Source organism: Molossus molossus, unplaced genomic scaffold (genome assembly GCF_014108415.1).
Source record: "Molossus molossus isolate mMolMol1 unplaced genomic scaffold, mMolMol1.p scaffold_m16_p_2, whole genome shotgun sequence".
In the NCBI taxonomy this organism is placed as follows: domain Eukaryota; kingdom Metazoa; phylum Chordata; class Mammalia; order Chiroptera; family Molossidae; genus Molossus; species Molossus molossus.
The window spans coordinates 110,494,580-110,566,668 of record NW_023425355.1 but is presented as its reverse complement, the minus strand read 5'-3'; the positions used below and the strand labels follow the sequence as shown (position 1 = coordinate 110,566,668).

The 72,089-nt window shown below is 38.6% G+C and overlaps 1 protein-coding gene across 1 annotated transcript; it reads right to left on the bottom strand.

Annotated features, from left to right (window-relative positions):
* Positions 1-31,139: 31,139 nt before the first annotated feature.
* On the bottom strand, positions 31,140-57,776 carry LOC118636395 (norrin cystine knot growth factor NDP). Its single transcript, XM_036271501.1, has 3 exons — positions 57,627-57,776; positions 43,050-43,430; positions 31,140-31,481 (listed from the first exon to the last, which is right to left on the bottom strand). Exons 2-3 carry the CDS (start codon positions 43,221-43,223, stop codon positions 31,254-31,256), a joined length of 402 nt encoding a protein of 133 aa, XP_036127394.1. The 5' UTR covers positions 43,224-43,430; positions 57,627-57,776; the 3' UTR covers positions 31,140-31,253.
* Between the last annotated feature and the right edge of the window lie 14,313 nt (positions 57,777-72,089).

Below are 72,089 nucleotides of genomic sequence, written 5' to 3'. Positions count from 1 at the left end.
CCTAGAGTAGACTGGTACATTTAGCATTACTAAAATCTTCCTGTCTCAATGAAAGCACCAGAAATGTATTTTTTATGAAGATCCCCCCAAACATGTTTGTTGGTATTTTCCCAGGGTCTGGCAGAGGAGGTTTGAAATATAGGTAGGTTCTTGACATCCTTCCACCTTCTTTATTCAGAGCATAAAAGTTCTTGTAGACTATGTGTTATAGTAGAACATTAGCACCATCTAAAGGCTACATACCAAATGTCTTGCCAGTGTGAATGTTGTTTAAAATACTGTTTGCTATGATAATACTTTGGGGGACTGACATTGTGAAAAATTTTGCTTACCTAGAATAAAACAGTAGGTCACTATGGCATGCTATGTGTCTATGACTGTTATATTCCCAGAGAGGTAAATGCCATCTGGAGTGCTTGCCTACAAGGACTAGAGTGTTTGAAAGAGGAGGCTATGTTTATCAGATGCTATGTTGGTTTGCTTTCTTGTGTAGGTATCTGTTATTCTTTAGAAAAGTGAATTTACTCTGCCAGTGGACCCAGTCTGAACTTGACCATAAGCATGAGGGTGGGGCATGAGGAGATGCAGTTAGGGGGAGGAGGATGGGCAGTCATCCAATAGCCATTAGTCTTGGCAACAGAGTTAGGAGCTCCAGTCCTGTGTTGCTGTTTGCTACGTTTGTGACCTAAACTTCTCTGAGATTCTCATGCATAAAATAAGGCTGTTCAACTAAATTATCTCCAGGAGTGTCTCCTATTCTACTATCAGAGTAGCCCTGGGGTCTATGAAGTTGATGTACATGGCCTAGTCCCATCTCTCTACTTCATATCACTGCAAGGAGTAAAATAAAATTATATAGACAGGTTTCTGCTAAAGAGTTTTTAAGCCCAGCTGAGTTTCACTTAAATCCTTTGTATTCAAGGCTAAAGAAAGTCTAACTTAAAGCTTCTGGGGAAGTTTATGGGGCCCTAATGGTTGACTGAAGTCCTCACATTTCCCAGAAGCTCCCAAGAACCTTTTAGAAATAGGGGTTGGGCCCGGCCGGTGTGGCTCAGTGGTTGAGTGTTGACCCATGCACCAAGAGGTTGCCAGTTTCATTCCCAGTCAGGACACATGCCCAGGTTGTGGGCCAAATCCCCAGACGGGGTGGGGGGCATGCTGGATGTGGTCGATTGATGTCCTCTCTCATTGATGTTTCTATCTCTCTAAAATCAATAAAAAAAAAAAAAAAAAAAAAATTTTTAAATAGAAATAGGGGTTGGGCGTAAAAAGATATAAGTGGTAGAAGATTTTTAGAAAATATTGACCTTTTTGATTCTGACCCAGGCCCTCTGATGCAGTTATCCAGGGGGAATATGTCTTGTCTGAAGGTCAAACCTAGGTGGGTGCAAGAATGGAGGATGGATGGGTCAGGAAGGAAGGAAGGAAGGAAGGAAGGAAGGAAGGAAGGAAGGAAGGAAGGAAGGAAGGAAGGAAGGAAGGAAGGAAGGAAGGAATTTAAAAATCTTAAGCTTAGTAGATATAGAGGTCTGTGCTCAGTTTGCCTCTGCCCTTTACTGGTTGTGAAACTTGGGGCATATCATTCAACCTCTCTATACTTTGGTTTCCTAGTCTGCAAAATGCTGCTAGCAACAAACTTGTTGAGAAGATTAAATTGCATACTATACCCATCAAGTTTAGCATAATATTTAATGCAGAGTAAATACCCAAAGAATTATGTCATTGGCTTATTATTTTAAAATTGCTCTTTTGTTTGAGGCCACACAGTACACAAAGAAAAGGCTTATGTTTCTTATACATCAGTATAGGCCCTAGTGATAGTTTCTGAGTCTTAGACCTAACAAATGCTTGTCAGGATCCTCAGACATACAACACAGTCTTTTGCTTTTGTCTTTCAAAATGTTCTCTCTTAGAAAACAAGAAATTGAAAAACTGTTTGAGATGATAATGGCAGAAAACTTTCCTAACTTGGTGAAGGAAACAGACATACAAGTCCAGGAAGCACAGACAATCCCAAACAAGATGAACCCCAAGAGGCCCACACCAAGACACATCATCATCAAAATGCAAAAGGTTCAAGACAAAGAGATCTTAAAAGCAGCAAGAGAAAGGCAGCTAGTTGCCTACAAGGGAGTTCCCATAAGGCTGTCAGCTGATTTCTCAAAAGAAACTTTGCAGGCCAGAAGGGAGTGGCAAGAAATATTCAGAGTGATGAAAAGCAAGAAGCTACAACCAAGATTACTCTATCCTGCAAAACTGTCATTTCGAATCAATGGCCATATAAAGAGTTTCCCAGACAAGAAAAAGTTAAAGGAGTTCATCACCACCAAACCATTATTATATGAAATGATGAAGGGTCTTTTTGAAGAAAAAGATAAAATATATGAACAAACAAAATGGCAATGAATACATATCTATCGACAATGGAATCTACAAACAAAATGAACAGGCAGAACAGAAACATTCTCATAGATACAGAGAACATTTTGTTGGTTGCCAGATGGGAGGGGATTGGGGGAATGGGTAAAAAAGGTGAAGGGATTAAGAAGTACAAATTCATTGCTAGACTGACAAACCTCAAAGGGAAAGGGGTTGGGGGTGGGAAGAAATAAATCAAAGAACTTATATGCTTAACCAGTGGACACAGACAATAGTATGGGAAAAGGTGGGAGGGGGGCGGGATAGGGGAAGAGGGGGTCAATGGGGGAAAAATGAGGAACATCTGTAATACATACAACAATAAAGATTTAAAAAAAAGAAAAAAGAAAAAAAAAAACAAAACAAGAAAAAAAAATATTCTCTCTGCTTAGTGCTTCCGGAGTATCTACCATTGGCCTTGTGTTTCCAATGCATGATCCGGCTTCTGCTTTTAGCACAGGTGGCTTTGGTGTCAGGGTATGTGAAGTTTTCCTTTGATGGCCCTGCAACTAAGCAACTTAATTATGAATGAACACTCTGCCTAAAAACCTGTATTGCTCTCTTTTTCCCTCAGTGACCCCTGGCATATATTCAGGGCCTCAATGAACAAAAGCAAAGCTATGTCTGACCTATCCTCCCACCAGTGAATAACCCCCACACCTTCCCATTTCTCTGCTGCTTGGACTTTTGTTAGAAGAGAGAAACAGTGAGCTATGATAAAAAGAAATAAAAAATGTAACAGTTTTTAAAATGAAATATATCTTATTTCAATTTTTAAAATTTTCAAAATGAATGGTGCATTATCAGCAATTCACTATATTCTGGGATTAGTCAAAGCAATATTTCAGTGAGTTTTCTTCCATTTATTTATCACTTATGTAAAACATCACTCATGTACAACTCTTGAAAAAAATAAAAAGAAAAAGAGTGAAACTGAATAAGTAAAAATAAAAGATTTCTCAGAGGAGGGTGGTGGGAGAAGAGACTAGATAGACCACAGAACTTATATGCATGTATGTATAACCAATGGACATAAACAATTGTGCAAGGGGGGGGGCAGGATCGGGAGAAGAGTGTCAATGGGGGAAAAGGAAAACCATCTGTAACAAAAAAAAAATTAAGTAATTAAAAAAGTATCTATAACATTTCTTAGTGATGAAAAAAAACATATTTTTTTAAAAAGCTCCTTCAATAAATGTGATACACCACATAAACAAAATGAAAGATAAAAATCATATCATCATATCAATAGATGCTGAAATAGCATTAGACAAAATCCAGCACCCACTTCTAATAAAAATGCGCAGCAATTTGGGAATAGAGGGATCATGTCTCAACATAATAAAGGCCATATATGAAAGACCTACAGCCAACATTGAACGCAGTGGGCAAAAATTAAACCATTACCCTTAAGAACAGGAACAAGACAAGGATGCCCATGTTCACCGCTCTTATTTAACATAGAACTAGAAGTCTTAGTCACAGCAATCAGACAGGAAGAAAAAATAAAAGGGATCCAAATTGGAAAGGAGGAAGTGAAACTGTCATTATTCGCAGATGACATAATATTATACGTAGAAAACCCCAAAGACTCCATCAAAAATTTACTAGACATAATAAATGAATTTGGCAAAGTGGCAAGATACAAAATTAACGTCAAGAAATCGATGGAATTCTTATACACCAATGATGAACTCACAGAAAGAGAAACTAAGAAAACAATCCCTTTTACCACTGCGGCAAAAAAATTAAGATACCTAGGAATAAACTTAACCAAAGAAATAAAGACCCTATTTGCAGAAAACCACAGGTCATTGAAAAAAGAAAGAAAGATATAAAAAAGTGGAAGCACATACACTGTTCATGGATTGGAAGAATTAACTTCATTAAAATGTCCATACTGCCCAAAGCAATCTATAGATTCAATGCAATCCCCATCAAAATACCAACCACATACGTCACAGAATTAGAACAAGTACCTCAAAAGTTCATATGGAAGCAAAAAAGACCTTGAATAGCTACAGCAATCTTGAAAAAGAAGAAGAAAGTAGGAGGGATCACATTACCAGAATTCAGGTTATACTACAAAGCCACTGTAATCAAAACTGCCTGGTACTGGCACAAGAACAGACATATAGAGCAGTGGAACAGAACAGAGAACCCAGAAATGGACCCAAGGCAATATGCTGAATTAATACTTGACAAAGGTGGCAAGAGCATACAGTGGAGTAAGGACAGCCTCTTTAATAAATGGTGTTGGAAAAATTGGACAGCTACATGCAGAAAATAAAACTAGACCATCAAATTACATCCTACACAAGAATAAACTCAAAATGAATAAAAGACTTAAATGTGACTCATGAGTCCATAAAAAACCTAGAAGAGACTGTAGGCAACAAAATCCCAGACATCATACACAGCAGAATTTTCACTGATACATCACCTAAAATAATAGAAACAAAGGAGAAAATGAGCACATGGGACTACATCAAACTAAAAAGCCTCTGCACAGCAAAAGATACAATCATCAAAATGGAAAGGCTACCCACTGTATGGGAGAGGATAATTTGCCAATGATATATCAGATAAGAGGTTAATTTTCAATATATATATATATATATAGAGTGCTCATATAACTCCACAAAAGGAAGACAAAGAACCCAATTAAAAAATGGGCAGAGGAACTAGACACCTCTCCAAACAGCACCTACAAATGGCTAAGAGACATATGAAGAAATGCTCAACATCACTAATCATCAGAGAGATGCAAATTGAAACAACCATGAGGTATTACCTCACACCAGTCAGAAAGGCCACCATCAACTAATCATCAAACAAAAACTGTTGGCGAGGATGTGGAGAAAAGGGGACTCTAGTACACTGCTGGTGGGAATGCAGACTGGTGCAGCTACTATGAAAAGAACATGGTGTTATCTCAACAAAAATTAAAAATTGAAATTCCATTTGACCCAGTGATACTACTTCAAGGAATATCCCTTAAGAAGCCTGAAACACCAATCAGAAAAAATATATGTACCCCCATGTTTGTAGAAGCACTATTTACAATAGCTAAGATCTGGAAACAACCCAAATGTTCATCAGTAGACGAATGGATTAAAAACCTGTGGTACAAATACACAATGGAGTACTACGCAGCTGTAAGAAAAAAGATCTCTTATCCTTTGAGACTACATGGCTGGGACCTGGAAAGTATTATCCTAAGCGAAACAAGCCAAACAGAGAAAGACAAGTATCATATGATTTCACTTATTTGTGGAATATAATGAACATAACAGTCTGAGGAATGGGGTAGTCCCAGAGACATGGAAGTGGAGTACAGACTAACAATGCCTAGAAGATGGAGTGGTGGGGGAAAGATAAACCACAGAACTGATATGCATGTATGCATGAACAATGGACATAGACAACAAAGCTGCGGACAGGCAGAAAGGGAGGGGGAGGGAGAATCAGTTGGGGAAAAAGGAGAAACATCTGTAACAAAAATTAATTAATTAATAAAAAAGAAACAGAAAGAGAAAGAAAACAATCCCATTTACCATCGCAGCAAAAAAATTAAGATACCTAGAAATAAACTTAACCAAAGAAATAAAGAACCCATTTGCAGAAAACTACAGGTCATTGAAAAAAGAAATAGAGTAAGATATGAAAAAGTGGAAGCACATACCATGTTCATGAATTGGAAAAATTAACATCATTAAAATGTCCATACTACCCAAAGCAATCTATAGATTCAATGCAATCCCTATCAAAATGCCAATTGCATACTTCACAGAAGAAGAACAAATGTTTCAAAAGTTCATATGGAACCAAAAAATACTCTGAATAGCCACAGCAATCCTGAAAAAGAAGAACAAAGTTGGAGGAATCACGATACCAGATTTCAGGTTATACTACAATGCCACTTTAATCAAAACCGCCTGGTACTGGCACAAGAACAGGCATATAGACCAGTAAAACAGAACAGAGAACCCAGAAATGTACCCAAGGCAATATGCTCAATTAATATTTGATAAGGGGAGCAAGAGCATAGAGTGAAGTAAAGACAGCCTATTTAAAAAATGGTGTTGGAAAAATTGGACAGCTACATGCAAAAAAATGAAACTAGACCATCAACTTACACCCTACACAAGAATAAACTCAAAATGGATAAAAGACTTAAATGTTACTCATGACTCCATAAAAATCCTAGAAGAAAATGTAGGCAACAAAGCTTCAGACATCATACACAGCAGAATTTTTACTGATACATCACCTAAGGCAACACAAACAAAGTAAAAAATGAGCACGTGGGACTACATCAAACTCAAAAGCTCCTGCACAGCAAAAGAAACAACCACCAAAATGGAAAAGCAACCACTGTTTATGAGAGCATAATTGCCAAAGATACATCAAACAAGGGGTTAATTTCCATAATATATAGAGTGCTCATACAGCTCAACAAAAGGAAGACAAAAAACCCAGTTAAAACATGGGCAGAGGAGCTAAATATACACCTCTTCAAACTGGACATACGAATGGCTAAGAGACATATGAAGAAATGCTCAACATCACTAATCATCAGAGAGATGCAAATTAAAACAACCATGAGGTATCACCTCACACCTGACAGAATAGCCGCCATCAACAAATCATCAAACAACAAGTGTTGGCGAGGGTGTGGAGAAAAGGGGACTCTAGTACACTGCTGATGGGAAAGCAGACTGGTGCAGCCATTTAACCCAGTGATCCCACTTCTAGGAATATACCCTTAGAAGCCGGAAACACCCATCAGAAAGAATATATGTACCCCCATGTTCAAAGCAGCACTATTTACAAGAGCTAAGATCTGGAAACAACCCAAATGTCCATCAGTAGACAAATAGATAAAAAAGCTGTAGTACATATACAAAATGGAATACTATGCAGCTGTATGGAAGAAAGATCTTTTATCCTTTGAGATGACATGGAGGGACCTGAAGAGTATTATCCTAAGTGAAACAAGCCAAACAGAGAAAGACAAGTATCATATGATCTCACTTATTTGTGGAATATAATGAACATAACAGTCTGAGGAACAGGGTAGTTCCAGAGATATGGAAGTAGGGTAGAGACTGACAATCCCCCGAAGAGGGTATGGGGGGAGAGATAAACCACAAAACTTATATGCATGTATGCATGAACAATGGACATGGACAACCAAGCTGGGGACAGGGCAAGGAGGGATGGGGAGGGTGGTATTAGTGGGGGGAAAAGGAGAAACGTCTGTAACAAAAATAAATAAATTAATTAAAAATAAATAAATAAAAAAGCTCCTTCACTTTTAGAATACGTAAGTATTAGAGCAGGTATGTGTGTGTGTGTTGAAAGAAAGACCATTCATGATGTAGGAAGAGACCTTTGCGATGTGTTATAAGAAACTAATACATAGAAAATATAAGTGCTTTTCTCTGAATCATACAGCTGGTTAATGGTAAAGACAGGAGTGAATTCCAGTTTACTGACTCCTATGGTATTATTGGGCAAAGCCACATTGGTAAGAAAGTCTCTGAAATGTGCAAGTTACTATTGCTTTGCCAGGTCCTAAACTGCTTCATCCATAATTTACAGACTTATCTTCTTTGCTCTTGTTCTTAAGTTTGTTCATCATATTTGCTTTTTTTTTTCCTCAGGGATTTCAGTACATTCATAAAATCGCAAAATTAATATATAGTTCAAATTAATGTGCACTGTGAATGTAAACTAAACACTACATTTCAAAGGCTTGGTATGACAAAAATGTAAAATACCTCAAAAACACTTTATATGAACTTCATGTTGAAATGGTAATGTTTGGGGTATATTGGATCAATTAAAATATGTTGTTAAAATTAATTTTACCGGTTTATTTTTATTTATTATTTATTTATTTATTTATTTATTTATTTATTTATTTATTTATTTAATTTTTAAAATATTGTTGACTGTATTACAGATTTTCCTCATTTTTCCCCCATTGACTCCCTCCTCCCCTATCCCGCCCCCCTCCTGCCTTTTCCCACACTATTGTCTGTGTCCATTGGTTATGCATATAAGTTCTTTGGTTTATTTCTTCCCACCCCCAAACCCCTTTCCCTTTGAGGTTTGCCAGTCTAGCAATGAATTTGTACTTCTTAATCCCTTCAACTTTTTTACCCATTCCCCCAACCCTCCTCCCATCTGGCAACCAACAAAATGTTCTCTGTATCTATGAGAATGTTTCTGTTCTGCCTGTTCATTTTGTTTGTAGATTCCATTGTCGATAGATATGTATTCATTGCCATTTTGTTTGTTCATATATTTTATCTTTTTCTTCAAAAAGACCCTTCATCATTTCATATAATAATAGTTTGGTGGTGATGAACTCCTTTAACTTTTTCTTGTCTGGGAAACTCTTTATATGGCCATGGATTCTAAATAACAGCTTTGCAGGATAGAGTAATCTTGGTTGTAGCTTCTTGCTTTTCATCACTCTGAATATTTCTTGCCACTCCCTTCTGGCCTGCAAAGTTTCTTTTGAGAAATCAGCTGACAGCCTTATGGGAACTCCCTTGTTGGTAACAAACTGCCTTTCTCTTGCTGCTTTTAAGATTCTCTCTTTGTCTTGAACCTTTTGCATTTTGATGATGATGTGTCTTGGTGTGGGCCTCTTGGGGTTCATCTTGTTTGGGAATCTCTGTGCTTCCTGGACTTTTATGACTGTTTCCTTCACCAAGTTAGGTAAGTTTTCTGCCATTTTTGTTTCAAACAGGTTTTCAATTTTTTGTTCTCATTTTCCTCCCTCTGACACCCCCAAGATACGAATGTTGGCACGCTTGAAGTTGTCCCAGAGGCTCCTTACACTATCCTTATTTTTTTGGATTCTTTTTTCTTTTTGCTGTTCTGATTGGGCGTTTTTTGCTTCCTTATATTCCAAATCAATGGTTTACTTCTTGGCTTTACGTACTCTACTATTGAATCTGTGTAAATTATTCTTTATTTCAGTTAATGCCTCCTTCATTTCTGACCATACATCCATCATTTCTGACTGGTTCTTTTTTATGGTATTGAGGCCCTCACTAAGTTCACTGATGTTCTCACTAAGTCCATTGAGCATCCTTATAAGCAGTATTTTGAACTCAGCATCTGTTAGGTTGCTTATCTCCATTTCACTTAGTTCTTTTCTTGGGGATTTGTTTTGTTCTTTTATTTGGGACCTGTTTCTTTGTCTCCTCATTTTGGCTGCCTCCCTGTGTTTGTTTCTGTGTATTACTTAACAAGATGTATGGGGCTCTCTGAGACCAGATGCTGCTTGTTTGAAAGAATTTAGGAAAACCTGAAGCAGGATCCAAGGCAGGCCAATCTTATGGTCAAGCAACTGGCAAGAGCTTGGGTGGGCCTGAAAGTTGAGTAGGGCAGGCCTCAGGGAGTCACCAGGGCAGGGCTACCAGTGTGAGCCACGTTGCTGGAGTCCCAGATATGGCAGCTGTCTGCTGCCCCAGGGAAGGGCTCACCAAAGTATCAAAGGCCTCTGACAGCATGTTTCTCCCGGAGAAAGCCCCCTCTCCAGCCCTCGCTCCAGTGCCAAACAGCTCAGTTTTTCCCTGTGTTTCTCTGGTGCCTCTCGATCTGCCTCCCCTCCAAGCTTAAAGGAAGTGAGTCTGATAATCTGTACACAGGCCCTTTAAGGAGCTGCCTGGGGCTCCAGTCGTGTCAGCCTCCCTGAGCCTCAGTTCCTGCTGGTTTTTCCAGCCAGAAGTTATGGGGACTTGTCTTCCTGGCACTGGAACCCTGAGTGGGGCATTTTTTGTGGGACGCGGACCCCTCAGTCCTCAGGAAGGACCTTCCCGGCTAAGGTGTCCTCCTGATTTTTATCCTCCACACTTGGGTGTGGGAGCAGCCCATCGCATCGCCGCCGCCACTGCCACCACTGCACCTCGCGCCTCCTCCCCTCCTACCAGTCTGGATGTGGCTGCTGCTTCAATTCCGTAGTTGTAGGACTTCCATTCAGCTTGATTTCAGGCGGTTTTGAATGATGGTTGTTCTGTAGTTTAGTTGTAACTTTGATGTGGTTGTGGGAGGACGCAATACCGCGTTTACCTACGCCACCATCTTGACGGGAAGTCCTACTCCTAGATTTTAACATTTTTCTGTAGTTTTTGATCATTGTTTTAATTTTCTCACTTTTGATTGGTCTATTTAGATTTTTCCAATTCTTTATGATTCAGTCTAGGAAGGTTATATATTTCTAGGAACATATCCATTTCTTCTAGTTTATTAAATTTGGTGGCATATAGCCTTTCATAATATTCTTATATGATCCTTTGTATTTCTGTTATGTCTGTGGTAACTTCTCTTCTTTCATTGCTGATTTTGTTTATAAGAGTCTTTTCTCTATTTCCTTTGTGAGTCTAGCTAAGTATTTGTCAATTCTATTAATCTTTTCAAAGAACCAGCTCTTTATTGTATTAAATTTTTGTATAGTCTTGTTGGTCTCTATTTCATTCAGTTCCGCTATAATTTTTATTATCTCTTTTCTTCTCTTGACTTTGAGTTGCTTTTGTTCTTTTTTCCCCCTAGTTCTTTAAGATGTAATTTTAGGTAGTTAATTTTACTTCTTTTATTAATTAATTAATTAATTTTTGTTACAGATGTTACTCCTTTTTCCCCGACTGATACCTCCTGCCTTGTCCCCAGCTTTGTTGTCCATGTCCATTGTTCATTAATACATGCATATAACTTCTGTGGTTTATCTCTCCCCACCACCCCCTCTTCTGGGAATTGTCAGTCTGTACCCCACTTCCATGTCTCTGGGACTACCCCATTCCTCAGACAGTTATGTTCATTATATTCCAGAAATAAGTGAGATCATATGAAACTTGTCTTTCTCTGTTTGGCTTGTTTCACTTACGATGATACTTTCCAGGTCCCTCCATGTAGTCTCAAAGGATAAGAGATCGTTTTTTCTTATAGCTGCGTAATACTCCATTGTGTATATGTATCGCTGCTTTTTTATCCATTCGTCTACTGATGGACACTTGGGCTGTTTTCACATCTTAGCTATTGTAAATAGTGCTGCTATAAACATGGATGTACATATGTGCTTTCTGATTGGTGTTTCAGGCTTCTTAGGGTATATTCCTAGAAGTGGATCAAATGGAAGTTCAATTTTAAATTTTTTGAGGTAACACCATATTGTTTTCCATAGTGGCTGCACCAGTCTGCATTCTGAACAGCAGTGTACTAGAGTCCCCTTTTCTCCACACCCTCGCCAACACTTGTTTGATGATTTGTTGATGGCGGCCCTTCTGACAGGTGTGAGGTGATACCTCATTGTTGCTTTAATTTGCATCTCTCTGATGATTAGTGATGTTGACTATTTTTTTACATGTTTATTAGCCATTTGTATATCCTGTTTGGAGAGGTGTCTATTTAGTTCCTCTGCCCATTTTTTAATTGGGTTCTTTGTCTTCCTTTTGTGGAGTTGTATGAGCACTCTATACATATTGGAAATTAACCTCTTATCTGATATATCATTTGCAATTATGCTCTCCCATACAGTGGGTTGCCTTTTCATTTTGATGATTATATCTTTTGCTGTGCAGAAGCTTTTTAGTTTGATGTAATCCCATGTGTTCATTTTCTTCTTTGTTTCTGTTTCCTTAGGTGATGCATCAGTGAAAATTCTTCTGTGTATGATGTCTGAAACTTCGTTGCCTACATTTTCTTTGAGGATTTTTGTGGATTCATGCATCACATTTAAGTCTTTTATCTATTATGAGTTTATTCTTGTGTATGATGTAAGTTGATGGCCTAATTTTATTTTTTGTATGTAGCTGTCCTTTTTTCTTAACACCATTTATTAAAGAGGCTGTCTTTACTCCACTATATGCTCTTGCAACTTAGTCAAATATTAATTGAGCATATTGCCTTGGGTTCATTTCTCGATTCTCTGTTCTGTTTCACTGGTCTATATGTCTGTTTCTGTGCCATTACCAGGTTGTTTTGATTACAGTGACTTTGTAGTATAACCTGAAATCTGGTAATGTGATCCCTCCAACCTTATTCTTCTTTTTCAAGATTGCTGTGGCTATTCAGAGTATTTTTTGGTTCCAAAAGAACTTTTGAAGTATTTGTTCTAGTTATGTGAAGTATGTTTCTGGTATTTTGATGGGGATTGCATTGAACCTATAGATTGCTTTGGGTAGTATGGACATTTTAATGATGTTAATTCTTCCAATCCATGAACAGGATATGTGCTTTCACTTTTTTATATCTTCCTCTATTTCTTTTTTTCAATGACCTGTAGTTTTCTGCGAATAGGTCATTTATTTTTTTTTTTTTTTGGTTAAGTTTATTCCTAGGTATCTTAATATTTTTTTTTGCCACAGTGGTAAATGGGATTGTTTTCTTAGTTTCTCTTTTTTGTGAGTTCATCATTGGTGTATAAAAATGCCATCGATTTCTTGATGTTAATTTTGTATCCTGCTACTATGTCAAATTCATTTATTAAGTCCAGTAAAGTTTTGATGGAGTTTTTGGGGTGTTCTACTTATAGTATCATGTCTTCTGTAAATAATGAATGTTTCACTTCCTCCTTTCTCATTTGGATCCCTTTTATTGTGTCCTCCTGTCTGATTGCTGTGGCTAAGACTTTCAGTACTATGTTAAATAAGAGTGGCGAAAGTGGGCGTCCTCTCCTTGTTTCTGTTCTTAAAGGAAGTGCTTTTAATTTTTGCCCATTGAGCATGATGGCGGCTGTAGGTCTTTCATATATGGTCTTTATTATGTTGAGATATGATGCCTCTATTCCCAGATTGCTGAGCATTTTTATCAGAAATGGGTGCTGGATTTTTGTTGAATGCTTTTTCTGTGTCTATTGATATGATGATATGATTTTTATCTTTCATTTTTTTTATGTGGTGTATCACATTTATTGATTTGCGAATATTGTACCAGCCTTGTGTCCTTGGGATGAATTCATTTGGTCATGTTGAATAATTTTTTGATGTATTGCTGGACTCGATTTTGTTCAGGATTTTGGCTTCTATGTTTATCAGGGACATTGGTCTTTAGTTTTCTTCAATTGTAGTGTTTTTCTCTGGTTTTGGAATTAGAATTATGCTGGCGTCATAAAACGAGTTTGGAAGTCTTCCTTCTTGAATTTTTAAAAATAGTTTGAGGAGAATGGGTATCATTTCTCCTTTGAATGTTCAGTAAAATTCCCCCGTGAACCTGTCCGGGCCTGGGCTTTTGTTTGCTGGGAGAGTCTTGATTACATCTTCAATTTATTTTGCTATTATTGGTCTGTTCAAGTTTTCTACCTCTTCCTGGTTCCGTTTTGGAAGACTATGTGTTTCTAGATATTTGTCCATTTTGCTTAGATTGTCGAATTTGTTGCCATATAATTGTTCATACTATCTGTTAACAATCCTTTGTATTTCTGTGGTGTCAGTTATTATTTCCCCTCTTTCATTTTTGATTGGTATATTTTGGTTCTAACTTTTTGTTTCTTGGTGAATCTAGCTAAGGGTCCATCAATCTAATTTATCTTTTCAAAGAACCAGCTGTTTGTTTCATTGATCCTTTGATTTTTTTTTTTTTTTTTTGTCTCCATGTCATTTATTTCTGCTCTGATCTTTACTATTTCCTTTCTTCTACTTGCTATGGTTTTTTTTGTTTGTTTGTTTTGTTTTTTTTTCTCTTTGCTTTCTGGTTCTTTAAGTTCTGAGGTTAGATTGTCTATTAGAAATTTTTCTTGCTTTTTGAGGTGGGCGTGGAGTGCTATAAATTTCTCTCTCAGAACTCCTTTTGCTGCATCCCATAGAATTTGTTTTGTTGTGTGTTCATTTTCATTGGTGTCCAGGAAGTCTTTAATTTCTTCCTTGATCTCCATTATAACCCATTCATTGTTCAATAATATGCTATTTAGCCCTGGCCAGTTTGGCTCAGCGGTTAGAGCGCCCACCTGCGGTCCAGAGAGACCCGGGTTCGGTTCCCGCTAAGGGCATGTACCTTGGTTGCAGTTTGTCCCCGGCCCTGGTTGGTCGTGTGGGTGGCAACCACTCGATGTGTGCCTTTCACATCGATGTTTCTCTCTCTCTTTCTTCCTCTCTCTCCCTCCCACTCTGTCTGTACAAAAAATGGAAAAATGTCCTTGGGTGAGGATAAAAAATAATAATAATAATAATATGCTATTTAGCCTTCATGCTTTAAAATGTCTTTGCACGTTCTTGTTACAATTGATATCTAGTTGTATCCCATTGTCATCTGAGAAGATGCTTGATATGATTTCAATCTTCTTGAACTTGTAGAGACTTAGTTTGTGCCCTAACATGTGGTCTATCTTTGAGAATGTTCCATGTTCCCTTGAGAATAATGTGAATTCTGTGGTTTGGGTGTGTAATTCCCTGTAGATATCTATTAAATCCGTTTGATCTAGCACTTCATTTAGAGTCTGTATTTTCCTGTTAATATTTTGTCTAGAAGATCTATCTAGTGATATCAGAGGGGTATTGAACTCCCCTGCTATGATTGTATTGCTGTTGATTTCTGCTTTGAAGTCCTACAAAATATTTTTAATATATGTTGATGCTCCTATATTGGTTGCATATATGTTTACGAAGGTTATATCTTCCTGTTGGACAGATCCTTCTAATATTATGCAGTGGCCTTCTTTGTCTCTATTTATGGCCTTCATTTTGAAATCTACTTTATCAGATTTGTGTATTGCTACTGCAGCTTTTTGCTTGAAAGATTTTATTTCATCTTTTCACTTTCAGTCTATGTGAGTCTTTTGTTGTGAGGTGGGCCTCTTGAAAGCAACATATAGATGCATCATGCTTTCTCATCCAGTCAGCTACTCTGTCTTTTTATCGGAGCACAAAAACATTCACATTTAAGGTGATAATTGATATGTACTTATTTATTGCCATTTTTGTTTAATGTGGTTCTATTTTTCTCCCTATTTCTTCTACTAATTACAGCAGTTGTTTTAACATTTCTTGCAGTGCAGGTTTGGTGCTAATGTATTCACTTAGCCTTTTTTTTTTTTTTGGTCTGGAAAGCTTTTTATTTGATCTTCTATTTTGAATGATAGCCTCACTGGATAGAGTAGTCTTGGAATCAGATCCTTGTTTTTCATGACCTTGATTACTTCATGCCACTCCCTTCTGGCCTGTAGTGTTTTTGTTGAGAAGCCAGCTGAGAGCCTTATGGGTTTTCCTTTGTAGGTAACCTGTTGCTTATCTCTTGTTGCCTTTAGAATTCTGTCATTGTCTTTAATTTTTAGCATTTTAATTACTATGTGTCTTGGTGTGGGCCTGTTTGGGTTCTTCTTACTTGGGGCTCTTTGTGCTTCTTGAACTTGAATGCCTTCTTCCTTCACCAAGTTAGTAAAACTTTCTGTCACTATTTCTTCAAATATATTCTCTAACCCTTGCCCATTTTCTTTCTCTTCGGGGACTACTATGATGCGATTGTTATTACGTTTCCAGTTGTCCCATAGTTCTCTTATGCTGTCTTCCTGTTTTTTAATTGTTTTTTTCTTTTGGTTTTCTGATTGGTTGAATTTTTCTAGCCTGTCTTCTAATTCACTAATCTGGTCCTCTGCTTCCTCTACTCTGCTGGTTAGTCCTTCCAATGGGTTCTTAATTTCTCTTATGTCATTCTTCATTTCCCCTTGGTTCTTTCTCAATTTTTTTATATCTTTACTAATGGTGCTGAACTCTACCTCTACCTCTGATAATTGTCTTAGCAGCATTTTATTGATCTCATTTTTCATAGAGTTCCCTTGTTCTTTCATTTGGAATTTGTTTATTTGTTTCACCATTTTGGCTATGTCAGTAGGTTTTGTTTTTATTTTTATTTTTATTTTTTTTATTAAATAATTTTTGTTACAGATGTTTCTCCTTTTCCCCCACTGATTCCCCCCTCCCCCTTCCTCCCTGCCCTTTCCCCAGTTTGTTGTCCATGTCCACTGTTCATGCATACATGCATATAAGTTCTGTGGTTTATCTCTCCCCCCACCACCCCCCTCTTTACCGGATTGTCCGTCTGTACCCCACTTCCACATTTCTAGGACTACCCCATTCCTCAGACTGTTATGTTCATTATATTCCACAAATAAGTGAGATCATATGAAACTTGTCTTACTCTGTTTGGCTTGTTTCACTTAGGATGATACTTTCCAGGTCCCTCCATGTTTTCTCAAAGGATAAGAGATCTTTCTTGCTTACAGCTGCATAGTACTCCATTGTATACATGTACCACAGACATTTTACCCATTCGTCTACTGATGGACATTTGGGCTGTTTCCAGATTATAGCTATTGTAAATGGTGCTGCTACAAACATGTGGATACATATATTCATCCAGATTGGTGTTTCAGGCTTCTTAGGTATATTCCTAGAAGTGGGATCACTGGGTCAAATGGAAGTTCAATTTTTAATTTTTTGAGGTAGCACCATAGTGTTTTCCTAGTGACTGCACCAGTCCGCATTCCCACCAGCAGTGTACTAGAGTCCCCTTTTCTCCACACCCTCGCCAACAATTGTTCTTTGATGATTTGTTGATGGCGACCATTCTGACAGCTGTGAGGTGATACCTCACTGTCGTTTTAATTTGCATCTCTCTGATGATTAGTGATGATGAGCATTTCTTCTTCATATGTTTCTTAGCCATTTGTATGTCCTGTTTGGAGAGGTGTCTATTTAGTTCCTCTGCCCATTTTTTAATTGGGTTCTTTGTCTTCCTTTTGTGGAGTTGTATGAACACTCTATATGTATTGGAAATTAACCCCTTATCTGATATATCATTGGCAATTATGCTCTCCCATATAGTGGGTAGCCTTTCCATTTTGATGATTGTATCTTTCGCTGTGCAGAAGCTTTTGAGTTTGATGTAGTCCCATGTGTTCATTTTCTCCTTTGTTTCGATTGCCTTAGGAGATGTGTCAGTAAAAATTCTGCTGCATATGATGTCTGAAATTTTGTTGCCTACAGTCTCTTCTAGGATTTTTATGGATTCATGAGTTACATTTAAGTCTTTTATCCATTTTGAGTTTATTCTCGTGTAGGGTGTGAGTTGATGGTCTATTTTCATTTTTCTGCAAGTAGCTCTCCAATTTTCTCAGCACCATTTATTAAAGAGGCTGTCCTTACTCCACTGTATGCTCTTGCCACCTTTGTCAAATATTAATCGAGCATATTGCCTTGGGTCCATTTCTGGGTTCTCTGTTCTGTTCCACTGGTCTATATGCCTGTTCTTGTGCCAGTACCAGGCTGTTTTGATTACAGTGGCTTTGTAGTATAACCTGAAATCTGGTATCGTGATCCCTCCAACTTTGTTCTTCCTTTTCAAGATTGCTGTGGCTATTCGAGACCTTTTTTGGTTCCCTATGAACTTTTGAAATAATTGTTCTAATTCTGTGAAGTATGCCGTTGGTATTTTGATGGGGATTGCGTTGAATCTCTAGATTGCTTTGGGTAATATGGTATGTCAGTAGGTTTTGGAGTCTGCCAAAGTTTCCCTGTGGGTGTTGGTGTTCTGCTGTTTGTGGCTCCCTTTGCTGGGTTTGGATGAGCCTGTGTGGGTCCACGTTAAACACCACTGTCAAGTCTTACTTTCCTGAGTAGATTTGTAACCCCAGGAAAGGTTCAGTGATCCTGTAGCTTTTTCCTGGTGGCTAGTATTCTCAGTTACTCAGTGCCTTGGAATGTAGCCCTTGTGTTCTGCCTAGGAGGATTTCCAGAGGGTGGGATAGATGCTGGCTATTAATGAGCCTCGATTTGCATTTTTTCGCCTCACTTGGGAAAGGCTAAATCTCCAAGTGGGTGGGCTGTTGTTTTTCCCCACAGCTTGGAGAAGGAGCAGACTGGCCACAATCCTTTGTGCCTGCAACTCAGCAAAAACTCTGAGTACCCTTCAAATCCCAGGTGTCCCCACAGAGTTCCAGCCTAATCTGCCCTCTCCCTCTGCCATAACCCCCAGGTGATTGGATACTGCTATTTTAGTGCTCTGTCCTGGCTTTCTCCCCTGTGGAGTGAGCTTGGCCTTTATTCCCCAAGGTCACTGCTCACATCTAAGACTGCTGCTGTCCGTGTGCTCCCAGCCCACCACCCTCTTCAGCCTCCATAGATGCTACCAGTGTCCCTGGTTATATGGTCCCATCCTAGTGCTTTTCTGTTGCTTTTTTTCTGAGGATTTGTCTTTATTTTTGTTGTAATTCCCGTTTGGTCCTTGGAGATCGTCTGTGTAGCTTCTATTCACTCCTCCTCTGTTTTTCACGTCCTCTATGCCTATCTTGTGTGCAGCTATTTTGCACAGGCCTCTCTGGTTTGCACCCTCAGGTCCCAAGGGTAACTGAATCACACAGTCCCATCTGGGTCACGTAAGCCTCTCTGGTGCTTCAGCACCCCACAGGCCCCGTGGGTATCTAGATCACGCATTCCCTTCTGGGTCACGCAGGCTTCTCTGATGCTTTAGCACCCTGCCTGTCGCGTGGGTAACTGGATGGCACCATCCCTGCTGGGTTGCACAGGCCTCTCTTATGCCCCCACACCCTGCCGGTCCCATGTGTGGGCAGCTGGATCGCACCAGTCTCTCCGTTTATTTGACTTTTTAAAAAAATTTCTCGAGATAGGCCTGTAATGATATAAACTTCCCTCTTATTACTGCTTTCACTGCATCCCAGAAGTTTGATATGCCATATTGTCATTCTCATTTTTCTCTGTATATCTTTTGATTTCACCTTTTATTTCTTCCTTGACCCAGTCATTTTTTAGTACTATATAGTGTGGTATCTACAAATTTTGGGGTTATTTTTTTTTCCTTTTTACAGTTTATTTCTAATTTCAAAGCATTGTGGTCAGAGAATATGCTTGGTTTGATTTCAATCTTCTTAAATTTGTTAAGGTTAGTTTTTTATCCAAAATATGGTCTATCCTTGAGAATGTTCCATTTGTACTGGGGAAAAATGTGTAATCTGATGTTCTATGATGAAAGGCTCTGTTAATGTCAATTATGTTCATTTGGTCTAATGTGTCATTTAAAGCTAATCTTTATTGATTTTCTGTTTGAATGATCTGTCTAGAGCTGTCAAAATATTTAGGTCTCCAACTATGCTTGTGTTTTTGGCATTTTCTGCCTTTAGTTCTGTTAGTAGTTGCTTTATATATTTTGGTGCTCCCTGATTGGGTGCATATATATTGAGAAGTGTTATGTCTTCTATATGTAGTATTCCTTTTATCATTATAAAATTCCATCTTTGTTTCTTGTTACCTTTGCTATCTCAAAATCTATTTAGTCAGATATAAATATGGCTACACCTGGTTTTCTGTGGATGTTGTTTGTTTGCAGAATCATTTTCACCCTTTCACTTTGAGTCTATCTTTGTCTTTACAGTTTAAATGTGTCTCCTGAAGGCAGCATATGATTTAGTTTTGTTTTTAGATTTGATCTGCTACTCTGCCTTTTAAAATTTTTTTCACTTTATTATTTTTTAAAATTTTGAATTACAGATAACATGTATTATTATATTAGTTTCAGATGTACACCCAGTGATTGGACAATACATAGCTTATTAAGTGATAATCTCAAATTTTGTACCCATCTGACACCAGACATAGTTATTAGAATATTATTGACTATATTCCCTATCCTATATTTTATATCCCCATGACTATTCTGTAACAACCAATTTGTATGTCTTAATCCCTTCACATTTTTCACCCATCCTGTTTCACTCATTTTTCCTGGTGGCTCTGTTCCTCCATTGGTGCCTTTCCTTTGTGTTTCCATCAGTTGCTTTTGTTTGGTGGTATTCTATACTTTTTCCTCTGCTTCCTTTTTTTAAGTTATATGTTTCAGTTTTGTTTTTTTTGTGTGTGTGATTACCATTAAGTTTATGAAAAGTAAAGTTGCATATATACAGTAGTCCTTTCTCTTTTGAATGCATCTAACCTCCATCCTCTTTTGCAAATTCAGACATTTACACCCTCCTTTTTTCTGTTTTTGTTGTCACAACTTATCCCTGCTTATGCTGTGAGTTTGTTGGTGATCTTACTTGTAGTTTTTTTTACCTTTGTTCTTTGTTTCCGGTATAACCACATTGAGTGTTTCCTGGAATGGAGGTCTTCTGGTATTAAATTCCCTCAGCTTCTGTATGTCTGGAAAAATCTTTATTTCTCCTTCATATTTAAAAAATAATTTTTCTGGATATACTATTGTTAGCTGGTAATTTTTCTCTTTCAATAGTTTGAATATTTGGTTCCACTCTCTTCTGGCTTGTAGAGTTTCTGCTGAGAAGTCTCATGATAACCTAATGGGCTTTCCGTTATAGGTTACTTTCTTCTTTTCCCTGGATGCCTTGAAAATTCTTTCTTTGCCTTTAATTTTTGACAGTTTTAAAACAATGTGCCTTGGAGAAGGTCTTTTTGAATTGAGCTAATTCACTGTTCTGTTTGCTTCTTGGATTCAAGGATCTAGCTCTTTCAATGTTTTGGGGAAGATCTCATCAACTGTTTGAATAGGCTGTCTGTTTTCTTGTCATTCTCATTTTCTTTTGGTAAACCTATTCTTATGTTGTTCTTTCTGGTAGAGTCAGTTTTCGTAGAGTTTTTTTTTTTTTAATTATACTCAAGTTTCTTATTCCCTCTGTCATTTCTAGATTTCTACTTTTGGTATCACTAATTTTTTTCCTCCATCTGGTCAGCTCTATTTTCTATGTTCATTAGTTCATTCTTGATCTCTTCTATTGAGTCCTTCATCTTTAGAATTTCTATTTGTTTTTTATTTTTTAAGTTTCAATCTCTTTGTTAAAGTACTCATTTAGTTTATTGATTTGGTTTCTGAGTGCATCCAACTACCTATCTGTGTCTTTTTGCTTCTTGTTGAGTTTTTAGAACTGCAATCTTGAATTTTCTGTCATTTAAGTCACATATTTTCATGTCTTTATTTTTTCAAGAATTTGTATTTTCTTTCTGAGCTGCCTCATTAAATTTGTTATTCATTTAATGGATCCCTTGTCTGTCTAGGCACTTATGTATGAGTAACATTTCTCTAGTAGACTGATAAGAAGTATAGTTATTGTTTTCCAGTAGGTGGCACTGAATCACAAGGTTTTTTTTTTGTTTGTTTGTTTGTTTTTAGCTCTTTTGCACTTATTTGGCTTTTCAGATCTCTGGGGGTTGTGGGGTGGAAAATGGCATATATTTGGGTGCCTCCCCTGTGATCTAGTTGCTCCGGTCCATGGGGAATGTGGTGGGCAGTGAGGTTCCAAATCCATGAAATTCCAAAACTGTACCCCATGGCCAAATGCTCTAGGCAGTGCATCCTCAATGTGTGGAGATGGGGTGAGCTGAGGGAACCCAGCCTCCTCCTTTTTTGCTTTTCCCTCCATCCAAACCCAGGAATAGTAGCAGAGTGTAATCTTCGCTCAGGAAAAGCATGTTTCTGTGGTACCAGTTCTTGGGTTTGTAGGTAATGTGCTCTGCAATCTGACAAGAGTGAGGGGAGGAAAGCTCTGGAAGGTTAAGGGAAGTTGATTAGGCTCCATTGCTTTGTTTATCTGCCTGGAATTCTGCCTGGAATTCCAATTGTCAGACAACTGTGGCAGCACTTTTGTGCTTTGTACCTGCCCAAGTCACTGGGCTCAGCCGCAGTTTGTACTGCCCACTCCTGAAGGAATGATCACGAAATCTCTTTGCTCCACCCAGTTGAAGGGAATGCCAGCCACAACTTGATTCTTTCTCTTTCCAGGCTGAGCCCCGCAGTGAGCTCCTGGCTATAGAGCTGCATCTTTGGCGCATCTCAGCTTTCTTCCATTCTTGCTTCCCCATTTCCCTCCGACTTGCCCACCTTTAGATGTTTCAATGTGTGGATCTCTCAGGCATGTCTGTGCTTTGACAAGGGAATACTTTGTTAAACTTGTTGAAACTTCAAGAGGATCTCTCATGCTGCCATTCCTCTGATATCACTTGCCAATTTTAATTTGACATTCTGCTTTTTGTTCAAATCCAAGACTTGCTACAAAGCTTTCTGGCTTTGGGTAAAGGACTACTGTTTTAGAAAAATAGGCATTAATGTAAGAAATAAATAATTTAGATGTATTAAACTATGCTAATAAACCATTGTGTTGTTTTAGAAAAATGTATAAATTGTGCTAATCAATAGTTGGACTATTCTGGAAAAGTAGAAATTAATGTAAAGAATAAATTATTTAGATATATTAACTTGTGCTGTTTACTAGAATCTTCCCTTCTTTGGGGTGTAACATATGATCCCTGACTCATTGCTATTCTTAAATTTAAATTTAACCAAAAATGTGCCTTCATGAGATTCTTCAGCAGGCCACTATTTGGAACAACATACTTCAGATTAAGCTCATTAACTTATACTTGTAAAAGGAATTGTTAAAGGGCCAGAGGGAGAGAAGACAGTGTTTCTGAGAATAATTGGATGATGTAAAAGAAAAAAGGCTACACATTTATTTCAGAGTAAATTAATTTCCCAGAAAAAGTTTCACATTTTATTGCTTTAGTTGTTTCCATCTAAGCCTGATTCAGGCATGTAGGAGGGCAAATAAAATGACCTAATAAGTGTCTTCTGTCACTGGTATGAAAGTAATTTTAAGGCAGAATTAAGCTATAAAAATAACAAACAGTTTTGATTTATTTCCATCTATTTAGTGCTATAACTTAAAAAAAATAAAAACTTTTTTTATTGTAGGATAATAAAACAAGAAATCTTAAGAATTCATACTTTTTGCTTTGAAAAAAATATAGATAAGAATAATGTTTGGCTTAATCAAAGCTATATTTGAGAAGTTACAACTTGTTTGAGCTATGAGTATGCAATGCAAATGGTAGATAATACTTACAAATGCTACTTGGTATCAGGCATGGTTCTATGTTTCTATACTTTATGCTTAACTCATTTAACCCTTCTAATAGTACCGTTAAGTCTATACATAAACTCATCCTATATTACAGATGTGGAATCCAAGGCACAGAAAAGCCACGTAACTTGTCTGAAAATCATATGGCTAGTAAACAGCAAAGCAAAGATGTGAGCTCAGGCAGTCTAGCCCCAGAGTTTAGGCTATTAGCACAATGATGATATATGTGCTGAGTAGCCTGAATCAGTAGGTAAAAAATTGGTAATCAATCAAAGTTTTAGAATGTTGGCTTCAACAACAATAGTGAAGAATCCTGTTGTGTTATACATAGGAAACTGTCATGCAAGAAGAATCAAGAACATAGCATTAGCCAATGATGTGAACACTGGTTGAAAAGTCAGGAGACACAGGATCAAAAATATCTATAAAATGAGACAGTTGGATGACATGCCTTCCATGTTTCTTTTCAGACCAGTGATTCTGTTAATACTATGATTTCCCATGGTTTCTTCTAAAAACAGGTACCTAAAAAGTCATGGGTCACAAATGGAGTTGTGGAATCTAATAAGGAAAAGAGGAGACATTCCCAATGCAAAAGAGGAAATATTTGATGTTAGGATTATGGGAAAAACACACTGCTAATATAGACCAAAATTGAAGACAACACATCATCAAGAATTTAGTTATTTAAAACCAGGGTTTTAGAATGTCAACCCCTATGAGTAGAGATCTTACTTCTTTAAAATTTATTTTCATAGCACATAGGCATGTGCAAATACTTTATATATTCTTTGTGAGTATAATGGCAATATTCGTTTTGGTGATCATTTTTAAGATAATGAAGAAGAACTCTAGGATACTTCCAAAAATGTCTGAGTGATTAGAAACCATAAGCAATTACTCATACTATCTGCAAAGTAGGGGTACTATTAATCTCAAAGTTGGTTGGGAGAATTAAATAAAATAAAGCAGAGAAATTGCTAAGCACAAGTCTGCTTTATTATATACTGTTAATCAAGGTTAACAAGGATGATGATAATGATGATGATGACAATGATGATGATGACAGACCTCACAAATCAAGCTGTTCCTAGAGAACTATGTCCAATTCTCAAGTTTAAAAACAAAACATTTAAATTAATATGTATGTATAACACTAGGATATTGAAATGATTCAAAAGATTACAGTAAAAATTATAGGGTTTTAAACCCATACATGTGGCTTGGTTTCATATATGATTTGGAATTATTTATTTTCTCCAGAAGTTTATATTAGAATAGCATATTTGCTAAAGTTCAATGGGTCAAAGTCCTGCATACTTTGTGTTCATTCTGAGATCATAGTTTGCTAATGAGAATTGACATATACCAACACAAAATGGTTTGGTGGTCCTGTCCTTCTGTCCCCAAACTTTAGAAATAAAAAAGAAGATATTTAGGAATAGCAAAGAAAGCACAGAACTTAAAAGGTCAGAACTTCTAAGACCTCCAGTTTATCTGTGAGATTTTTATAATCATTAACTTGTCTCATGAGGATATTTTGAAAACCAAATGAGATTCAATCTATGGGAGTGATGTACAAATGCTAATGGTATTACTGAAAGTCACATCTCCTTACTTTTAAACCAGCTACTTTAAAACCAACACACAAGATCATCTGCTTTATTTTGTTCATTAGATTCCACATAAAGTGAAATGATATGGTATTTGTCTGTCTCTGACTAGCTTATTTCACTCAGCATAATACTTTCCAAGTCCATTCATACTGTTGCAAAAGCTAAAATTTCCTTCTTTTTTCAACAGCTGAGTAGTATTCCATTGTGTAAATGTACCACAGCTTTTTTATCCACTTATCTACTGATGACACTTGAGCTGCTTCCAAATCTTAGCTATTGTAAATAATTCTGCTATGAACATAGGGGTGCATATATTCTTTTGAATTAATGTTTCAGGTTTCTTTGTATATATTCCCAGAAGTGGAATTGCTGGGTCACAAGGCAGTTCCATTTTTAATTTTTTGAGGTAAATCCATACTGCTTTTCACAATGACTGCAACAAAATAGAAATAAACTCATAGATACAGAGAACAGACTGACAGCTGTCAGAGTGGACAGAGTAGGGGGGCTGGGTACAAAAGGGGAAGGGATTAAGCAAAAAACAAAACAAAACCTCATAGACAGACAACCAGTATGGTGATTACCAGAGGAAAAGGGGGGGGTGGGGGTGATAGGAGAGGTTAAAGGGGAATACATGATGTTGAAAGGAGACTTAACTTGGGGTGGTGAACCCACAATACAATATATAGATGATGTGTAATAAAATTCTACCACTGGAACCTATATAATTTTATTAACCAATGTCATCCCAATAGTTTCAATTAAAAAATCATTTGCTTTGTCAATTGTCTCTATATGTCTTAAGTGCACTTATTATACTGATTGCTGGCCCTCTGTACCCTGTGCATATAATAAGGCTATGACATTTTCACCTCAATATCTCCAGCATTTAGCATTCCAGCTAACTCATAGTAGGTGCTGGCACATATATTTAAATTATGCACTTAAAGGAAACAGAAACATTAATGTTAACCCTAAATATTACAGGCCATATCATGAGATTACACAGTGTAGATGGACTTGTTTACTTTTACAGGCCTACAAAATATGTAAAAGTTACTGTTTTCAGGCTTGGATCCCAAGAGTGAGATGCTGAGATGGAGCCTGTAGTGCAGGGTATTTATTAGGAACCAGCACCTGTGGAAGGTCAGGAGAGAAGCAAGCTTGGGCAGAAAGAGAACTAGAGCTGGCATGTCTTGATCAGCCCAGTGGACAGCTCTGGAAGCAAGTTTGCCCACTAGAGTTGTCTTTCATCAGGCCAAGAGAGTCAGACTCTTATACCCCCACCTACTCATTAGATATGAGCCACCCCTGGGAAAGCATGCCCTTGGGCAAGGTGACTCTGCAGCTGAGGCAGTCCCTGAATGGATTGCTAGCTGAGGCAACAAATCTTTCCTTTTTGTTTGTCCATGTTTACCAGAGTCATCAAATTTAAAATGTTCTGTCTACCACATGAGAAGATGGCATTCATATTTGAGAGCACAGAATGACTTTAATCAAAGAGAAATTTGGAATTACATTCACAATCAAATTAAAGAAAAAGCCTATACTGTTAGAGATTTATGGTAGAATATAACAAAACATTTTATTAATATGGTGAAGACTTGCCCTATTGATGTGGCTCAGTGATTGAGCATCGACCAATGCACGAAGAGGTTGCTGGTTCAATTCCCGGTCAGGGCACATACCCAGATTGTGAGCCTGATCCCCAGTGGGGGGCATGCAGGAGGCGGCCAATCAATGTTCTCTCTCATCGATGTTTCTATCTCTCTCTCCCTCTCCCTTCCTCTCTCTCTAAAATTAAAAGAAAAAAATATTTTTAAATATAGTGAAGACTTAAAGAAGACACTGGTTTGTTGGTATGTGATGTCATTTTCTCATGAAATACTGTCCTTCAGCAAGTAGTTGCTGGCTACTTGTCTGTGCACTGAAACAGACATTATTAAGCAAAGCACTTCTCTGGGGATGTAATGATACAGTTATGCGCAGAACCTCTCTTCCCAGATCTACCCTTCTCCACTGTTCTAGCTTCTGAAGGTAATGAGCATGTCTGTCCACTATGATGTGGCTGCATCCAAGGTCAATGAAAAGGTAGCATTAGCAGGCTATGGCTTCCCTCTATTTCTTTCTTTTTTTTCCCCTTTATTAATTTGAGAGAGAGAGAGAGAGAAACATCAATGAGAGAGAACATCGATTGGCCACCTACTGCATGCCCTCCATTGGGGATTGGGCCCACAACCTGGACATGTGCCCTGACCGGGAATTGAATCAGCAACTTCTTGGTGCATGGGTCAATGCTCAGCTACTGAGCCACACCAGCCAGGTTGTCTTTCCTTTTTGATCTAATCCTTCTTAACCCCTTGACCCTTCACCCCATGCATTTGGTGTTCCATGTTGGCAGCTCTCTTTCTCAAGTGTATATATTTTTTTAAAGATTGTTATTCTTGCCCTGGCCAGTTTGGCTCAGCAGTTAGAGTGTCGGCCTGTGGTCCAGAGAGACCCGGGTTCGGTTCCCGCTAAGGGCATGTACCTCGGTTGCAGTTTGTCCCCAGCCCTGGTTGGGTCGTGCGGGTGGCAACCACTCGATGTGTCCCTTTCACGTTGATGTTTCTCTTTCCCTACCACTCTATCTGAACAAAAAATGAAAAAATGTCCTCGTGTGAGGATAAAAAAAAAAAGATTGTTATACTTTTTTTTTTTTGGTACGTGCCCCTAGTGGGACTCTCTGGTCCATAGGCTGACACTCCAGCCGCTGAGCCAAACTGGCCAGGGCAAAGATTGTTATTCTTTTTAAAGAACTTATTTTATTTTATTTTAATTGATTTTAGAGAGGGAGGGAGAGGGAGAGGGAGAGGGAGAGGGAGAGGGAGAGGGAGAGGGAGAGGGAGAGAGGGAGGGAGAGAGAGAGAGAGAGAGAGAGAGAGAGAGAGAGAGAGAAAATATGAGAGAGATTCATTGATTAGCTGCATCCCAACCTACATATGTGTCCTGACTGGGAATTGAACCAGTGACCTTTCAGTGCAGGGACTACATTCTAATTAACTGAATTATACCAGCCAGGGCCAAGTGTATATGTTTTAATGAGTCCTGAAGAAGTGACTAAAAACAGAACTGTACCTAAATTTCTCTGAAGTTACAAGGAAGAAATCCAGTTCCCTAGTCATAAAGTATGTGTGGTCTGCTCTACCTAATACAGAATGATGTGTTGGGTGGATTAGCAAACATTTGAGCTTACCAGAGAAAATCGACTATTATTTCCTCAGGACCTAGAAGGGTTGATTTTTTCTTTATTCTAAGTTTCTGGAAAAAGTTCAGGGGCTTGTACAAATGAGATTTAAGAGACTGGTCTGGGAAACTGAGATATAAATTTAGTTCATAAATCCCATTATCTTCCAGTGCAGTGTTAACTCATTATTATTAGATGCTTATAAATAATGAGGACAAACTCAATTTATAAGAGGCTGGCCTTCCAACATTATGGATTATCATACAGATTTTTAGGATGTAAACTATTACATCCTAAAGATTATAACATATTTTAGTCTGCCTTTATTCATGCGTAACAAATGGGAAGCCAGATGAACATTCCCTAAACATTCCAGCAGTAGTGTTTTTAACCAATCAATGTTTTCATTTGTTTCTCTCTCAATCCCTTAAGGGTAGACATTAAAATAAGGCTAAATATGTTTAATTTTTAAAAGATATAATACAAATTCCATAGTAAGTTAAAATCCAATAATGTCTAAATTCTCTCAGTTCCCAGGGCTATTTTTAGGTCTTTAGGGAAAATATAAAATTTTTTCCTCTTTCTCAGCCTTGATATGCCCCACTTAAACATGACTCTGTCTCACTGCACCCTTTTACAGCCCATTCACTATATTCAGTACTATAGATTCTGAAAAGAGTAAGGCTCCTTTCCCTGTTAGGAGGATGGAAAGCACCCATGGCTGTGGAGCTGGAAGCTTAGGTTCTAGTTCCAAATCTAAGACTAAGTGTGATACTTTTGGAAAGTTCCTGAATTTCTGCAGGTCTCTATTTGCTCATCTATTTATGGAGAAAAGGGAATAGATGTTTTATAATGGCCCTCCCAAACCCACTGTTCTATGATTCTCTAATGTTCCAAGCATATTCTGTTCATTTCTACAGGGGAAGTTTTGACAATAGACCATGTAATGGGATTTGAAAAGAATATTTTCTATGGCTTCCACGGAATTTGGAAAATATGAGTCATATAACTACCCCCTCCAGCCCCAAATTGGTAGTAAGGAAATAAATACTGGAATCTGGGGCATGTGACTCTCAAAGCAAATTGAGTTTTCAAAGCCAGAAAGAGATATTTTTTGGCTAGAAGTATTATTTCCACTTTTTGATTACTGACATGAAAGAATAACTATAAATGTGACCAGCAGTTAATACTTTCATTATCTGTTAAGAATTATAACTATTTAAATTTAGGTATTAAATTAAATCTTTTTTTATGACAAAATTTGTCTTCATGTAATAAATTACCATTTCACATTTGCTTTCAGAATGAGACAAACTCCAATTTAGTAGACTGCTTGGCTCTATCACAATGAAGGTTAAGATTAAGATCAAGGCTTAATAGCATTATTTTTTTTCCTGTTCCAAAGCTACAAATACAAATTTAACCCTGCTGGCTTTAAAAAAAAATGTGTGAAAGCTATGCCAAAGAGTTTATAAAACCATCATCTCTACAGGAAAAGTAATTCACAAGTTGCTGTACTAACAGTGGGGGGCACTGTCATCTCTGGTGAACCAAGACAGCGTGGTGTCAGGGTTGCCCTGGAAACTGAGTTGCCAGTCTGGGTTAGTGTTGAGATGTCTAAAGCAGACATAGCACTATGCTACCATTGTGTGCATTTTCACAATGCTCAGAAGTATCATTGGACCCATAACACTGGATGGTCAATGACACAAAAACCTTGTTTGTGAACAATGTATCCTCCTTCTGATTTTTCAGACTTAATTTATGAATACTTATTTTCTTCTGAGTAAATATATTAAATGGGAGATGACTTCTCTATTTTATTTCATAGTGCCTAAGGAAATCAGAATGCATCACATTTTGTGCTCATTCAATAAACTAAATTCTGAGACTAAAAGCCAAATTTCATAAAGCCCCACCACCCTAGTACACTGATATCAAAAAATGCCCCCACCGCCATCATGCATTCTAGAACCCTATCTCTCTCTTTTTCCTGGAGTCCTCACCCCCACACAAACCATAGAGATGCACCAAAGTAAGATATAGAATAACAAAAAACAATGCTTACACAGTCAACATTTTGATGATACTCTCTATTTATTTCACAATATGGGAATAACTCAAATTTTGAGTCTCAAAGACCCAAATACATTTAAGCCAAATGTTTAGAAGATGAGCCAGGCCACCATTTTGACATTAAGCTTCACATGGCCAAGTGGATGTTGGAGAACAATGCCTGCAGCATGGCTAAAGCTATAGCACACTGACAAATAGATTCATAATTAGTTGTCTAATTTGCATGCATGAGTATAGTGCATTCTCCATGCCACTGGTACTTATATACCTTTTTCAAAATCAGTGCAGGATCCACACTTATGCAGGTCTTTAAAGGTCTGTTCCCTTACAAAATTTTACTATAATTCATCGGAGAGATCCTTTAGGTGACAAATTCTTATGCCACCTTTACTTCCCAAAAGTTATTTCTGAATAATAATTACAGCTATCAGGAGTTTCAACATCATATAAGATAATCTGTTTGTTAATTATTTGAATGTCAGTTAGCTGGCTGTGACTGAACTTGACTAAACATATTCACATGCTTGGTGCCTGGAATTTCAAATTGGGAACCTTTAGCAGCAATGGCAACTTTAGATCAAATGACAAGATAAACAGAAACTAGACAATGTCCCAGAAAGAACTAAGCTTTCCTTCTTTCCAAAGCAAATGCTTCCTTAATCTGCACCAAACAGTGACAGCCTGACCCACTGTTGTCTGGGAGCCCACTGTTCCCACTAATGTTGAATTGTTGGAAATCCAAACAACATTCAACGCCAAAGGGGAAAATGCCTGAATCTAAAAAGGAAGCAAAAGAAATTGTACCAGGGAAAGGAGACAGGAATGGACAACAAGTTCCCAGAGAATCTCTGTCAACAAGCATGTAGAGTCTTTATTACTAGAATATACAGAATCCTTTGGGAATTACTGCATCTTTTTTTTTTTTTTTTGCCTTTACTTTTTTTCTTGCCAGTCCTTCCCTGGCTGATTGAACTGTCTTGTTAATGGGAGGAGATTGTCCCATCCAGAAGCCATTCAACAGCAGGTCTCAAGAGCCACATTCTTCGCAGTGACAGGAAAGGATGTACCTGTAGGTGGCTGTGAGTCGCATGCCCCCTGAGCAGCGCAGCCGCAATGCTTTCAGCTTGGAGGTCTGGGGTCGACAGCAGTGACAGGAAGAGCGGAAGGGCTGCTTGAGGACAGTGCTGAAAGACACCAAGGGCTCGGAGCGAGATGCCTGGCTGCAGTGTCCCTCACACCTGGCCAGAAGCACCATCTGGGGAGAGAAGAGAGGAGATTACCCTGTGGAGATACCAAAACCCCAGCCAGGTCGCACAGCCTCCTTTACAAGGACTTTACACTCTGCCAATTCTTACTGGATTAGATCAGTGACTCTCAACTCTGGTTGCACGTTACAATCATGTGGTAAAATTTGTTTTTATTATTTTTTCTTTATTGACTTTAGAGAGAGAAGAAGGGAGAGGGAGAGAGAGAGAAACATTGATGAAAGAAAACATTAATTGGGCCCCTCTGCACGCCCCCCGGCCCACTAGGGACTGGGCCCACAACCACGCCATGGGCCCTGGCCAGGAATCAAACTGGCGCTTGGGTCGATGCTCAACCACTGAGCCACACTGGCCAGGCTACAGTTTGTTTTTAAAATGTCCACACCCAGGCCCTTTCTCAGACCAATTGATTTAAAATCCTTGAAGACAGAGTCAAACATTTGTGGTTTTCTTTTTTTAAAAAAAATCTTTATTGTTGAATGTATTACAGATGTTCCTCATTTTTCCCCCATTGACCCTCTCCTCCCCACTCCTGCCCCCCTCCTGCCTTTTCCCACACTATTGTCTGTGTCCAATGGTTATGCATGTAAGTTCTTTGGTTTATTTCTTCCCACCGCCCAACCCCTTTCCCTTTGAGGTTTGTCAGTCTAGCAATGAATTTGTACTTCTTAATCCTTATCCTTTTTCACCCATTCCCCCAACCCCCCTCCCATCTGGCAACCAACAAAATGTTCTCTGTATCTATGAGATGTTTCTGTTCTGCCTGTTCATTTTGCTTGTAGATTCCATTGTCGATAGATATGTATTCATTGCCATTTTGTTTGTTCATATATTTTATCTTTTTCTTCAAAAAGACCCTTGATCATTTCATATAATAATGATTTGGTGGTGATGAACTCCTTTAACTTTTTCTTGTCTGGGAAACTCTTTATATGGCTATGGATTCTAAATGACAGTTTTGCAGGATAGAGTAATCTTGGTTGTAGGTTCTTGCTTTTCATCACTCTGAATATTTCTTGCCACTCTCTTCTGGCCTGCAAAGTTTCTTTTGAGAAATCAGCTGACAGTCTTATGGGAATTCCCTTGTTGGTAACAAACTGCCTTTCTCTTGCTGCTTTTAAGATTCTCTCTTTGTCTTGAACCTTTTGCATTTTGATGATGATATGTCTTGGTGTGGGCCTCTTGGTGTTCATCTTGTTTGGGAATCTCTGTGCTTCCTGGACTTGTATGTCTGTCTCCTTCACCAAGTTTGAAAAGTTTTCTGTCATTATTGTTTCAAACAAGTTTTCTATTTCTTATTCTCTCTCTTCTCCTTCTGGCACCCCCGAGATGCGAATGTTGGCACGCTTGAAGTTGTCCCAGAGGATTCTTACACTATCCTCATTTTTTTGGATTCTTTTTTCTTTTTGCTGTTCTGATTGGGCGTTTTTTGCCCAATCAGATTATATTCCAAATCAATGGTTTGCTTCTTGGCTTTACGTACTATAATATTGAATCTGTGTAAATTATTCTTTATTTCAGTTAATGCCTCCTTCATTTCTGACCGTACATCCATCATTTCTGACTGGTCCTTTTTTATGCCTTTGAGGCCCTCACTAAGTTTACTGAGGTTATCACTAAGTTCAGTGAGCATCCTTATAAGCAGTATTTTGAACTCAGCATATGTTAGGTTGCTTATCTCCATTTCACTTAGTTGTTTTCTTGGGGTTTTGTTTTGTTCTTTCATTTGGGACCTGTTTCTTTGTCTCCTCATTTTGGCTGCTTCCCTGTGTTTGTTTCAGTGTATTATGTAATGAGAGGTATGGGGCTATCTGAGACCAGATGCTGCTTGTTTGAAAGAAAACCTGAAGCAGAATCCAAGACAAGCCAATCCTATGGTTAAGCAACTGGCAACAGCTTGGGTGGGCCTGAAAGTTGGGTGGGGCAGGGCCTCAGGAAATCACCAGGGCGGGGCTATCAGTGTAAGGCAGGTTGCTGGAGTCCCAGATATGGTGACTGTCTGCCGCCCCAGGGAAGGGCTCACCAAAGGAACAAAGGCCTCTGACAGCACATTTGTCCTGGAGAAAGTCCCCTCTCCAGCCCTCGCTCCAATGCCAAACAGCTCAGTTCTTCCCTGTATGTCTCTGGTGCCCCTCGAGCTGCCTCCCCTCCAAGCATAGAGGGAGTGAGTCTGATAAGTCTGTGCACAGGCCCTTTAAGGAGCTGCCTGGGGCTCCAGCTGCGTCAGCTTCCCTGAGCCTCAGTTCCTGCTGGTTTTTCCAATCAGAAGTTATGGGGACTTGTCGTCCTGGCACTGGAACCCTGAGCAGGGAATCTGTTGTGGGACAGGGACCCCTCAGTCCTCAGGGAGGACCTTCCCAGCTGAGGTGTCCTCCTGATTTTTATCCGCCACTCATGGGTGTGGGGACAGCCTGTAGCTCCTCTCCCCCTCCTACTAGTCTTGATGTAGCTGCTGCTTTAATTTTATAGTTGTAGGACTTCCATTCAGCTTGATTTCGGGAGGTTTTGAATGATGGTTGTTCTGTAGTGTAGTTGTAACTTTGATGTGGTTGTGGAAGGACCGGATACCACATTTACTTACACCGCCATATTGACCAGAGTCACTTTTGTGGTTTTCAAAGCTTCTTAGGTGATTCTAAAGTGAACTGAGCTTAGAAAAACTGAATAAGGCCCACCACCATGATGTGCAAATAAAAATCAAAGAACAAAATAAATTTCCTCAGATAGATATCAGTCTACCATTGGCCCAATGCTAATTATGCCAGTGTCAAAATGCAGAAAATAATTCCAAATTAAAGTCAGGGAGTAAAGAATAACATATATATATATATATATATATATATACACACACACACACACACACACACACACACACACACACACATATTTGTTATGTGAAGGGAATTGGTAAACAAAAGGAATATAGTTTCAGAAGAATAAAAAAAAGGGTAATCTGAGTGATACTGTGATACTTAAGAAAAAATATTCTAGGTAACACAACTTGAAACTAGAGCATGAAATAGAAACAAGGTATGTTTTGGGACCTGGAATGACACTTCTGGGCTTAAACATTGAGTGAGCCTAAGATTTGTACAATCACATCTTCAGAGTCATTTAGGACAAAAATTAACTCATTCTAACCATCTCCATTTCCAAAGGTAGGTTAGCATGATAATAAAGCTTGGGCTGAGGTAACAGAGGATGTGTGTTTATTATAATAGCTTTCAAGGTGGTTTTAGTAAACAGAGTCCTTTAAGAATCTGACACAAACTACCAAAGTTATCCCCAAAATAATGGACATAAGCACACACTCAATATTTTGCATACAGATTAAGGGAAATAACTGAGGTTCATTTATGTATCCCACACATAAAACCTGGTGTCCTGAAAGTGGCAATCATAGGTGGGGTAGGGTGAGAAGCTTGATTCATTAAGTTATATAATCCTATATACTGGGGTACAGGGGGTGAGGGGAACCTGAGTTTATTGGTCCATGTTTATGTGGGAAGGTCTTGCTTGATGAATTTCATATTAAGTGATAGCAAATGTTGCCCTATATTTCCAGAACTAACAATAAAAACATAAAAAGTGGAACTTTTAGATAAAAAGATTAAGAGATACATATATACATGAAACCATTGGACATTTACTCCATGGTATTTTAGGAGTTAGCAGCTGTTATTAAAAACACACCAGTTATTATCTTTGACATTATCCCCCTTGATAGGACAGAATTAAATACACAAAGATTAAAAGAAGGAAATGGCCTGCCCATCTTTCCAAACGGAAGAGAAGCTGACTTCTGTTAATTATAGATCATTACCTGAGAAGATGCTGGGCTGAATCCAACAATCTCTTAGCAACCAAGAGAATATGAGATACCAGGAAAAAACCAGCAGTGCTTGGTGAAGATAAATTGAATTAGACCTACTGATTTATTTTCTCTGAAAGATCACAGGCAGAGAGAAAATGTCAGCTGTTAGGGTTTTATTAAAACTTTGACTCTATTCTACCTGCTCCTCACATTGATAAGTGAAAAAACATGATCTAAAATAGGTTTTGAGAAATTATGCCATAGGTCAGTAGTACCTGGGCCAGGCCAGTCCATGGTGACCACCCTATCCTTCTAATAACAGAGAGTCCAAGGTCTTCCCAAGTCCCTTCTCCACACACCTACCAGAACATAAGAAGAGCTCCCTAAAATCTCATTTCGAAGTAGTGTTCAATTTTTTCATCTCTAATGCAAATCATTTATTAGGTAGATTAAGCAGTTATTCAAAAAATCACCTCCCGAAATGGAGTCTTTATAAATCCAGTTTCAGTCTGGATGGATACAGTGACCTGTGCCAACAGACTTAATTCAGAAGCAAAGGCATGGTGGCATATCATCCCCAAATGATACACATACAGGTGAACCAAATACACCTTGAATGACCAGACAATTAGCTTTGATCTGTAAAATTACAAATTCAGCAATGTATGGCCATTTGTAGAAAAACTAACCTGATAACGATTTCACTAAAAGTTTTCAGCATCTTAAGCTCTACCTTCAGCTCATTCTGAAGGACAAGCATTCAAGACTCAAGAACCTGGGGCCACTTCCAATGGGCCCCTCTTCCTCAGAACCTGGACTTTCTGGGCAAGGAGAAGGCATAGATATACAATAAACACCTTCAGTGGCTGCCCCCAGCTTTCAGAATAAAATTTAAACTCCGGAACAGGCAAAATCCTAAGGCCCTCTATAACATGGATTTCACATATCTTTCCAGTCTTTCTTACAATTGTTTTTATTCACATCATCTACTCCCTGTTCTGATCAAACTCCTAATTGCTTAGGAGTTCAGGGAACTATATTGACTTTCCTTGCCTCTTGCCTTTGCTCATGTCTTTCCTCTTTCAGAAATGCCCTTTCCTCCTAGCTCTGCTTAATGAAATCCCAACTACCCTCATTGCCAAATTCAAATATTTTTCCTTGAAGAAAAGACTATAAAACAATTATTGGGCCCTTGGTTCTTAACACACACACACACACACACACACACACACACACACACACACACACACTAATCCCCTCTTTTAGAGATTCCCAGTATATAGATCTTACATCAAAGCTGAATACTATATTAAAATCTAGCTGTGTTTTATGCATGTGTGTTGGATAGGTACAGTGGGGAGTTTGTAAGATAAGACCCATAATGAGTGTCATTAAGGAATGGAAAAACTACATATCTGCTCTCCACGTTCACTCTTGATATTCCACATTTTAGTTTCTGCCATACTTCGCTTGTGTTACAGATTTAATGAACACCTTCTGACTCCTTCCATACCAGAGCTTAAACTATAATATGCATGTAAATAAGATCTTGTTAAACTATAGAATGCTATTCAGTAGTTCTCAGTGAGGTCAGATATTCTGCATTTTTCTTAAGGTTTTGGTTGATGTTTTCCTGAGGCATGAACCAACTCACACCTTTCTCTAATCTACTTTTACCCACCTCTAGGAGTCCTAACTATATATCATTTCTGTACAAGTTTGACCCTTGTGTTATAAACTTCTTGGGACATATCATCACCACCTCCAAGCTTATGCAAAGCTGAATCTTCTAGGAACCATGGCAGTCCTAAATAATACCTCTTTCACTGTCAAGACCCTAACTCAGCTCCATCTCTCAATGATTTGGGGATTCCCAGCAATTTGTTGGATAGTACCATACACTCTTTAATTCCTAACCAATTCATCCTCCAGTTCACTAAACTTTTGACACCTTCAAACAGCAGTTCACTTGCCAAAACACATTGGACCCCAGCTTGTGGTTGACATATTCTTCATGCTTGGATGACTTGGCTGTGTTTTAATACATGGAAGGACTCCTATGCATTTTGAACTGCACTTAAATACTCTTAATTGAAAATGTCTATACTGCTTTATTATCACATCAAGAAAGAAACTTCTTTTGATAAAAAAGTCACATGGGGCTTCACCATTAGACAGTGAATTCAACAGTTGGTTATTGCTCATAAGACCTACTAACTTCTCATAACCCAGGTTGGTGACAGATACATGTTATCTGCTTTGGATCCACTTTAATTTTTATTATCTTATGTTTCTCAAACAAGTGGTCTGATGCTAGGAAACTAGGCAACTCCTCCAGGAGCTCCTTTGTATTCCCCCAACCTTGCTGTCACTTGGCTCCAGCTGGATGTGAAAGCCAGTTTCATCCAATATGAACAGAGCTTCCAGGTTCAGAGTGTTGATTCAAGGACAGGCTCCTTCATGCTTTAATCTTATTTCCATGTGCTGAAGCTAAGAGTAATAAAAGGGTCCTTGGGTAATAATAAAATAATAGTAAGGATGATGATATATAACATATATTGAATGTTTACTAGGCTCCAGGCACTACGCCAAGCCCTTCATATGCAACTTAGTTCTTAATCATTTCAGAAGGTAAACTCTCCCTATTTTACAAATTAAAAAATTAAAAGGCAGAAGATAGGCTACCAGCCTGAAGTCACATGACTATACAATGGAGAGCCAGGCTTCTAAACTAATACAGCCTAATTCCTGAATCTTATCTTGTAACCACAGTGCATGACAGTCATCCTATCAAACCCTTAGTTTTTGTAAAGTGTTCCAGTTGGTCATGGCAAGTTCAAGCTACATTATGAGGGTTATATAGCTTGCTGTGATTCCTGGGTCCAGACCAAAGAATGCACTGGAGACCTCAGACCTCTGACCTCTCTGGTGAACTACCATAGTTCTTAGTTATGTCTTTTCTGCATTACACAACTACCTTCTGAATGAGAGAAAACCCAAACACAGATGGTTTTCATCATCCTTTGTTGAAAGGCATTTACCATCACCAAAGTCATTTTCCTCTTCTGTCATGTGAAATCTCCATGAATTCCTGGCTCAGGCCATGACTGACTAGATTCTCCATCAGTACCAGAATAAAGATGTACCTGTCCTATCCTAGAATAAGTTTTTGGCTATTTTACCCCAACTGAGTGTGAAACATATTTTGCCTTTTTCTCAGCAGTGAACACTATATACCACTTATTCCATGGCACCCCTTGAAGCACACCCTTTCTCCTCAGAAATAAGATTTGCCCATGTTTCTCCTAAACCTTCCCACACCAACACCTTCAACAAATGACTGTTCAATTCATCTCCAGGGATCTAGATTGACCTTTAAAGTGTCTGTGCCAGGCTGAGGGCATCAGCAAAATTGCAACTAGGGGAATGAAACAGTGTGTATGGGGGGAGGTGGTGATGGTAAGAGCTTTGATAGGTTGGGTGGGAACTCTGCCAACTCCAACTAGAATCTGTTCCCTTCACTCTGGTCGCAACTCAATCGAACATGAATAAGACTTTGCACATAGAACACTTCCCTTTCCTCTCTCCCCCATTTACTTGTAAATATTATGAGAGTTAAAACTTTGTCTTTTTTTCTATTTTTCTGCCTCTAGTATCTACCATAATTCCTGCACATAATAGGCATTCAGTATACATTTGTTCCTGTTTTTAAAAATAGGTCCATATCTCCCCAGTAGTTAATTGTGTTGTAAACTCAATATTCTTGACTCTTTCATCTCTTCTACCACACTCTATGAGTTTCAGGGGCACCAGTATGAAACAGGTTGGGGATCCTAAATGCTACCTCTCAACCACAAGGCTCAGTCCTTGGCATGCCAGGTCCCTTTTACTCTGGGAATTTTTTCAGGATTTGTGCCCTGAACCCTCCTTCTCCTTCTCTTTTGTTGCAGCTCCTGTGGTTCTTCAAAATTCAGACAACCTTATGTCATGATTCCACACCCCTGGCCTGGGGCTGCCATTTCCCACTCCTCACCCAACTCAAACTTCAGAGTTTTCTCAGTCTCAGTTCCTGAAAACCTCTCCCTGACCTGAATCCAGAAGTAGACCCCCTCCAGTCCTTCTTTCCTCCACTCACCTGGGAAGGAAGGTCAAACAGAAGGATTTGTTTCTATTTTACTTTTATCTCTTCTTTTAGCACCCAGCACAGTGGCTTACATTTACTTTGGTCTTCTTCACGATCCCCCCACCATTGCCAACTTTCTGTGTTTAACATGAACCACAAGGAGGTTTATTTTCCTAATCCTTTAAGTCTATAGGAGATCCCAACAGTTATTGAGATCATAGTAGTGACTGAAATAGAAAAGTGAGTCTAAACACCTGTCCAGTTTAGAACTTCATCATCAAGATCATAATATCATTCATTAATATCTATTATATGCCAGACACTGTGCTGTATGCTTTACAAATATTATCACCAATACTCATACCTATACCTTTAGGTAGATAGCAATAGCTCCATTTTACAAAGAAACTGAGCAAGTAATTACTTCATTTCCCCTAGTTAGCAAACTGTGGAGCTGGAAATTGAAACCAAATCTCTATCACTTAAAAGTATGAGACGCCTCCTTTCCCTTAAAGATGCCCTAGACAGCTTGTTCCACTAACTACTGCATTTTTGCTTGTTTATTCAATAGCCTTTACTTACTTAGAATTTCAGGGAAGATTGTAAATGAAGCTGCCACTCCAAGAGTTTTTGTACCCAATCCTAGCAGGTGTCACCACTAAATGCCACCAGGCACAACATAATCTGTGGCCACACTGACATCTTTGGTGGACCAGCGTAGCCAGCCTTTTCTGACTAAATCCATCTTAGCTCTTTCCTGAATTGCTAGGAGATGGGCAACAGGGCCCTGGGGCTGGCCAGCTTCAAGTTTAGGACTAGGGGAACAGGCAGTTTCATGGAAGGCTCCCTGAAAAACTTTCACTACTAGTTGTAATTCTAGAAAGATTGCTGAGTATAAATCATTATTTCCAACAGATCAGAAGTTAAGCCTGGATTTCTAAATATTGGCTCCTGCATTCTACTTGCATTCTTCCAATATGAAGCCAAGTCATTAGATGAATGTTCCAAGACAGGCATTGCCCCTCCTGGGCTATATAACATTGAGCAATCTATGTAATACTTTGTTCAGGTTTCAATCTTCCTTGTCAGTAAAATGGGAATAGTAATGCTTTTCATCACAGGTTTGTCAGCAATGATTAGATTATATAGTATGTGGTGCCTGATGCACATTAGCTGTTTCAAGCAGGTATCCTCCCTTCCCTAAGCCTGGGTCACAAGCTCCTCTTCATCTGTCTTCCTAAGGGCAGACATTGGATAAATGTAAGTCAGGAAGTGTTAACAATTGAAATGCAAACAGTAGGCACATGTTTAATAAATAATGGCCTTTGAACATCATGTTGAGGAAAAATGTTGCAGAGAGGAAAAATCTACCATAGTCTCCTCTTTCAAAAAAACCCCTGTTGGCTATTTTCCAGAGAGAAGCTAAATGCTTCATCCCAAGTCTAGAAACACAGTTTTGTTAAATGAGACCCATTAGAGAGAAGATCAGCCTGAGTCTGTGAAAGTTAAGAATTATAGAATAATTCAAAATGAAAAAAATAGTTTTGTTCTTAGATACACAAAGAAAATCTAATCCAGGAAAGGTCTGGGTATTTGAGATTCTGCCAGGCATATTTTTTTGGCCAAAGAAAGGTTTCTAATTACAAGCACCATTTACATAAAACTATTGCTATATTTGAGATAGTTTGGGAGTTTGAAAACAGATTGTTCCCATGAAATTACAAACATTTCTCTTACTATTACAATTTTGCCCTATTTCCCATAGTGTTCTGGAAGAAACAGAGGTGAACAAAGGTAGACTAAAATTCATTTCTAGGACTCATGCTCAAGTCCTGTGAGTTTGTTGGATTCGAGTTAATGATATCTCTTCTTTGACCTTCCCTTAATTAATGTGATAATTGCTAAGGCACTCCTCCATCATTTTGCCAAATATTTCCAGATTGTTCTTTCATTTTTGTTTCTTTGTCCCTTCCTATTATCACTTTGACACTTTCTTTGAAATAATTTTCCTTTCTTTCTTTCTTTTCTTTTCTTTTTTTTTTTTTTTTTTAAGAATCGTGATTATGGAGGACAACTCAACAGAAGGATAAATCATCCATGGCATTAGAAACACTAAATCCTAGCTAATGCTATATAGGGGTGGGGGGTGGAGAAGGTAATAATTGTTCCAGTCAATTTATGAGCAATCACAGTTGTAAAAACACATCCTGTTTTTTTCAATTTGTTTTAGTTTTATTTCCTAAGAAGGAATTGTGGTCTTGTGGTCTTTTAAAATTTTAAGTTCTCTCTCTCTCTCTCTCTCTCTCTCTCTCTCTCTCTCTCTCTCTAGCTCTACAAGTACAAATAAGACACAGAAAGTTTTTCTTAGGTACAAGCAGAACTTCAGGACAAATATCTTTTGTGCTGTTTAGTAACACAACTTTTATTTGTTACAATCTTTCTCTTTAGGTCCATTTTTTCTCACAATCATAGATCTTACTAATATAATGGTTAAATGATTTAACTAAAATTATGTTCCCCTCAAACTAAAACAAGCCATCATCATTGAGCAAGTTATCATTAGACAAGTTATGGAAATATTAAAGGCAGACAGAGTTGTAATGCTTTTAGATGGAAGGTAGAGAGATGTACTTATATGGTCTGAATTCTAGTGGTTGATATTACAAAAACTTCTTAATTATACTAGTAATTAAAAGATACTTGCCATATGAGAATGCTTAAGTGGTTTTAGTCTCAGGACTAAAAGTGAAAATCTCTGAGATTGGCCTAAACAAATTCTTATTTACCAAATGTGGGCAAAATTCATTTATGTGACTGGGGCAGTGACAGTTATAAAAATTCTCATTCTAAGTCTGTTCTTTCTTATGTGCCTCCGTATGAGGAAGTCTATGTGGTTGGTCACTCTTGGTGATTTTTGAAGCATAATATTTCTTATCAATTTGTCTCAACACTGAGACATCAGTTGTATAGGTTGCCTGTGCAAAAAAAAAAAAATCCACTCCAAACAAGAGTGATTTGAATAATCAATGAAAATTGATCAAATTGCCATTTATATTTTGAAATAATTTTAAACATAAGCATAGAAGGTAAAGAAAGTCTTGGACCACAAGGCCAATGACCAACTAGTTCATCAGGAAACTTATTGCAGAGCCTCTCAAGAAGTACATTTCACTGCTCAACCATATTTCTTGCATTCCCTTTTTCTTTGTTACTGTTGGAGATAGAAGGTGTTACAATAACTTGTAGACTTCTTTTATTTTCTTAAAAAAAGACACACTACCACTCATAAATTTCACAACCAAGGATGTCACAACACCCTTTCTATCTTTAGTTTAGCAACAATTTTATTGTGAGAACCTTCCAGTCTTTCTTATTGACTTTGAGCAGCCTGAAAAGATAGAACCTGGCAGTGTTTACACATGCTTAATTAGGCATCTTTACTGACAAAAGTGCAAAGCATGGTGAAAAAACCTAAAAGCATGTTTCTCCGACAAGCCCTGTGGGCCAGCCATATAGTTCACATTTGTGCTATCATCATAGTTCTTCATCCCCTGACAAAGGAATATGGCTTCTCTCCTTTTTCTAGAAGCAATGCTACCGTCACAGAGATTTTGCTCTTACCTTTGAACTACACTTGTACAGTGGATGACTGATAGAATCGACATAGTGGTGCCTCATGCAACGTTGAGGGTCCGAGTCCATCATGAAGGAGCTGTCCATTTTGCTGTCTGTATCTCCCATTAGCGCCAGCAGGGAGAGCATAGAAAAGGATGCAGCTAGTACATGATTTCTCATTGTTGTAAGAAAGAACTTCTCAAGGGGAACAGCAGAGGGAGGCAGAGGACTAAAAATAAAAAATGCCTTCACCTCCTAAGATATAGTTCCCTCCAAGAAAAGGGCAGGATTTAGCTGAAGTTTTCTGGTTGTCATTGTCCTTTGTATGCCAGAGTTTTGTCTTACTCTTTGCACTTGCAATCCATCATCACTGTATCTGCTGCACAGCTGGAATGAAAACAAAAATTATTTTCCCCAGAAACATTTACTGAAAAAACAAAACAAAACAAAACAAAAAAACCCGAATGAAACCCAGGAGGTATTAAGTAGAATTTTTCCATGCCATTTCAAATAGAGAATATTGGTTTCTAGAGTGCAATTAGCATAAACTGCCATCCATTCCATACCCCCTCCATAGCTTATGCTACATATTTATAACCATTTGAAAGTGGAAATAGTGGTTTAATGGAAGCATATGTTGACTTTAATTGCTGGAGTCCATATCCTACAAGCAAGAATAGTTTGAGTAGTAAAGATTAAACATGTGGTTCTGGCCACAGCATAACTGAATTGGGTGGTCTCATCCTTATTCCTGGCTTGGGGGGGTCTATTCAGTTTCTCAGTAAGCTTTGGTATCAACGTCAGAGAGGAGAAAGGTCAGCACTAATTAACACAGGCCATGTCCCATGGGAAGAAAATTCATTTTCCACATCCAAGTCAATACCCACCCACCCACTAGTTTTCCACTTCTGTGCTCTGGGCCCATCCTGTTTTTGTTTTAAGCCCCATGCCACCCAGCATCAATGGCAAACTGCATCTGAGATACATATTATGCTAAATGGTCTCCAGTGTGGTTAAGATAATACGTGTATTTGCCAACACAGTCACGCATTTCTGCAATCTTTGTTGCCTGAGCACATGGCATAATTTGAAAAAGTAAGTGGTCATTGGAGCGGAAAATTACCATTAAAATGGGATCATGCTATACTGGTTTTCCTGATATCTGCTTTCTTCTTTTAACCATATACCTCTTAGACAAAGGGCTGGGGTCCAGAGATGTCCCCAAATCACCTCACTAATTTTCAATGTATGGCCAACATTGATCCTTTTTATCACAAAGAAGACAACGAGTATAAGAAATATTTTCAAACATTTAGGAAAATAGGGGGAAATCTAACATTACATACAAAACAAAAGGAACATGATAATCAATGCTTCTGAAAAACTTTCAAATGTATTTTAGATAAAAGATTGATTTTTGTTCATAGTACAATATTTTTTAAACTTCCTACTCACAAATGGTCTGAATTAATAGGGCAAAGTATTGATAAGATCAAGATTAGAAGTTTGAGCTCATATAAGTCAATTAGTTTTGCTCCAATAGAGTGGCCCCAGACCTATTTAGCCTCAGTTAGCTGTCATGTAAATGTGGGGCAGGGGATCCCAAGCAGAAAATTATGTGTGACATAGGGCTATTTCAGAACACAGCATCCCTGGCAATGGCAAAATCTCAGCATGTATGTTTCAGGGAAGTTTTATAAATTAAAGGAAGGGCAAAGATCAGTAAGGAGGGGATCCACCTGGACTCTCATACTGCCATTAATTACCTGGGTGACCCTGCACAGCTCATTTAAACTGCTCTAGCCTCAATTTTCTCACCTGTAGAGTAGGGGAGTTAGAAACAATGGCAAATGAAGTTCCCTTTTGCTCTAAAATGTCACTACCTAATACTTATGGGTTCAGTTACTACCATCTTTATATGCAGAAGATAATCCTAAAGTTGAAGATACCATCTTTTCATACAACTTTGTACCATTTTCCTTTATGTGCATGCTAATGGAAACATCTCATTAAAATTGATCAAGCCTGAGACTAAAGCTCCAAATCAGCAAAGAATACAGAAGAACACTTTTTCTTTTCTTTTCACCTGAATACTCTAGGTTTTCCTTGCATGATTACACTGAAACTCACCAAGACTTTAGTTCAAAGAGCCAGTGCTTTTGGGAGGGGGGTTTCCTTCATAGGCTGCAATAACACTGACCATTTCCTGAGTTTCAATATGACTATATTATCCCATGTGGTTATCTGTCTCTTTGAAGCCTTAATTAGTCTTAGAAAGCAAATTTACTAGATTTCTCCTTTCACCACTTGAGTTTACAGATATTTCCCCCAGGAGGCAAAGGCAAAGGGATAAAGGGGAAAGCAGACATTCTAGTCCTGCTGTTCCCTCTCCACTTCCAGCACTTTTTCTTCAGAGCCATGGCCAGGAGATATGGTCAATGAGCAAAGCAAATGAAAGAAAAACATGTATAGAATGATAGTAAGACAACAAGCAACAACATTAAAATCAAAACTCTACATAAATGTATGAATAATTGTATTTGTTGGAATTTGCATTTTCTCCACAGAAAGGAACATATAAGGAATATAAATAGTCCATAAATATAAAAAATTGGTAAGCTCACTCATCCAAAGAAAATGAAAATTAAAGTACTTTGCTTTGTCCAACCAATCAGATTTACAAAGATTCAAAAGTCTGATTATGCACCCTGTTAGCAAGGCTATGGGAAAGAGACCCATTTTGAAAACAGTACAATATAAATTTATACAAATTTTGTAGAGGCCAATTTGTCAATATCTATTAAAATTTCAAATGTATATAACTTAAACCCAGCAATTCCAATTCAGAGAATTATCCTACATGAGAGATCACGCAAGCATATGGTTATTCACTGTATCATTAGTTGCCATAGCATAAAATATAGCACAACATATTCAGTAGGAAGCTGGTTAAATATATTATACAACATTCATACAGTGGAATACTATGCACCTACATTTTTAAAAATACAGAAACTCTACAGATTTGTGTTGTTAAATCAAGGAGGAATAATAATATATATTTGCGACTATGTGTATTTGAACAGAGAAGCTCTGGAAGGATACTCAAGAAACTATACAGTTAGTTACCTGTAGAGGTTGGAAGACAGGCATGGGAGAAAAACTTTTCACTGCATTAATTTTTAGATTTTTGAACTTGTGAATGTATGCCTATTCAAAATTTTATTTAGAAAACAGTAGTTTCTCTTTTAAAAGCTAGGTTTAAAAGAGTAATTAAGTTGATGGATGTTTAAAGTCTGTGTCAGTATTTTTTAATAGTATTATATTTTTATTTCTTATAAATATGGGAAAACATGCTAGTCTTTTCTTATAGTTCTTGTGCACTACTGCCACTTAGTAGCAGCATCCTGAATTGCAAGCACAGTTAAATTTTTCCTGAAAGGTGAAAAAAAAATACTTCTGTAAGCAAAATTATGAAGTTTATACTGATAAAGTTAGTTAATGTCACACAAAATGTAACTGTATTATATTACTTTCTCTTTAAAAATGATAAGGTCAACTCAGAATTAGTAATAAATTATAAAAGAATGACAGAGGAAATGTTGCTTCACCACTAATAATAGATTTTTCATTTCAACAAATTCACAAAGCATGATACTTTTTGTTCAGTTTTTATGTTGACTTCTGAAATGTGGGGTGGGAACCAGATGGAGGGGGTCAATGGGGAAAAAAGAGGAACATACGTAATACTCTCAACAATAAAGATAAAACAAAAACATGAAGGTAAGATTCTTGCAACATTGGGATTTTTGCCTTAAGTGTTCAAATTGAATGATTCAATACTGTTGTGTTAAAGAAGGAATAAACATAATGCTTAAGAAAAGAGGGATGTTAAGTCAAGTTGTCTGAACATTGTGTTAGTTGGGGTGTGCATAGGTGAGTATGTGCAGAGTGCCAAATGACGTGCTCACAAAGAGGAAAATAGAAAATGAAGAAAATTTACATCACTTGAGATTCCAACTTTATAGCAGTCTGGAATATCTATGTCTGGCTTGTAGGAGCTTCTGTCATTTTTCTCAAAGTTAAATTAATTCTAATTTGCTTTCATTTTTTAAAAGTTACATAGCATAAAATCAAATGCTGCCTATCAAGACTTAGAACCTCTCTGCCTAGACAATGATGGATTGAATGAGAGAATGGCTCTCTTGCTTAATTCAGTAGCCCCGGGATGGCTATGTGCTCTGGGTACAGTCTCTGAGACATGGATTTGGCCAGTGTACAGAGCCCACATTCTAATAGCTTCAATGTGGACCTTTTGCCAACAGGAGAGGCACGTAGGTCGGCGTGCCCGACTTTGGAGCTACCCTCCAAACAATACCAGTGGAAAAGAACAACTGGTGCCCAGATTTTCCCACCTGTCATCCTCAGCAAAATAATATAGCAGAGCTTACAGTGGGCTCCGCCTCCTGAGTGAGAAATAGTGTTATGTCTACAAGTCAGCTCACTCTTGGGCTGACCTTCTGCCTGGCAGAGGGTAAAGTGCTGGTTTCTCTCAAAGTTATTCCAGCAACAGGCTAAATCAAGTGGCATGTGCCAAGAATGGACTTATTCTTGCCCTGCTTGCCAGACAAGGGGGTGGTGCTCCAGTATTCATACCCCCACCTGCCCCAGCTTGTTTTCAGTACTCATAGATGCAGACTTTGCCTCCCGTGGCTTCTTTCAATAAGTATTTATTCAACACATTCATTGAGCACCTACTACGTGTCTGCTTGTGTTCTATGAGATAAAACTTAAGGGTCAGGAGATAAAAGAAGTCCTATCCTAACTCCATCTTTCAGCTTACTGCATCCACCAGCAGAGTCTTGGCCTGTTGTTTTCTTGGATTATTCTTTGGACACATTGATAAACTCCCTTAACATCTCATTTGTATCCAACATGCATTGCATCATTTCTAAAAAGATCAAATTAAGCAGATAAAATATAATGAATCTGAAATGGCATCAGTGTAACAGACAGAATTATTTTATAATTTTATATTTATTATAATTTAAAGCAATCATATCAGGCATGAGTAAGGTATAGATGGCAGATTGTAGAGTCTCTCTCACAAAGAAATTGCCAAAAATAAATAAATAAATAAAAGATTTGTGTGGCCCTGGCCGGTTTGGCTCAGCAGTTGGAGCGTCGGCCTGCGGTACAGAGAGACCCGGGTTCGGTTCCCGCTAAGGACACGTGCCTCGGTTGCAGTTTGTCCCCGGCCCTGGTTGGTCATGAGGGTGGCAGCCACTCGATGTGTCCCTTCACATCGATGTTTCTCTCTCTCTCTCTTCCTCTCTCTCCTCCCACTCTATCTCAACAAAAAATGGGAGAATGTCCTCGGGTGAGGATTAAAAAAAACAAAACAAAAGATTTGTGTGGAAAAAAGGTTGCCCCTAGATAACTTTTCATACTAGGAATAGAAAAGCAAGACTCAAGGTCTAATCAGAGAGTGTGAAATTCTAAGTAGCCCCTTCCCAGGAACTCAAAGAATTCCAATTGGATCCAGTCAACTAGATGCCTTGGAGAATAAGTCAGATGCTTCTTCCCAAGGCACTTAATTTATAAACTGAAAACAGCATGTTGGATTCTATCAAGCATCCCGTGCGCTCAATGAATGAGTTTTGATATTATTTTTATCTGGTAGCACATCAGTGGCAGCCAAGAAGCCAAGCCTGGGCTGACCCAGAGGCAGTAGTATTGACAACAAATGCTGCCAGGCTTCTAGCCTGCCAGCTCCAGGTAACTCCAAGGATGGGGTGCCACAAGATCAGTGGGAAGGGAGTGGCTCCTGCCTCTATTGTCTCATAGTGTCTACACTGCAATCAGAGGTGAAGGAGCATGTGAGGCAGTGCCTGCCCCAATTGTGCCAACTTAGGAGAGAGAAAATGACATCCTTGTGATTAAATAGCAGTCCTCCAGTCAGGGATAGGACTCGCTGTTCTCCCAACCTGCATGACTAGCCAAGCATGGCCAAATTCAGCAGTGAGGGTGATGAAGGAAGAAAAAAGATGGGAGAAACAAAAGGAAAGGAGAAATAAAGCTTTGAAAAGAGGCAATAAATCACAATCCTGCAGTAAATAGGGGTGCAAAAAAAAAAGACTGGGACTACAAATAATTCCTGGGGATGATCCAACTCTCAAGTGGACCCATCTGTGTGTATGTGTCCTTGAATTGAATAAATTTACTGTCTGGGAAGGGACTGGTATGGCAGGACTCAACCTCAAGACTGACTGAAACTTAAAATTCTGAATTTCAATAAATCCAGAGGAACCTTTAATTATTACCTAAACTCCCACTTACCCACAGCTTTCATCTTTTTCTCCCCAAACCTATTTCCAGACTATGTTGTTAGTATTCAGTCTCCCAGTGTTTTACACTCATTTGTTAGAAGTATTGGACAATTATTCCACTATATTCTGAAACCTAAAGGGCATTCTATGATTGCCTGATCTGGTAGAAAGAAGGCTGATCTGAACACCTCAAACTCTGAATCTTACCTTTCCATCATTGGCTGCACAATCTTCAACAAGTCACTTGACGTCTCTGAGACTCAGATTCCTCATCTACAAAATGAACAGAATGGTCTAGATGCTTCTATAATTCTATCCATTTCTGATATTCTCTAACCATGTCTAAGCTCCTCAGAGTACAACACTTGCTTTGGGGCTACAGAGTCTTCAAATCAATGTGCAGAAAGAATATAATGATTGTGGAAAAGTCCAAACAAGTTCTAATGTGGTGTCTGAGGCAACACTGAAGACCAAGCTATAAGAATTTGCCCCTTGATGAGGTCATATTGGTGGCCGATATAAAAATAGGTCTTAAAACCAGTATGGTTAGTAAATTAATCATATGTGGTTAATAACAGGAAGGAGTTAGTGAAGATATTTCACCAGTTCCTGTTTCTCTTAAAGCTGTCTTAAAATGTGTAGTGTTTTTTTCTCCAGTCTCCATCAGATGGGGAGAGAAGAAAGACAAATAATAGTCACTTATGCTAGAATTAAACTTTTTTCATTTGATGATGAAATGATGATCATGATTATGATAAATAGGTTGAGCTCAACACTCCTGTACCTTTCCTATGAATGAATCTTATTCCTAAACTGAGCTTGTGATACAGATCTTCATGCTCTAATGAGGCCACCTGTGATGCTCTGTTTCAGGCTAGAAGAGAAAAATTGATTAGAACACTTGTCTTCTCTGCAGCTGTAGAATAAATAAGGTACTAGTGGTCAAGAGTAAGGCACTCTGCTAGGTGTGGAACATTTGTGCTAGAGGAGGTTAGGTCTAAAAGTGTATGGCTCTTGGATCGTGTGCTGAACTTTTGTAGATTTCTATAGTTTCTATGGAAAGACTAACTCTGAGTTCTTAACAGTTGACATAACTAACAGACTTTTAGAATACAAACCTTGCATAAATTGGAAATGACCAGGTCTGATTACCTGAGTGTCAAAAAGCATGATACAGTTAGACCTTTCCTCCAGGAATTTAGGTTATTTTTTGTAAATCTAGCAAGCCCACTAAAAACTGTGACAATATGGTGACAAGCTGTCAGAAAATGCTTAGGGGTAGCCTATCTAGAGTGCTACAAATCAACAATAGCCCTTAACATGGACTCTTCTATCCTTTCATCAATGAGTAATAAAATTAAGGAGGGAGGAAGCTACAGAACTAACAGAAGAGAAGGAGGAAAGATTATTTTTGATGTTCAAAATCTGTCACTGTGCTTTCAATGATTTCAAATACACAATTTCAGATAGGAAAGGTTCCTTTTCTTTCACCTACTTCCTCCTAGGAAGGGGGTTTCATATGAGGAATGAGACACATTCTAACCATTCACCTTGTAAAAAAAACCTTTGGGAAGAAAACAGGAGAGATCTGAGATACCCAACCCAGGGACTCAGTCCTGCCAAAACACATGGATATATTGCCTCCCTGTAGAAAAGAAAAGGTGGCCAGGTGTTCTGGGGACCCTGGTGCTGATGTAATTTGACACTGGTTATGCTACTGGACTGCTGGCTGTGGTATGGCCTTAGGAGATGAGAGGTGACCAGTGTTAGCTCAGGGTACAGGCTCCCATTTACCATGGAGCCAAATGAATATGTTGGCTTTTCTTAAAAGTCTCTGGTAAAGTGTTTCCAAAGCTGTATTTGAATCTCCTCACCCTCAACAACATTTAGGAATGATGAGTAGTGATCTCACCTAACAGCTGTAGAGCCCTTGGTTAGAAATGGGACATAAACAATAGGAACAATGCAGTCTTTTCATTCCCTATTCAATTTGCCTTTTCTTCCCAATGGTAGAATTTGAATACTGAATTCAATCTTATTGTAATCCAGAACACTTGTGGATGCCGACCTATGTCAAAGGGGTAAGGTTAAAATAATATCACATAAAAATATGTTTTCCTATACTGATAATAACTGAACTTCTTAGGCTGTTGGTTGTTTGTTTGTATCTTGCTTGGCTTAAACCACGCACACTAAAGCTATATCCTTCGATTGCTAATTCCCCTGCAAGAATTTTATTAAAAATTTTTTTTTTAATTCTGAAAAAGAGTAATTGCTCATAATTTGGGGGGGGGATCACAGAAACATATAAAATCATAAAACATCACATTGTGTTTGAAAGAAAAGTTGAAATTTGATTAAGGATTGGATTTATTTGATTCTTTTCATCCATTATAGGCATCTGTGCACCTACATTTTACTTAGAGTTGAAGATGGATTTTTTTTTGAGGGGTGGACCTCCTTTTCTAACATCAAGTAAAGAAGGTAACTTCAGAGTTCAAACCCCTCTTCCTGGGAAGGAGTAGATGAAATTAAGGGAAGCTTTCCTTTCTGATATGGTACTGTTTGAAAATCTGTAGTGGCAGATTTTGAACGTCAAAAATAATCCTTTTTCTTCTTTTTTTTTTTTTTTTACTTTTTCTATGACCTGCTCTCTTCTTATTTTTATTCCCTATTGATGAACAAATGGAAAGAGACTCCATGTTTAGGGCTATTGTTGGTTTGTGACACTGCAGAAAGGTCACCTCTGAGCATTTTCTGACAGCTCATCAACTTTCTTAAATGTATTAACCTGTTGCCCTTTCATATTTAAAGGATATTGCAATTGGTTGGATCATAGCTTAAAAGAAAAAGTTGGGATCTAGCCAGTCCCCCTGGAAGAAAAAAAATTGTATGAAAAATTCTTAGCTTGTATAGAAAAACAAAAAGGGAAATATATCTAATATATAAATCTGAGTTTAATGCTCATGTGTGGATTTTGACATGAGGGTGAAATGTACCCAAATTGGATAAATTACTGATTATAAGCACTAGAGATATATTTTCAACTGAAGTTACCCATTTTTTAAAAAATGTTCTGAGTCAGCACTCTTTCTAACAAGAAAGTAGTTGTTCCAGATTGTGAACCCTATCCAGGGTGTTATGTTCTGACTATTGAAAATGGGTCTAGGGGGTGTGACTCTCAATAATAAATGCTCATCCATCAGACTCTGAGACCCTCTGATGGAACGGACAGTAAGCATGAATGATACCAAGTAAACTATTGGCACACACACAAAAAAAGCTTGCAGATGTAAGGGGAGTTGGCATCAGAAATAATGCCATCGGCACAATTATTCTCAAAAACTCAAATGTGTGGGTATGTGAATTTGCAGCATGCAACCTGTACAGCCAAGCCAGCATTTATTTCAGTACCAGCTTCTCCTACCCCAGCTGTACAACATAGAGGTTTTAGAAGGATTCCCCAGTCTTTGTTTTCTCTTGGAAGCAAACATAGAAGTTCATGGTTGCTGATCTGATGGGTGAGGAGTGGGTACTACTAGCTGGAATGTTGCCACTGGCAGGGGCAGACAGGAAAATAGAAATGCTCTTAATGTCCTCCCAAAGAAAACCTTTGATGGACAAAAGAGTGGTTGTATTTTTACCCTCTCCCTTCATGCTGCCAGGCGTCTTTAAATAGATCCTCTAGCCTAGGGACTTGTATGGAATAATTCATATTAAAATCCAAGAAGTGGCAGAGGAGGGGAGTTGGTTCTTTCTTCTCTCTCTCTCTCTCTCTTTTTTTTTTCTTTTTCTTGTCAAGCTAACAGGAAAAGGCTCATTTTAATTCAGCTGTGTTAAATTTTTTCTTTTGGGTCTTTTAATGAACTTCAGCTAATTCAGAAAGACTACCAAAGCCCCTAGGAAAATAAAAGAAATAGGAAGCTGCATTGTAGAATGTTCTTTAATACCTTTTGGTCCCAAAGATATTAGCAGTATCTTTTAAGGATGCTGCACAGAGGGGGTTACATGAGACTCTTAAATGGGAATGTCTAATTGAAAAGTCTATTTTTTTCCATTTGCAACTCATAAACTAATGCGTTGTTTTGTGTTAAGAGAAAGAGAGAGAGAAAAAAGAAAAAAACAGAAAAAGTCCTCCCTCATCTCCCCAGACCTATGCATTTTTAGTTCAGCTCAACCCAAGATCCATCTCTCCCTTTTCCCTTTTACCAAATGGGTTTCATAAAGAAATTCAGGCCTATGCTAGCCACATTAAAAGTCCTGTCTTGCCTTTTTCCTTGGGAAGAGAAGAATGTGGGAAGGATAGAGAAAGGGGGCAGGGCAGGGCCCAAGGATCCAGGGAGCTTTGTTTCAAGTCACTTGTCCCTTCCTCTGAAAGGCAGAATAACCACATTTCTCTTAATGTAGGCTGAAGTGCATCCAAGCGTTCCCATAGCACTCCCACCCCCAGCCCTTTGCCTGAGATGTGTGGGTCACTGTGATGGTATGTTTGTCCCTGCCAGCCCGGGTCACTCCAGCCCTGCTCTCAGCAGCCTAAAGGGCAGCAGAGCCATGTGGCTGTTCCTCTCTGTGAGTGGGTTCAGGCTCAAGGCTCCAAAAGCCCCCCAATCCTATCAGCCCAGCAGAGCTGCTGCCAACAATGACATCCTGGGAATACTATGGAGATGGGGAAACCTCAAAGAACAGGACCCAGGCTGTCAGGAAAACAGGCAGAGCAAAGGGCAAGCTCACAATGGAAGAAGCTCAGGCAAAGGGAAAAAGGGGTGGAGTGGGAGTGGTGGAGAGCAAAAAAAAGAAAGCCACATGCCACCCAGGAAGATTCCAGGGAGGGTGGGAGGAGGTGGTAGAGGAAACACTTGCAGGAAACAAGTACCCAGACATGGCACTGCCAGTCTAGCTGGATTGTTTTCTGAATTAGATTATGCGAAAGAAAGAGGGGAAATATATAGCCTGCCAGCTGTTCAAAGGCTTACAACCTTGCTTTTATTGTCCGGGTAAGTTGTTGAGGTGGGGCATCAGAGGAATTCCAAACATACCATCCCAGAGAAATTTTAATATGTTGCACAGTGTCATACACGAGGAGGAAATGACAGCTGATCACAGCCATGGCAGACCACAGAAATATGGTCACTGGAGCTCACCCATCCTCGCATGGCCCAACTTCCTTCTGCTTTAGCACTTCTCAGTCCTTCCACCTGCCTCTCCATCCCTTCTGCTCCCACTGGCCCATCCATGAGACTTGGACAAAGTAGCATACTGACCATCATAGGAAGAGGTGAGGATGGGATGGAAGGCTGCTGGCCAAGAAGCTGAGAGCTAGCTAGGGTGACTCAGGCACCCCAGGGAATCAGAGGCATTTAATCCACCCACAGGGAGGGGGTAATTATCTGCTGATAAGGACCAAGTCAGGGACTCTGGTGACCAAATCAGGGACTGTGGTGATACTGTTTTCAGGGTGTTTTTTTTTTTCAGTAACCTACCCATGTCAGAAAACACGAGATGGTATTATTTGAAAGCAACACTGTGTGTGGCTTTCACAGAGACCTGGGTTTGGAGAACAACTTCTGGTGATTTTCCCCAGGGACCTCTTGAATTTACACCAGGCCCACAGGTCATTGCTTTTGATCCTGGGGGTGGAAAAAGTAAGTGGTGGGAAATAGTGACTGCATCTTCCTCTGTACATATTTCTAATTCAGTGATTCATCAGTGGCCCTGATGTCAGCTTCTGAGTAGGTGATACACAGCCGTCCTAGATACACACAGCACTTGGTCATTTATAAAAGGTGAAAAAAGGTTCAATTGCTCTTTTCCCAGGTTTTTTCTACCTAGGCAGGAAAGATCCAGGCCATGATAGCTAAGCAAATTACATATACCTAGAAACCAATGATAAAGGCCTAACAGGAACCTCATAATCATAAATGGTAAGAAAACTCATTGATAAGTAATAAGCATTTCAAGTAAATCTGAATACTAGCAGATTTTTAAAATAATTCCTGGTAATAAGGAGGTCATTGACCAATTTACCCACTGGCAAAGTCCATTTCAGTTCCAAAATCTAACTGGAGATAACATACAGACTGAGAATAAGGGCATGGAACAATGTCTCATCCACTTTTGCATCCATCAGAACTAGCATAATTCATTACAAGAATAATGGAATGAATAATTAGCCAAGCAGAATAATAGTACTTGAATTGTGAGTTCTTGAAACGAAGTCAAAATTGCCAGCCACCATTAGTGGCTATAATTCTGAGAAAGTCACCACATTTTTCAAGGTCCCAGGAAAATAAATGAGTTTGAAATTGCTAAAGGTATTGAAAATTTATTAATTTTCTCCTTGACAGTATAATTGGAACTCAAATTAAAATAGAAAACTCCACAGGCGTGTTTTCATCTGTGGGTGTCAACTGCTTGGTACACAGTCATCAAGAAGGCCTCAAACAGTTTTCTTTTTACCTGAACAAAATGTATTTTAAAGTAGATTACTCAAAACACTGCATTTCGTGTTCACTCTTATGTAATAACCTGAATAATAGTTTAAGAAAATTGTTTTGATTTGGCTAAATTCCTTAATAGCAGCAGTTTTAAAAATCACTGTAAAAGTGTATAGCAATAGAATTCATACCATGGTTAAAGGCTTTCTCAAACAGTGAGTATCCTAAACTTGTAAATTAACTCATTGAAAAGCCAGATTTTCTTTCAATAATACCTACTAGACTAGTTATTCAAGAAAATCAGAAAGGTTCCCCATAAACCATGTCTCTCCTCCACAATGAAAACTGGTCAATAGAACACTAAAATTACTTTCAGAAGCCAGAATGGGGAGAAGAAAATAAACAGATATTTATTTGCATTTGCTCTAAACATACAATCAAGAAGCATTCTGCAGTCCTCCCGCTATATTTGGTTGACACCCACAACCAAAACTGTGTTTTAGGCATCTCTATGTTTTCAGGTGCATCTGGTACTTGATATTATGTATTAGAGCAATTTTATAATGCCAGTTCATTGTAATTAAAATACACTAATATTAGGAACAAAAAGAGACGTGTTTAACAGCATCCATATTTGTTATTAATGACAGTTGCAAAGAATAGAACCTGGGACTCTCATCTTGCCAAATAACTTCCTTTCCCACACCTGAATCTCAATAGACAGGGGGAGTCTGCCACTTTCATGCAGGTTTATCTAGGCTCTTGATTACAATGAACCTCATTTACAGGGCATTTTGAGTCATTAACATTTTGTACACAGTCAAACTTCCTGTCCCCCAAGAAAAAGTTATGCCCAGGTGTACTACTGCCCACTTGTTCACTTAAACAGAGAACTTGCATTCAGGAGATTAAAAGAACCCTTCAAATAAATATTCCTGAAGTAAGAGTCATTTCTATAGCTCCTGGTCCCTATGCTGGTGGGAGCATCCTTTCCCGGTAGATGCTTAGACAGGGTAGTACTGGTCCTGCTGCAGGGACAAGGGGAATACTAAAAATAACCCTTTGCAATAAGGCCAAGGCAAACAGCATGCATTTCCTCAGAATTTTTGCCCAATCAAAATCATATAATAAATCCATCCTCCGCAGTGCTCCTGACTGCATCTATAGAAGCAAAGCCTTTGCACTTTGGGAAAAGAGTGCAATGGAACAGGATTCTTGCAAATCATGACACAGAAAGCTAGAAATAAATGTTGCCTATTGTTTGAAGTCATCCTAAGTACTCCGGCAGAGCCCTGGCAGGAGATCAGCAGCATACATAAGTAGTAATAAAAGTAAACAGTGCGCTTTTAAACTCAAAGGCTTGCCTTCGCTAATAGTGCCCCCATTGTAAGAGAGATGAGGGCAGTAAGGAAGCTACTGGGGAATCCGGAATCCATGTCTGCAAGTTGCTGCTTCTCAGTCTCCTTTCACAGGGTCCAATATAAAAACCATTACAAAGTTACATCCAACTACGCAGAGAGTTTGAAAATCAAATCTCTTTAAGTCAAACCAAAAGAGATTTTCCAGCCTCTCTGTGAGGCTCCCCTGCTCTGTCACAGACTTCAAAGACCCATTTAAAAAACAAAACAAAAACAAACACACACACACACACACACACACACACACACAATGCTAGCATGCTACAGAATAATGCAAATTAAATTAATGCAAATTTAAGTGGTATTTAAAGGTTGTCTCTTTGTCTGAGAGGAGGATGAAATGCTAGGTTTGGAAAGAAGTCATTTTCTAGGCAAGCCGTCAGCGCTTGTTTTCCTGCTTACCTTGGGGGAAATGCAGGGCTCCCTTCTTCTCAGAATTTTCTGGGAGCTAAAAAGAGGTCCTGTTACTTCCAAATGCTTTTGTTCTTCTGTCCCTCTGTCACATGGCTTGCCTTTTATATTTGCAACACACAAAAGTTAGGACTGTTGTTTAAGCGACACAGGGAGGGAGGGGAAGAGAGAGAGAGAGAGAGAGAGAGAGAGAGAGAGAGAGAGAGAGAGAGAGAGAGAGAGAATGTCAAATGGAAAAGTGCCATTGCAGTCATATATCAATCAGGCGTGCGGCCGCAGCAGCTCACTAGCAAATGGAAATGCCAGGGAAATGTGAGGCGCTCCTTATCTGGGACTCACAGCCGCTGCCCACCGCTCGGCACTTCCACCAAGCATCTTGCAATGGGAACAACCTAGAAGAACAAGGGAAAGAAAGTTTCCCCTTTTTAGGGAGGGGGGTGATTATGGAAGTAATATGGAGATAAATGAATATTCTGGATTTAATTCATTGGCTAGCATGTGACTGCCATAAAGATGTACAGTCCACAATAAAAACAGTTTCAGAAATACAAAGATAGAGTGGTATTCTGTTTAACAATTCAGCAGCTGATTAGGATAAAGTTGAAATTCTAAATAAGAGAGAAAGATGGGAATTAGAACTACATCTCAGGCGGTGCTGTTGAAGCAAGTGCATAACACTGCCCTGTTTTATCATGATGTGTGTGAGTGATGAGAGTCGTTCATCCATTAAATTATTTTTAAATTATTAAATCTACAATTGCACTTTAATAAACACCTTCATCTGTGTCATTTAGAATAAAATTTTAGATCTGATTTAGAAACAATGAGAAAGTGTAATCCTCGACTCCTTGAGAAATGTGAGTGTGAGACTAACAGGTAACACCAACTCATCACACCACAATTAGTAGAAAAATTGAAAGATGACTATGTGTGTGAGCCAAACACTTGCTACCTAGATAATAGTTATGAGTTGTGGGATGGCAAAGGAAAATGTTTCATAATTCTTTCCCTTAAAAAGATTAAAATTAAGACCAAAATCTATCAGCAATTTTTGTAGAATACATGAAATACTGTTAAACCATTTATAAATTTTTATGTTAGATGACCAAGCTCCAGAATATTGTTTTATTAACACCAATGAGGAATTAAACTGAGAATATTAAAAAATGTATTTTGCAGTATAGTAAATATATTATAACACTTAAGAACAAATTCCTCTTTGGAACCCCATGTAATTGTTGATGCTGAAACTTTTATGTTCAGCTGTATCACATCATTTATTATTCATTAATAGATTTATAATCTCATTATTACTTTTCTGCAGAATCTTTACTCCAAATAGTCATTAATGTTTAGGAGGTGTCTTGAAATATTTAGGTTTACCTCCACCCTTTAATAAGATGCCACTTTTCGTTTGATCTACCAGTGAAACCCTGTCTACTTGAGACAGTCAGTCACAAACAGAATCTACCTACAATGATAAAGAATAAATATTAAATAAAAAGCTTTGAAATCAAACCTGGCATTTGGCCCATAATGATACTGACTAAATGTCTTAAAAGCAGAAAATCAAAAAAAAAAAAATGGACACTGGGTCTTAAAAAATGGAAATAATCTAAAAGGGTAAGAGTCATGGGAATAGTCATGAACACATTTTCTGGTTCAATATTGTGGGTTAGATTCGGAGGGAGGATAAACTCTTCGCCCACCAACATTTTCAAATATCAGACCTTGACATCTACCCACCTTTTCATTTATCCTACTAAATAATGTGTGATTTTCTCAACATATATTTACCACTCCTCCCTGCTTTATTTTGCCTTTGGGTTCTCAGAGTCACTCTATCTGCTCTGAAGTAACACGAAAAGGTATGGTTCTTCCTGGTTGAATTTCTCAGCCTTCTACAATTTGAGCTTCTGCAAGAGCACCACATAAAGTGTAAAGATTGCAAACACATTGACTGCTTGGCTACAGAAGATAGGATCTCTCCCAGATGGAGCCCCACTGCTTCCTCCGGCCATTATTTTGTGAGGGGTGGTAAAGAATACCATCAACGGACCTTTAATTTTTTATTTTTTTATTAATTAATTTTTGTTACAGATGTTTCTCCTTTTTCCCCCACTGATTCCCCCCTTCCTGCCCTTTCCCCAGTTTGTTGTCCATGTCCACTGTTCATGCATACATGCATATAAGTTCTGTGGTTTATCTCTCCCCCACTACCCTCCTCTTTAGGGGATTGTCAGTCTGTACCCCACTTCCACGTCTCTGGGACTACCCCATTCCTCAGACTGTTATGTTCATTATATTCCACAAATAAGTGAGATCATATGAAACTTGTCTTTCTCTGTTTGGCTTGTTTCACTTAGGATGACACTTTCCAGGTCCCTCCATGTCGTCTCAAAGGATAAGAGATCTTTTTTTCTTACAGCTGTGTAGTACTCCATTGTGTATATGTACCACTGCTTTTTTATCCATTCGTCTACTGATGGACACTTGGGCTGTTTCCAGATCTTAGCAACTGTAAATAGTGCTGCTATGAATATGGGGGTACATATATTCTTTCTGATTGGTGTTTCAGCTTCTTAGGGTATATTCCTAGAAGTGGAATCACTGGATTAAAAGGAAGTTCAATTTTTAATTTTTTGAGGTAACATCATATTGTTTTCCATAATGGCTGCACCAGTCTGCATTCCCACCAGCAGTGCACTAGAGTCCCCTTTTCTCCACACCCTCGCCAACACTTGTTGTTTGATGATTTGTTGATGGCGGCCATTCTGACAGGTGTGAGGTGATACCTCATTGTTGTTTTAATTTGCATTTCTTTGATGATTAGTGATGAGCATTTCTTCATATGTCTCTTAGCCATTTGTATGTCCTGTTTGGAAAGGTGTCTATTTAGTTCCTCTGCCCATTTTTTAATTGGATTCTTTGACTTCCTTTTGTGGAGTTGTATGAGCACTCTATATGTATTAGAAATTAACCCCTTATCTGATATATCATTGGCAATTATGCTCTCCCATACAGTGGGCAGCCTTTTCATTTTGATGATTGTATCTTTTGCTGTGCAGAAGCTTTTGAGTTTGATGTAGTCCCATGTGTTCATTTTCTCTGTTTCTATTGCCTTAGGTGATGTGTCAGTAAAAAGTATGCGGCATATGATGTCTGAAATTTTGTTGCCTACAGTCTCTTCTAGGATTTTTATGGATTCTTGAGTTAAATTTAAGTCTTTTATCCATTTTGAGTTTATTCTCGTATAGGGTGTGAGTTGATGGTCTATTTTCATTTTTCTGCAAGTAGCTCTCCAATTTTCTCAGCACCATTTATTAAAGAGGCTGTCCTTACTCCACTGTATGCTCTTGCCACCTTTGTCAAATATTAATCGAGCATATTGCCTTGGGTCCATTTCTGGGTTCTCTGTTCTGTTCCACTGGTCTATATGCCTGTTCTTGTGCCAGTACCAGGCTGTTTTGATTACAGTGGCTTTGTAGTATAACCTGAAATCTGGTATTATGTTCCCTCCAACTTTGTTCTTCCTTTTCAAGATTGCTGTGGCTATTCGAGGTCAACTGCCCTTTTAAGAGGGAGGTTTTGACTCTAACTATTTGGCTTCAGAGGACCCATTTCTGAGCCTATCAATATGTATCTGGTAACAGCAACCCTTTTCATCACATTATCATGCTTTTTAGAAAGGTTACTGTATCATGTGCAGCTACTTTACCAGACATCATTAATGTTTCTGAGAAAGAATGGCTCTCTTTAAATGTCTATCTATACAAAAGAGGATGAAAATACTTCTGCTATTATTTCATATGCATTCAGGGTGGGAGAAGTTTGGAGAAGAAGATGTCTATTATCTGGATGGGAAATTCTTTAAGGGACCACTCCTGAGCCTTTAATTTCTGAAACAGTTTTCAGGTTGCCTCTCTCTTTCTTGGTGGCTCTACTTGTTATTTACAGGAGTCTCCTGGTACCCAATATCCTGGAGGGTGGGTAAACCAAGGCAGGTGGGAGGAAGGATCTGTCTTCTCCCTGCAAAAACTTCAGGGAGAAGATTTTCCCTCTTCTCTCCTCAAGGCAGCTGGAGAGATAGGTGTGACCAAACCTGGCTCACCAGATGTGCCATCCAGGAGGAGTGGTCAAAGCATGTAGATATTCAGAGTTTATTTGCTATGATTGTGCTGGAATCAAGATCCTTGAGGTTACAGCAGCCAGTGCTGGGGCAAAAGAACCCACGCCTGTGACAGTGGATGATCTGGAAACACAGAGTTTACCTATCATAGCATCCTTAGCAATCTGATTATTTTAACTGCATCTTTGCTTGGCACTATTTTATAAACCTTGATTTCCAGCTTTCCTGGTAATTCTGTGAACTGCTCCCTATCACTGCACCCACCAAAATCCTGCCAATAAATTCCTTTATGCTTTAATTAGCTTGAAACAGTTTTTGAGGCTGGCAACTAGGAAGGAGTTCTTACCTGAACACTGGATTTTCCAAATATAGGCAAACTAAAATCATTAACATACAAATTGAAATGTAGCCTCTACTTCCTCCTGGCTACTTTCCCAAATGGTTTCAGATTCATTATCAATTTGTTATAGTCTCTGCTATAACATTTTGAAAATAGAGATTCCTATGTAAATATATGAATATATGTGTGTATGTGTGTGTATAAAGATTACTCACTAAAAGCCAATAATATTTTTCATCATATCTACATGCATACAGATGTGTGTGTGTGTGTGTGTGTGTGTGTGTGTGTAAAATCCCAACATACCAACATAGTCTGCTAGGCATGAATTATAATTATCTGTAGGAATACTAATTTTTATCATCCACATAAATATGATAATATTCATTCAGAAATACCTGTAACTGACAGAGGAAAAAATGGCGGCGGAGTGAACGGAGGTACACAGACCATCTCCCAGAACCAAACTGGAATTACAACTATAACACAGACAAATTGATGGGAAAAAGCAACAGAAAAGCAGCTTGCGAGGACCATATAACGAGGGACACTGACTCAATCCCGGTAGGCTTGCGAAGGCGTGAGAGGGGGCTGGGAGCCCACGATTGGCAGCTCCCAGCGGCCTTAGCTGGGAGCAGCGCCCTCCAGTTACACTCCCTGGCGGCTCCAGAGCACAGAGCTGGGACAGAGGCTAAAACAGCCACAGCCACTTACCTTGGGCTCTGGCAGAGGGAGGGCAGACTGGACTGGAACTGTGTGGGGACACTCGGGATTTGTAGGGCACCCAGAGCATTTGCGGAGCGCCAGCCACCCAGGACGGTGGCCACATTGCTCCTTCCCAGGGCTCTGAGGAGAGGCAGCAGCCCCTCCCTCAGAGATCCAACCCCTGTGGGCCATTGAAGTGCTAATTGAGGCTCACTAACAACAAGCATCTGCCCCACCCTCATGAAACCCCTTGTGCTGAGCACCTGAGAGAGTTTTTCAATCAACTGACAACCCAAAACTCTTCAAGTAACCTGGACTGCGAGCCTCAGGCAAAAGCTAGAGGATAACAGTACCTTTCCTGGGCTGGCAACCTTAACAAGGAAAGTAAGACTTGACAGTGGTGTTTAACGTGGGTCCTCCCTCACTCATCTAAACATAGGAGAGGGAGCCACAAACAGCAGAACACCAACACCCACAGGGAAAACTTGACAGGCTCCAAAGACCACAGTGATAGTCAAAATGGTGAAACACAGAAACAGAAGCCAAATGAAAGAGCAAGAGACCTCCACCGAAGATGAGATCAATGTGGAGCAATTAGGTATGTTAACAGAGCTAGAATTCAGAGACATGATCTTGAGGAAGCTGAACAGCATGAGTAAGGACATACAGACACTGAAAATAAGTCAAAAGAAATTAAAAACCATCAAGAAGAGATAAAAAATGACACATCAGAAATGAAAAACACATTGGAATGTTTAAAAAGCAGAGTAGAGGAAGCTGAGGACCGGATCAGTGAATTAGAAGACAGGGTACAAAAAATCAACCAATCAGAAAAACAAAAGGAAAAAAATTTTAAAAAACAGGAAGACAGCTTAAGAGAACTGTGGGACAACTGGAAACGTAATAATATTAGCATAATAGGAGTCCCTGAAGAAGAAGAAAATGATCAAGGGATAGAGAATATATTCAAAAAATAGTGACAGAAAACTTCCCTAATTTGGTGCAGGAAGACGGCATTCAAGATCAAGAAGCACAGAGAGTCCCAAGTAAGAAACCCAAACAGGCCCACACAAAGACACATAGTAATTAAAATGCCACAAATTAAAGACAAAGAGAGAATCCTAAAAGCAGCAAGAGATAAGCAACAGGTTACCTACAAAAGAAACCCTATAAGGCTCTCAGCTGACTTCTCACAAGAAACACTACAGGCCAGAAGGGAATGGCATGAAGAAATCAAAGTCATGAAAAACAAAAATCTGAATCCAAGACTACTGTACCCAGCTAGGCTATCATTCAAAATAGAAGGTCAAATAAAGAGCTTCCCAGACAAAAAAGGGCTAAGGGAATACATTAGCACCCAACCAGCACTGCAAGAAATGTTAAAAGGACTGCTGTAATTAGCAGTAGAAAAGGGGAAGAAAAATGGAACCACACTAAACAAAAATGGCAATAAATAAGTACATATCAATAATCACCTTAAATGTAAATGGATTGAATGCTCCCATAAAAAGACACAGAGTAGCTGATTGGATAAGAAAGCATGACTCATCTATTTGTTGTTTACAAGAGACCCACCTCACAACAAAAGACTCACATAGGTTGAAAGTGAAGGGATGGAAAAAAATTTTCCAAGCAAATGGAAAGGAAAAAAAAGCTGGGGTAGCAATTCTCATATCTGATAAAATAGATTTCAAAACGAAGACCATAACTAGAGACAAAGAAGGCCACTACATAATATTGAAAGGATCTATCCAACAGGAAGATATAACCTTGATAAACATATATGCACCCAATATAGGAGCACCAAAATATATTAAAAATCTTCTGGAGGACTTCCAAGGAGAAATCGAAAACAATACAATCATAGTAGGGGACTTCAACACCCCGTTGACAGCACTGGACAGATCCTCTAGGCAAAAAATTAGCAAGGAAACAGAGACTCTAAAGGAAGCACTAGACCAAATGGATTTAATAGATATCTACAGAGAATTACACCCCAAAACTACAGAATACACATTCTTCTCAAGTGCACATGGGACATTCTTGAAGATAGACCACATGATAGGACACAAACTAAATCTCTACAAGTTCAAGAAGATTGAAATCATATCAAGCATCTTCTCAGATCACAATGGCATGAAACTAGAAATCAACTGCAACAAGAACATGCAAAGACATTTCAACACATGGAGGCTAAATAGCATGTTATTAAATAAAGAATGGTCACCGAGGAGTTCAAGGAAGAAATTAAAAACTTCCTGGAAACCAATGAAAATGAACACACAACACAAAATCTATGGGATGCAGCGAAAGCAGTTCTGAGAGGGAAGTTCATAGCACTACAGGCCCACCTCAAAAAACAAGAAAAATTTCTAATTGACTGTCTAACCTCACAACTTAAAGAATTAGAAAGCAAACAAAAGAAAACCCCAGAGCAAGTAGAAGGAAGGACATAGTAAAGATCAGAGCAGAAATAAATGACATAGAGACCAAAACAACAATTCAAAGGATCAATGAAACAAAGAGCTGTTTTTTGAAAAAATTAAGAAGATTTATGGACCCTTAGCTAGACTCAGCAAGAAACAAAGAGAGAGAACCCAAATACATAAAATTAGAAATGAAAGAGGAGAAGTAACAACCAACACCACGGAAATACAAAAGATCGTTAACAACTACTATGGACAATTATATGGCAACAAATTCGACAATCTAAGCAAAATGGACAAATTTTTAGAAACACACAGACTCCCAAATCTGGACCCGGAAGAGATAGAACACTTGAACAGACCAATAACAACCAAGGAAATTGAAGAGGTAATCAAGACTCTCCCAGCAAACAAAAGCCCAGGCCCAGATGGCTTCACGGGGGAATTTTACCGAACATTCAAAAAAGAACTAACACCCATTCTCTTCAAACTATTTCAAAATATTCAAGAAGAAGGAAGACTTCCAAACATGTTCTATGAGGCCAGCATAATTCTAATTCCAAAACCAGAAAAAGACACTACGAAGAAAGAAAATTACAGGCCAATATTCCTGATGAACATAGATGCCAAAATCCTGAACAAAATATTAGCAAATCGGATCCAGAAATACATCAAAGAAATTATTCACCATGACCAAGTGGGATTCATTCCAGGGATGCAAGGCTGGTAAAATATTCGCAAATCAATAAATGTGATACACCACATAAACAAAATGAAGAATAAAAACCACATGATCATATCAATAGATGCTGAAAAAGCATTTGACAAAATCCAGCATCCATTTCTGATAAAAATGCTCAGCAGTGTGGGAATAGAGGGATCATATACAGACATAATAAAGGACATATGTGAAAGACCTACAGCCAACGTCATACTCAATGGACAGAAACTAAAAACATTTCCATTAAGAACAGGAACAAGACAAGGATGTCCACTTTCACCACTCTTATTTAACATTGTACTGGAAGTCTTAGCCACAGCAATCAGACATGAAGAAAAAATAAAAGGGATCCAAATTGGAAAGGAGGAAGTGAAACTGTCATTATTTGCAGATGACATGATATTATACATAGAAAACCCTAAATACTCCATCAAAAATCTACTAGACTTAATAAACAAATTTGGCAAAGTAGCAGGACACAAAATTAACGTCAAGAAATCGACGGCATTCTTGTACACCAATGACAAACTCACAGAAAGAGAAACTGAAAAAAACAATCCTATTTACCATCGCGCCAAAAAAATTATGATACCTAGGAGTAAACTTAACCAAAGAAATAAAGGACCTATTTGCAGAAAACTACAGGTCAGTGAAAGAAGAAATAGAGGAAGATATAAAAAAGTGGAAGCACATACCCTGTTCATGGATTGGGAGAATTAACATCATTAAAATGTCCATACTACCCAAAGCAATCAATGCAATCCCCATCAAAATACCAATGACATATTTCATAGAACTAGAACAAATACTTCAAAAGTTCATATGGAACCAAAAAAGACCCCGAATAGCCACAGCAATCTTGAAAAAGAAGAACAAAGTAGGTGGGATCACAATACCAGATATCAAGTTATACTACAAATCGACTGTAACCAAAACAGCCTGGTACTGGCAGAAGAACAGGCATATAGACCAGTGGAACAGAACTGAAAACCCAGAAATGGACCCAAAGCAATAATCTCAATTAATATTTGACAAAGGTGGCAAGCTTTTACAGTGGAGTAAAGACAGCCTCTTTAATAAATGGTGCTGGGAAAATTGGACAACTACATGCAAAAAAATGAAACTTTCCCATCAACTTACACCATACACAAAAATAAACTCAAAATGGATAAAAGACTTAAATGTGATCCGTGAATCCATAAAAACTCTAGAAGAAAATGTAGGCAACAAAATTTCCGACATCATACGGAGCAGAATTTTCACTGATACATCACCTAAGGCAACAGAAACAAAGAAAAAAAATGAACACATGGGACTACATCAAACTAAAAATCTTCTGCACAGCAAAAGAAACAATCATCAAAATGGAAAGGCAACCCACTGTATGGGAGAACATCACTGCCAATGATGTATCAGATAAGGGGTTAATTTCCAATATATATAGAGTACTCATACAACTCAAGAAAAGGAAGACAAAGAACCCAATTGAAAAATGGGCAGAGGAGCTGAATAGACACCTCTCCAAACAGGACATACAAATGGCCAAGAGACATATGAAGAAATGCTCAACATCACTAATCATCAGAGAGATGCAAATTAAAACAACAATGAGGTATCACCTCACACCTGTCAGAATGGCCGCCATCAACAAATCATCAAACAACAAGTGTTGGCGAGGGTGTGGAGAAAAGGGCACTCTAATACACTGCTGGTAGGAATGCAGACTGGTGCAGCCGCTGTGGAAAACACTATGGTGTTACCTCAAAAAATTAAAAATTGAACTGCCATTTGACCCAGTGATCCCACTTCTAGGAATATACCCTAAGAAGCCTGAAACACCAATCAGGAAGAATATATGTACCCCCGTGTTCATAGCAGCACTATTTACAATAGCTAAGATCTGGAAACAGCCCAAGTGTCCATCTGTAGACGAATGGATCAAAAAGCAGTTACATATACAGAATGGAGTACTATGCAGCTGTAAAAAAGAAAGATCTCTTATCCTTTGAGACGACATGGAGGGACCTGGGAAGTATTATCCTAAGTGAAAGAAGCCAAGCAGAAAAAGACAAATACCACATGATCTCACTTATATACGGAATATAATGAACATAACAGTCTGAGGAATACAGTAGACCCAGAGACATCGAAGTAGGGCACAGACTGATATCCCTCGAAAGAGGGGGTGGGGGGGTGGGAAGAGATAAACCACAGAACTTATATGCATGTATGCATGATCAATGGACTTGGACAACTAAGCTGGGGACGGGGTGGGGCAGGGGTGGGGACAGAGTGGGGCAGGGGTGGGGAGGGGGGTGCCAATGGGGTAAAAAAGGTAAAATATCTGTAACAAAAAATAAATAATAAATAAAAAATAAAAAATGAAATACCTGTAACTAATAAAGCAACTATTTAACCTGTATTACTGTCTGCTCAGTTCTGTGGCAAATATTCTATATGCATTATGTCAATTAGAGACCGGCACAATTGCCCTATAAGTTAGATATTATTCATTATTCTCTATTTTATAAAAAGAGAAACTGAAACTCTGAGAGGATAATTGATTTCCCTGTGGTTGACACAGCAAGAAAATAGCAAATATGAGCTCTGGATTTCCTTTTTCCAAAAGGCCAGGGCTTAGTCATTATACCTTGCTGCCCCCATTCAACAAAAATTCACTGAGCAATGCTTTTATAATAATGCTATTATTTATAGGTAACACAAATAAAAGTAGGATATATATGCAGTTCCTAAGGTGTTAGTGACACTGAAGAGAAGAGAGAAATATTTGCTTATGAAGACACAGAAAGAATATGATCAGGGTCACAAGAAAAGCAAAAGGTGTGGTAGGCAGTTAGACAGACATGAGCAAAGTAAGGACAATGGGGAAATACAGAAGGTGACCAGCGTGGAAAGCCCCAGGTGCCTAGCAAAGGACAACTATAGAGTGGAACCTCGTTCCCAGGGTGACTTTTCCCCTTGCTAGCATATTGCTGGTCATACAGTTTGGACTCCCTGATCTTTCCTCCCTAGAGATAATGTCTAGGCCTCAGTTGTATGTCAGCTCCAGGCCCAGAAAAACCAGACAAATGACCCCAAAGCTGACCTTAGGACAAGCTACATTGGATAATGACCCCCTGCCATGACACCAATCAATCAGTGGAGATCTAGACCCTAAAAGGACACACATGGAAAGCTGTTGAATAATCTATTAAAATCTTCCCCTGAGACCTCCCCTAAAATCTCCACCCTTAAAACCTTTAGGACAGAGAACCCAGTAAGCTCTCCCTCCTGGGAGCATGCCCATGCCTTTTCCTTCCCACTCCCATTTTCCATCCCCCCAGGTGCAGCACCTTTACTTTTCTCAATTCTGAGCTCCAAGGATCTTTTCCTTACCTCTATAACTTTCTTAAGCCCATTTCTTCTACAAATTACTTCTTCTATCCCTGTGATTTTCTAAATAAATATTCTCTTATAGTTTGAGTCTTAACTCTGAATTCTTTCCTAGCCAGAACTTAAGTACCATGGTTGCTGAACCAAGGTTTAGTCTGACCCCACCAGTCTAATACCAAGTGCCATTCTCATGGTCCACAACAAAGGTACAATACAAGCAAAGGTGGTGCAGTTCCAATTAAGAAGGCAGTGTAGGTGAACACTGTTCTCACGTCCTCCCATGACAACATCAACAGGATAACTAAATTTTTCCATTTTTTATCCCACATATGAATGAAATTATATGGTTCTTGACTTTTTCTATCTGACTTATTTTGCTTACCATTTTATATAAAACTTAAAGAAACAAAGGAACAAACAAACAAAAACTCAGACACAAACAACAACAGTATGGCAATTACCAGAGGAAAAGGAGGTGGGATAGTAGAAAAGAATAAAGGGGGTCAAATATATGGTGACAGAAGATTTGACTTTGGGTGGTGGTCACATAATGCAATATACAAATGATGCATCATGGAAACATACACTTGAGACTTATATAATTTTATGAACCAATGCCAGCCAAATACATTTAATGAAAAAAAATCTATATCACTGAGGTATGGTAAGTGTTAAATAACCTTTTTTTTTTTCCCTTGGTAAAAAAAAAATATAACAAAATTATAGAACAATCAACTTGAATAACCATCTGAAGATTAATCAGAGTTCTATAACTAAGTGTATATAGAAGAAGCCACTTTAAGACTGGTAAGAGGGGCAGAGATACGAAACAGTCTAGCCCCAAACCCATGTGTGAAGGTTGAGAATTCAGAGGGATATCTCAGCTGCAGAGCTCGCTGCTGAGGAGTAAGAGTTCTCAGCCCCATGCCAGTGCCAGAAAGAACAGCCCAAATAACATCTGGCTATGAAAATAAACAGGGATTTTGTCTGTCTGGGTGACATAGAAGGCGACTGGAAACCCTGGCATCCTCTTAAAGTAGAAACACACAAACTCTCACTCACAGGTACTCACCTTGGGTTCCAACAGAGCAACTGTAGTTCAGGGGCACCAGAGACAAACAGGAAGAAATTAAATGGTGTGGCTTCAGGTTGAAGGCTGGAAGGATGTCTGCAATTGTCTCTGTTTTGAGCTTTCCTCCTGCTTGGCCAAATCTGAATCTACATTACCCTAGTAAACTCCACTGGCTTCACCCTGATGACTCTCTGAGACCCTACCCTATCCACCTAAAGCAAGGCTCAAGTCTCTTTCAGTTGTAACCAGCCTGTCTACATGTTGCAATCTTAAAAACAAACAAACAAACAAACAAACAAACAAACAAACAAAAAAACTCTCAAGGAATTCTGATCAAGCTGAGGAACAGGGCAGAGCAGAAACATAAAAGGAAAAACAGTTGTTTGGCTTCAGGGCAAGGTCTGAAATGACAGCCACCATTCTCCCAGTGTCGAGCCCTCCCCACACATGACCAAATCTGAATTTTCATTAGCCTGGTGAACTCCATTGGTTCCACCTTGATGGCTCTCTGAGATCTTTCCCCACTGTAAAGGTCTGCAGAGCCCAGGCAGGTGGCAGCTGGACTTGGTGTACCCCGACATTTATGTTGAGTAGGTTTAGGCCTAGAAGCGGTATCAAATCTGAATCTATATTAACCTGGTGAATACTTGCCCTACCCTGATGATGCCCTGAGACCCTGTCTGAACAATGTCTTGTACTGACAAAGGCTATTTCAAAGGCTGAACATTATGGGCAGCTGGCAGGCAGTGGCAGGTCTTGGTGTACCTTGGGCCATTTGCTGACCTGCCCTAGGCCAAGTACTGGTATCAGCCAACATTGGTTCACAGCATAGCCTCTCCTATGGGCATCCAGGCCCAGAACAAGCAGCTACAAACTGCAGATTGCTTTGTAGCTCCTACAAGATAGCCTAAGGCTGGTCACAGACAGCATCTGATATTGACTTGCACCAGAGTCCCTTCTAGGAGGCCTCAGAACCAACACACCTATTGGCCAATTTGAGACCTCACAGAGTATGACCTGATTGATACCATAAGCGGCATACCCAAAGGGAGGTATTGGAAGGCCCCAAACCCCACTGGGTTGAATAGCACTTTGTACAGTCAGCCCATGTACAGCAATCTGTACACTGTGGTTGTGGCCAATCTTCAGCACCAGCCAGCCTGAGGACAAATCCCATCCACTGATTGCCAACAGCAATCACGTTTCAACTACAATAAGAGGGCACACACAATCACACAAGATACCTTTTTGAAGTGTCCTACTCAGGTGATAAGGAAGACTGTACCACAGGACATCTACTATATAAGGTCATTTTACCAAGATGGGTAGAAATAGCAGATATACCTAATACATAGAAAGAAACACAGAAATACATAGCCAAAATGGAGGAGATGAAGAAACACGTCCCAAATAAAAGAATAGAAAAAAAAAATCTCCAGTAAAAAAAATGTAATGGAGGCAAGCAAACTACCAGAGAAAGAGTTCAAAATACTGATTATAAAAATGCTCAAGGAATTTAAGGGAAGAATAGATGATATCAGAGAAAACTTAAACGAAGAGATAGTAAGCATAAAAAGAACATAGAAACAATAAAAATAGCTAGTCAAAAATGAAGAATACAATAACTGAAATGAAGAATACACTGGAAGGAATCAATAAAGATGAAAT

What these genes read in the sequence shown, in the direction of transcription:
- LOC118636395 (XM_036271501.1), bottom strand. Translation starts at nt 43,223, where the DNA reads ATGAGAAATCATGTACTAGCTGCATCCTTTTCTATGCTCTCCCTGCTG. An exon ending in TGTACAAGTGTAGTTCAAAG is followed by an intron (nt 31,482 to 43,049) that starts GTAAGAGCAAAA and finishes TTCTCTCCCCAG; the next exon opens with ATGGTGCTTCTGGCCAGGTG.